At 49.0% G+C, this 70,818-nt stretch overlaps 2 protein-coding genes across 2 annotated transcripts; one reads left to right on the top strand and one right to left on the bottom strand.

Annotated features, from left to right (window-relative positions):
* Positions 1–9,784: 9,784 nt before the first annotated feature.
* LOC117039749 (BICD family-like cargo adapter 2) lies at positions 9,785–17,392 on the bottom strand. Its single transcript, XM_033136932.1, has 5 exons — positions 17,070–17,392; positions 13,270–13,429; positions 11,885–11,960; positions 10,867–10,945; positions 9,785–9,977 (listed from the first exon to the last, which is right to left on the bottom strand). Exons 1-5 carry the CDS (start codon positions 17,351–17,353, stop codon positions 9,785–9,787), a joined length of 792 nt encoding a protein of 263 aa, XP_032992823.1. The 5' UTR covers positions 17,354–17,392.
* Positions 17,393–26,415: 9,023 nt separating this feature from the next.
* On the top strand, positions 26,416–69,412 carry LOC117039416 (paralemmin-1-like). Its single transcript, XM_033136516.1, has 9 exons — positions 26,416–26,569; positions 45,593–45,641; positions 54,625–54,705; positions 55,955–56,085; positions 58,173–58,290; positions 58,845–58,866; positions 59,346–59,408; positions 65,104–65,235; positions 68,455–69,412. Exons 1-9 carry the CDS (start codon positions 26,565–26,567, stop codon positions 69,003–69,005), a joined length of 1,152 nt encoding a protein of 383 aa, XP_032992407.1. The 5' UTR covers positions 26,416–26,564; the 3' UTR covers positions 69,006–69,412.
* Positions 69,413–70,818: the final 1,406 nt, after the last annotated feature.

Raw genomic sequence — 70,818 nt, 5'->3', positions numbered from 1 at the left:
ATTGTTGATTTTGTTTATTGTTTATTATGTATTGTGTTTTTATTGTGTTTTTGCTATGTTTTTTCTTTGTCTTATTGGAAAATAATAAAAATCTTCTAAAAAAAAATAATAATAAAATATTTCCACCTCATGGTGAGAAAATGCTAACGTCTTTCTTTTCCGCGTTTGCTCTTCCTGTTCTGTTTTGAACCACCCACTAAAGTACCCCTTAGTCTCCTCGGCATTCTCAAATTAATCCATCAGATTTCTTTTAATTGCCCGCACCCCGATGCATGCTGGGAGAGCGCCTATGCAAATTTGACGCCTCCTATTGAACAGGCGAGGCGGGTTGAGAGAAGAGAGAGAGGTGGGAGGGGTCCTCACTTTGAACTATGAACTGCCTGAAAAGAAAGGGGAGATTTGAATCGCCCCACTAAAACGAAATCAAAAATTCTTTCCAGTAGCACCTTAGAGACCAACTGAGTTTGTTCTTGGTATGAGCTTTCGTGTGCATGCACACTTCTTCAGATACCTCGAAGGTGCTACTGGAAAGAATTTTTGATTTTGTTTTGACTATGGCAGACCAACACGGCTACCCACCTGCCACTAAAACGAGTCCGTTTTCACAGAACAGGGAAGGGATGCATGTAGGTGTCGTGCGATTTTTAAAAATACGGGGAGCAAAGGGCTGGAGGAGGAGGAGGAGGCGGCGCTACCGGCCGGGATGCAGTTCAGCTTCCCTGCAAAGAAAAAGCTGATGCAATGGGCGCCGAGTTTGCAATATGCCCGAGCGGGAGAAAGCGCCTTTGCGCGCTCGCTTTGCAGTTTGCTCCGTGCTTTGCAGGGCATGGCGCTGCACGGGCTGTGTTTGCGTGGCATTGCATTGCAGTGCGCGAGAGTTTTGCATTTGCATTGCACGGAGCGTGTGTGTGCATTGCACGGAGCGTGTGTGGCATTGCACGGAGCGTGTGTGTGCATTGCACGGAGCGTGTGTGGCATTGCACGGAGCGTGTGTGGCATTGCACGGAGCGTGTGTGGCATTGCATTGCAGTGAGTGAGAGTTTTGCATTTGCATTGCACGGTGTGTGTGTGTGCGCTTGTGCACTGAACATCACTGCAATAGATCGGCAGTTGTTGTGGCAGCTGCGAGGACCTCCAGATGTTGCTGGCCTCCTAGCTCCCAATCCCCAGCCCCTCAGCCAGCATGCCCAAACCTCTGCAAGACCCCATCCCTGCACCAGAGGCTTTCCCCGGTTGCGCCGCCTAGAAAGGAAACTCCTTGTTGCGCCTCTGCATGAGTGCCTGCTCCGTCTTGCATTAGGATTGACTGCCCCAACCAGACATTGCTGGACTCCCGGGATTCCTCTCGGCTCCAGCCAATGGGCGTTCCCATAGGAGAGGGGCGCCGCAGGACGACAGCAGCCTTCGTTTGCATACTGCCCTCCCCACAATTCAATGCGGTTGAATGCCATTAGGAACCTACTGTACTTCACATCTGCATTTGAAATTTAAAAAAAGCCCCAAATTCTCGTACCTTTTATCATATGTGGTGGTCATGTCCAGGGGTAAATGCTTTCTGGGATAAGATTTATAATGAACTTAAGAAGGTAATGAAAATTACCTTTAGTAAGAAACCAGAGGCATTTCTTTTGAGCATGACCAACGAGGAGATACCCAGTCAGGATAGAGTATTTTTTATGTATGCCACAACAGCTGCTAGAATTTTATTGGCAAGGAACTGGAAAGGCGAAGAGATTCCGACAGTGGAAGAATGGCAGATGAAGCTAATGGACTTTATGGAACTTGCCGAACTGACCGCGAGAATCCGAGACCAGAGGGAGGAGAAGGTGTCACAAGATTGGAAGAAATTTAAGGATTATTTAGTTAAATGTGTAAAATTGAATATTTGAGCAGAATTAGCTAATAGAATTGGCTTTGCCTTGTTAATGTTAGATAAAATTGTTTAGAAGAAGTTTTGATGTGAATGATTTAATTGTTTAAGAACATCTTAAGATATTGAGTTTAAGTGATGATTTATAGATGATCAAGGTATCTAAAGAGTATTAAGAGATATTGTAAATGTTAATAGAAAAAGATATAAAGTTACCCAAAATATATATGATTTTGAATGCAGTGGAGGGAACGGGGGAAGTGTGTGTGTGTGTGTGTGTGTGTGTGTGTGTTTGCATTGCACGGAGCGTGTGTGGCATTGCATTGCAGTGCGTGAGAGTTTTGCATTTGCATTGCACGGAGCGTGTGTGTGCATTGCACGGAGCGTGTGTGGCATTGCACGGAGCGTGTGTGGCATTGCATTGCAGTGCGTGAGAGTTTTGCATTTGCATTGCACGGAGCGTGTGTGGCATTGCATTGCAGTGCGTGAGAGATTTGCATTGCACGGTGTGTGTGTGTTTACATTGCATGGAGCGTGTGTGTGCATTGCACAGAGCGTATGTTTGCATTGCACGGAGCGTGGTTCCATTGCATTGCAAAGGGCTTTTTTTGCATTCCACTGCTACGGTATGTGTGTGCGCGCTTGTGCACTGGACATGACTGCAATAGATCGGCAGTTGTTTTGGCAGCTGCGAGGACCTCCACATGTTCCTGGCCTCCTAGCTCCCAATCCCCAGCCCCTCAGCCAGCATGCCCAATGGTCAGGGCTGATGGGAGTCCAGCAACCTCTGCAAGACCCCATCCCTGCACCAGAGGCTTTCCCCGGTTGCGCCGCCTAGAAAGGAAACTCCTTGTTGCGCCTCTGCATGAGTGCCTGCTCCGTCTTGCATTAGGATTGACTGCCCCAACCAGACATTGCTGGACTCCCGGGATTCCTCTCGGCTCCAGCCAATGGGCGTTCCCATAGGAGAGGGGCGCCGCCGGACGACAGCAGCCTTCGTTTGCATACTGCCCTCCCCACAATTCAATGCGGTTGAACGCCATTAGGAACCTACTGTACTTCACATCTGCATTTGAAATTTAAAAAAAGCCCCAAATTCTCGTTCGGAAGCGTAGAGGAAGATGGAGGGGGGAAATAAGCAAAGATTTGATTAATCAAAAAACAGCAAACTATCTTTGTTCACCATAATGTGAAAGTCCTCTATACCGAAGCCTTTAAATACCAGATGGAGGATACATACATTTGTGCTCGGTAGCACATATACTAAAATGGGGATACCGCTCTTGTGGGTTCCTGATGTACCTCCTTCGTAAGAGGGAGCTACGGGATGCCTCCCGGAGAGCGGGACTGTAACAGCAAACAGCAGCAGAAAGAGAAAGAGAAGGTACAGACAGACACCTCCTTTCTAACCAAATGCAAAAACCTGGACATCATACCCAAGGGTCTTAGGTATGATCAACTTATCCTAGTGAATACCAGGAACAAACTTAGTTGGTCTCTAAGGTGCTACTGGAAAGAATTTTCGATTTTGTTTTGACTATGGCAGACCAACACGGCTACCCACCTGTGATGAGGAATATGAAGACGAGCTATGTTTTTTCTTTGTCTTATTGGAAAATAATAAAAATCTTCTAAAAAAAATAATAATAAAATATTTCCACCTCATGGTGAGAAAATGCTAACGTCTTTCTTTTCCGCGTTTGCTCTTCCTGTTCTGTTTTGAACCACCCACTAAACTACCCCTTAGTCTCCTCGGCATTCTCAAATTAATCCATCAGATTTCTTTTAATTTCCCGCACTCCGATGCATGCTGGGAGAGCTCCTATGCAAATTTGACGCCTCCTATTGAACAGGCGAGGCGGGTTGAGAGAAGAGAGAGAGGTGGGAGGGGTCCTCACTTTGAACTATGAACTGCCTGAAAAGAAAGGGGAGATTTGAATCGCCCCACTAAAACGAGTCCGTTTTCACAGAACAGGGAAGGGATGCATGTAGGTGTCCTGCGATTTTTAAAAATACGGGGAGCAAAGGGCTGGAGGAGGAGGAGGCAGTTTGGTGGTGGACCGTGGTCTTGTGGGTTCCTCATGTGCCTCCCTCGTAAGAGGGAAAATCGAGCGAGGCTCCGACACGGGACTGAAGAGACGGATGCCCCCCGGAGAGCAAAGCGGCGATCCGTGGTCTTGTGGGTCCCTGATGTGCCTCCCTCGTAAGAGGGAAAATCGTGCGAGGCTCCGGCACGGGACTGAAGAGACGGATGCCCCCCGGAGAGCAAAGCGGCGATCCCGCCGGACTTCCTACCTAGAGACTGTAAAAAGAAGTTCTGTAAGTAGCACGGAGCAAAGCACACCCCTGAGGAGGAGGACAGTTCCCCAACACAGGAGCCAGATGTATGGAGGAACGTGACTCAAAGAAGTAGAAAGCCCAGGGATCGCTCTGAGTGTTTGGAGCTACGCAATCGTTTTGATGTGCTCTCCCTTGGCATGGAGGATGAAGAACAGACTTCATTTGAGGACCTCTCCCTCATCACAGTTGATGAGGAATATGAAGAGGAGCAGCACAGTCAGTCCTCCGGGATTGTGCAAAAGACTTTGGAAGGGACTGCACATGGAAGAATCCCAACCAAGCCTAAGAGGAGGCGTGTAGTGGTGATAGGAGATTCCTTACTGAGGGGTACAGAAGCGGTGATCTGTGGGCCTGACAAGATGTCTCGAGAGGTGTGCTGTCTCCCCGGGGCCAAGATCCAAGATGTAACAGAGCAGCTGCAAGGAATCATAAAACCCACTGACAAATACCCCTTCCTTTTGGTCCATGTGGGAACCAATGACACTGCAAGCCACAGCCTCCAGAAGATCAAAAGTGATTATGAGGCTCTGGGCAGGAAGTTGAAGCAATTAAATGCACAAATCGTCATCTCATCTGTCCTCCCAGTTGAACGCCGTGGCCCAGGGAGAGAGAGAAAAATAGGGGAAGTGAACACCTGGCTTCGCAAATGGTGCCAGCAGGAACGGTTTGGATTCTTAGATCACGGTCTGAAGTTTCTTGAAGATGGACTTCTGGCAAGAGATGGGCTGCACCTCACAAAGGTTGGGAGGAATGTTTTCGCCAACAATCTCAAAAACCTCATCAGGAGGGCTTTAAACTGACTTATGTGGGGGAGGGAGATAGTGGTCCTGAAGGTAGGAGTCTATCAAGTGCTGAAGATGATCATCCAAATGTCAAGAGCCAAATGGAGCAAACAGCATGCAGACCTAGTAGTGGGAAGGAAAAATCCTTAAATAAGAGACTAGGGGGAATGATCAATGGTCTTCAATGTCTGTATACTAATGCACAGAGCATGGGAAATAAACAAGATGAACTTGAGCTCTTGGTACACCAAACTAAATATGACATAATAGGCATCACTGAAACCTGGTGGGATGAGTCTCATGATTGGAATGTAGTAATAGAGGGATACAATCTATTTCAGAGAAATAGATCAAACAGAAAAGGAGGAGGGGTGGCATTATATGTCAGGGATGTGTATACCTGTGAAGAGATCCAGGATTTAAAACTTCAAAGCCAAACTGAGAGTATCTGGGTCAAAATTAAGGGAGAGAAAAATAACAGTGATCTCATTGTGGGAGTTTACTACAGATCGCCAAGCCAAACTGAGGACACAGATGATGCTTTCCTGGAACAGATGACCAAGGAAGTGAGATAGTAGTAATGGGGGATTTCAACTATCCTGATATTTGTTGGATGTCAAACTCAGCCAAGAGCACAAGGTCGAACAGATTCCTCACTGGCCTTGCAGACAATTTCATTGTCCAGAAAGTGGGAGAAGCAACAAGAGGATCAGCCATTTTAGATCTGGTCTTAACCAATAGTGATGACTTGGTAAGTGGGGTAGAAGTGGCAGGATCATTAGGTGGGAGTGATCATGCTCTTCTGGAGTTTATTATACAGCGGAAAGGAGCAACCAAGCATACTAAGACTCAAATTCTAGACTTTAAGAAAGCTGACTTCAGAAAATTTAGGGAAATGCTGGGAGTGATCCCATGGTCAGTAATACTAAAAGGGAAGGGAGTTCATGATGGATGGGAGTTTGTTAAAAGGGAGATATTAAAAGCACAACTTCAAGCAGTACCAATGAGACGAAAACATGGAAGGTGCCTAAAGAAGCCAGGGTGGCTATCTAAAGAACTTTTAACTGATTTAAGATTTAAAAGGGATATGTACAAAAAATGGAAAAAGGGGGAAGTCACCAGAGAGGAATTCAAACAAATAGCCAGCAAGTGTAGAGACAAAGTCAGAAAAGCTAAAGCACAGAATGAACTCAGGCTTGCTAGAGAGGTTAAAAGCAATAAAAAGGGCTTTTATGGGTATGTCCGTAGCAAAAGGAAGAACAATGAAACAGTGGGGTCACTTAGAGGAGAAGATGGTGAAATGCGAACAGGAGACAGAGAAAGGGCAGAACTCCTCAATGCCTTCTTTGCCTCAGTCTTCTCAAAAAAAGAAAACAATGCCCAACCTGAAGAATATGGAGCAGATGATTCAGCAGGGGAAACACAGCCCAGAATAAGTAAGGAGGTAATACAAGAATACTTGGCTAGTTTAGATGTATTCAAGTCTCCAGGGCCAGATGAACTACATCCAAGAGTATTAAAAGAACTAGCAGAGGTGATTTCAGAACCACTGGCAGTAATCTTTGAGAATTCCTGGAGAACTGGGGAAGTACCGGCAGACTGGAGGAGGGCAAATGTTGTCCCTATTTTCAAAAAGGGGGAAAGAGAAGACCCAAACAATTACCGCCCAGTCAGCCTGACATCAATACCAGGAAAGATTCTAGAGCAGATCATTAAGCAAACGGTCTGTGAGCACCTAGAAAGGAACGCTGTGATCACTAAAAGTCAGCATGGGTTTCTGAAAAATAAGTCATGTCAGACCAATCTGATCTCATTTTTTGACAGAATTACAAGCCTGGTAGATGAAGGGAATGCTGTGGAAGTGTGCATGCACACGAAAGCTCATACCAGGAACAAACTCAGTTGGTCTCTAAGGTGCTACTGGAAAGAATTTTCGATTTTGTTTTGACTATGGCAGACCAACACGGCTACCCACCTGTAACTGGAGCTGTGGATGTAGCCTATCTTGATTTCAGCAAGGCCTTTGACAAGGTGCCCCATGATATTCTCGTAAAGAAGCTGGTAAAATGCGGACTAGACAATGCTACCATTCAGTGGATTTGTAACTGGCTGACTGACCGAACCCAAAGGGTACTCATTAATGGCTCCTCTTCATCCTGGAGAGAAGTGACTAGTGGGGTGCCACAGGGTTCTGTCTTGGGCCCAGTCTTATTCAACATCTTCATCAATGACTTGGATGATGGGCTTGAGGGTATCCTGATCAAGTTTTCAGATGACACCAAATTAGGAGGGGTGGCTAATACCCCAGAGGACAGGATGACACTTCAAAATGACCTTAACAGACTAGAGAACTGGGCCAAAGCAAACAAGATGAATTTTAACAGGGAGAAATGTAAAGTACTACACTTGGGCAAAAAAAATGAAAGGCACAAATACAGGATGGGTGACACCTGGCTTGAGAGCAGTACATGTGAAAAGGATCTAGGAGTCTTGGTAGACCATAAACTTGACATGAGTCAACAGTGTGATGCAGCAGCTTAAAAAGCCAATGCAATTCTGGGCTGCATCAATAGGAGTATAGCATCTAGATCAAGGGAAGTAATAGTACCACTATATTCCGCTCTGGTCAGACCTCACCTGGAATACTGTGTCCAGTTCTGGGCACCACAGTTCAAGAAGGATACTGACAAGCTGGAACGTGTCCAGAGGAGGGCAACCAAAATGGTCAAAGGCCTGGAAACGATGCCTTATGAGGAACGGCTTAGGGAGCTGGGTATGTTTAGCCTGGAGAAGAGAAGGTTAAGGGGTGATATGATAGCCATGTTCAAATATATAAAAGGATGTCATATAGAGGAGGGCGAAAGGTTGTTTTCTGCTGCTCCAGAGAAGCGGACACGGGGCAATGGATTCAAACTACAAGAAAGAAGATTCCACCTAAACATTAGGAAGAACTTCCTGACAGTAAGAGCTGTTCGACAGTGGAATTTGCTGCCAAGGAGTGTGGTGGAGTCTCCTTCTTTGGAGGTCTTTAAGCAGAGGCTTGACAGCCATCTGTCAGGCATGCTTTGATGGTGTTTCCTGCTTGGCAGGGGGTTGGACTGGATGGCCCTTGTGGTCTCTTCCAACTCTATGATTCTATGATTCTATGATTCTTCTTCTTCTTCTTCTTCTTCTTCTTCTTCTTCTTCTTCTTCTTCTTCTTCTTCTTCTTCTTCTTCTTCTTCTTCCTAGCAGGAGAGAGTCTGTGGCGCTGGCCGTGCTCCTCTGGCTATAATCGCCCTGCGTGGGTTTCACGGCGATCACACAAACCCTTCATCTGTGGCTCGCCGCAGGCCACAGGGAAGAGAACCACAAGGGAGCTATTTGTGGCATATTTTTGTTTGCCAGGAGTTGATGGGTTCGCCTGAGAGCCCTTAAATTATACCCAGCCCTGGGGGGAAAAAAACAACCACCAAGTTATTCAAATTCTGCTAAGTGCTAGGGGTGGGCGATAACTGGTTTTCAACACCGGGATGTACCATGGCTCACATTTGCCATGGTGCTCCTGGTATGAGGAGCAGGAGACACTATCAAGAGGCCGAGATGCCCGCCATCGTTAAAATCGACAGAAAGACTAGGGGGCTGGGGGGGGAGCCATTCCTTGTCCTTCCAGGCTCCTGAAGTAAAATTGGCCACAAAACTAAAACGAGGCGTTAAAAGGATTGTATGCTGAGTGATGGAGATACATATCTGCACGTTAAATAATTCTGGGAACTGTAGTTTCTTAAGGGTGCTGGGAGTGGTTAGGAGACCCCCTATTAAAAAACATTCCTATTAATAACAAAGCGAACCAAATCTTTCCACATTTAAAAACAAAAACAACAACAACAATGCAGCCAATTATATAGTCCGAATTAGTTAATTCCAACGGTGCTTCCCATGTTTCTGGATTTCAAGAGCTAAATGTCCACCCTTCCTCTTTCTGCTATTGTTACTTCACAATTTTCCAATCCTGATGTTGACGGTCCCCTCTCTCGAGCCTTATTTGCCCCCACGGGTTCCCACGGTTGCGCCCGGTGAGAAAACATGGAATCAGAAAAGACACCCGAGGCTGCTGGCTTCAGAGAGAGAGATAGATTTATTTTCTGCATGCAGAGGTACCTGCGGTGTTCAGACAGGCAAGCAAGTGCAAAAAAATAAAGTCAATTTTCAGACAGTTCTTATAGACAGTTCTCTGGCTCATCTTCCCACCCCAGAAATCTTCCTCTTGTCCATATAAGGAACATTTCCTGTTGTACGTATAAGGCAAAAGGACATTTAGCCCTGAGTTGGTTCATGCGCACTCCAGCAAGGCCACCCTATCTGTGACCTAGACAATTCCTCTCTGTGCAAGGACAGTTCCTCTCTGTGTTATCTCCAGACTCTTAGTCATAGCTTGCCAGAAAGAAGTGCAATGCAGATCAAAGTTCACAGCTTCACAGAGAGGTTTCATAAAGAAAAGCTTAACAGAGGCACTTTTATACTTCTGGACTAACAATACATTCAGGTAAATAGATACAGGTTAGCTAATTAACCCTTTCAAGTCGCTGGTATAATAACCCTCTACCTTGTTTTATTTACCATAAACATTCCTTATTTCTGCAATGACACAGGGGGCTTTTCCCATATGGTTCCCAGTCTTGACATTTTTAAAGCTTGCATTCTTCTTTCTGAAGAGTTCTGCAAACAAAACTTTGCACAATGTTTTTTCCCCCGGGGGAGGGGGTCCGGGCGGTGCTTCGTTTCCGAAAGGAGTCGCTTTTTTTTTTTTTTTTTACGCTGCAACACAGCAACCGTGTCCCGTAAAAAGCCAGGCCGCCAAATCGTACTGGCATAGGCAGAACCTGTAGATCAGGAAGAGGAGGAGGAGAATCGCAGCAATTTCGAGCCAGGGGCTCTTGGTTATGTCAAAGGCAACTTCCTGCTGCTGGTAGTTCCGCTGTTCCGCCGGCATCCAGTTTTGGACCCTGGAGAGGCAAAGGGGTTGGTGAGCTGGGGGGGGGAATATTAGCAGCGGAGACGATCGGGGTCGATTGCTGCCTATGGGGCAATGCGTGCTTACTCAACAGAGCGCATGGCAGTAGTCCAAGCGGGAGATAACCAGAGCATGCACCACTCTGGCCAGACAGTCTGCGGGCAGGGAGGGCCTCATCCTGCGTCCCAGATGGAGATGCCCTGGACACAGAACTGACCTGCGCCTCCATGGACGGCTGGGAATCCAAAATGACTCCCAGGCTGTGCATCTGGTCCTTTGGGGGCACAGTTACCCCATTCAGGACCAGGGAGTCCCCCACACCTGCCCTCTTCCTGTCCCCCCAAAACAGTCCTTCTGTCTTGTCAGGATTCAACCTAGGTGTGGGAGAAGTCCTGTAAAAGGGATTCTCTACAATCTGTCATGAGGTGGAAAGTCATGCAAAAGGGATCGATCCGTGCCGGACTTTTAAAAACAACCCCCCCAAAACAGCCATTTAACACGGATTTTGCTATCTAACGGGACCATTGATCCATAAAACGAAAGCAATAATCAATGTGCTGCAGTCACACGATCCATCCATCCGTCAGTAGCTGAGCTGGGTTCCACACAGTCACAGAAATGAAACGAAAGAGAGCCGTGAAAACAAAAATGCAAAATAAATGGCAGAAACAGGCAGACCTCAGCGTTTGGCTTCTGAAAAAAAAGTTCGCAAACCGGGACACACACTTCTGGGTTTGCAGTGTTTGGGTTCCAAGTTGTTTTGAATACCAAGGGACCACTGTACTCCGTTTAGGGTTCCGGGATGCTGGGTTGTACGAAACTTCGACCCGACCCGCCAGGAAATGCAAAAACAAATAGGAACTCACCCCAGGCGCTCTTACCGTTGCTGGTTATTCCACCTTTCATTCTCCAACTCTCTTTCCCGACTGGACAGCTGCTGCCTAAGGCCGTCAATTTCCCCTTTGAAAAAGAATAGGAATAATTTATTATTATTGGCCAAGTACATCTTCCAACATACTTGGAATTTGTTTCGGCTACATTGCAATGTAAACATACAGACACTGTTCCTCTCACAATACAAAGAAGCAAAGAAACCCCGCCCATAATTTACCTCCCCTTCAGCTATACAACTACAAATTTAACAATTTAATGGCACAAGGGAAAAAAAACTATTCTTGTGCCTGGCCGATTTTGTATATGAAGTCCTGTAGCGATGTCCAGATGGAAGTAAATCGAGCAGATGATGACCGGGATGTAAAGGATCTGCTACAATTCTGTCTGCTCTCTTCCTAACTCGGGTAGCATAAATTGTCTCTATTGAAGGCAAGCTAACACCAATTACCCTTTCTGCAATTCTTACAGCTCGTTGGAGCCTTTTCTTGTCTCTCTTGGAGGCTGTACCGTACCAAGCTGTTATAGAATTACAGAGAACAGTTTCAATGATGCCTCTGTAGAATTGGATCAACACTTCCTGGGACAATTTAAATTTCCTTAGTTGACGCAGGAAATACAGCCTCTGGTGGAACTTTTTAATAATACTAGTGATGTTGCTTGACCAATTTAAGTTATGAGAAATTATAGAGCCCAGGAACTTAAAGGACTCTACTACTACAACCATGTTGTAGAAAGCAAACGCCCTTCGGATTTCCCACCGCCGATTCCACCCGGATTCTTTTCCCTCTCTCCCCGCACGACCCCGAGGCCAGGAATGGGGGACACCAGGCCTGTGGGACAAATGCGGCCCCCTTGGCCTCTCTGTCTGGCCCCCGGAACTCTCCCCAGGCCATCGGTCGCGGCTGCTTTGGCCGAGATCCCTGCATTGCAGGGGTTGGGCTAGATGACCGCCGGGGTGCCCCTTCCAACTCTACAATTCCATGATTCACTCTGCTCGCTTCTCACCTCGGAGCCTCTGGTTCTCCTGCTTTAGACTGTTCCGTTCCTTCTCCAGAGACGTGGTTTTTCCTTTCGTGCTGTCCTATAGCAGGAGAGAGAAAAAAATAACTTGAAAATCGCGCCGGGGGGGGGGATTTCTGGTACGCGTCAAAATGTTTGGGGAAACCCGGATGAATGGCAATGACACTTCCCTCCCCCCTTTTTATGCAAATTAAAATAATAAGTGGTTTGTTTTTTTAAAGGTGAATTTGCAAAAAAAAAGTTCAAAAAGTGTCGTCCCCCCCCCAAAAAAAAACCCCTCTGGATTTTCACTTTTAAAAATATTGCAACCCTACATTGGGCCACCTCTATACCTGCAGGTTTCAGGCAATATACTACTACTACTACTACTACTACTACTACTTATTATTATTATTATTATTATTATTATTTTTAACAACAACAACAACATAATTTTAAGGTAAGAATGAGCAAGAGACACAGCCCCTTCGACCCACCTCATGACAGATTGTAGAGAATCCCTTTTACAGTACTTCTCCCACACCTAGGTTGAATCCTGACAAGACAGAAGGACGGTTTTTGGAGGGACAGGAGGTGGGTGGGTGTGGGGGACTCCCTGGTCCTGAATGGGGTAACTGTGTCCCCAAAGGACCAGTTGCGCTGCCTGGGGGTCATTTTGGACTCCCGGCTGTCCATGGAGGCGCAGGTCAGTTCTGTGTCCAGGGCGGCTACATCTGGTACGCAGGATGAGACCCTCCCTGCCCGCAGACTGTCTGGCCAGAGTGGTGCATGCTCTGGTTATCTCCCGCTTGGAATACTGCCATGTGCTCCACGTGGGGCTGCCTTGGAAGGTGACCCGGAAACTGCAACTAATCCAGAATGCGGCAGCTAGACTGGGGACTGGGAGCGGCCGCCGAGACCACATAACACCGGTCCTGAAAGACCTACATTTGCTCCCAGGACATTTCCAAGCACAATTCAAAGTATTGGTGCTGACCTTGGAAGCCCTAAACAGCCCAGAATACCTGAAGGAGCATCTCCACCCCGGACACCGGGGTCCATCTCCCGAGGGCCTTCTGGCGGTTCCCTCCCTGGGAGAAGTGAGGTTACAGGGAACCAGGTGGAGGGCCTTCTCGGTGGTGGCGCCCTCCCTTCAGATGTCAAGGAAATAAACAACTACCTGACTTTTAGAAGGCATCTGAAGGCAGCCCTGTTTAGGGAAGTTTTAAATGTTTTATCGTGTTTTTAATATTCTGTCGGGAGCCGCCCAGAGTGTCTGGGGAAACCCAGCCAGATGGGCAGGGTATAAATATATTATTATTATTATTATTATTATTATTATTATTATTATTATTATTAGAGCCCCTTCCAGCTTCGAAGATCCCTTTTACCAGTTGCGCCTGGCAGGACTTCCAGCGCTCTTGCGTCTCAACGAAGCTCTGGTTGGCGGCCGCCAGCTGGGCCTGCAGACCATCTCTGGCCTTAGTCGCTTTCTCCAAAGCCAGCTTGGTCTTCCTCAGGGTCCGGTTTGTAGCATCCAGTTGCCTGTCGCTCTCCATTTTCTCTTCCTCCATCTCCTTTCTCATGGCTCCCAGTTGTTCCTTGAGAGATGCCACCTCGGCCAGCAGTTGCGCTCGGTCGCATTTGATGTCCGGCTCTGAAACCGCCTGCGGTTGATCCGAAAGGAACATAGCCACCAACAGAAAAATTTGGAGGACAATGACCACCACACACCAGAAATGGGTCTTCTTCCACGGCTTGGTGGCCGTGAGCCACTCGATCTTCTCCTTCAGATCTTCCAGGGATCTGCGCATGGCCAGCTGCACTTCATCCATGGGGAAGGCAAGGTGGGACAACAGAGCTTCCGACTCGATTCCTCAACGAGAGATTCCTCCTGTCTCCCTCCGGCAACAAAATCTGGGCAGCTCCAAACAGCCTCTCCTCCCTCCTCCCTCCAATTCCGGGAACTTGTGAAATCCAGCGGCTGAGAGGAATCGAAACTGAACCAGGCCACTGCATTTTTTTATTTTTTTTGGAAAGCACCGTTATAAGAAAAAAAAAAACTGCTCCTTTCCCCCTTATCCAAAAGCCTATATAGAACCTAATGTGGGTTTTCTGTCGGTAGGAGGAAATAGCAGAGGCCAAGCAGAGAATATTGAGAAGCAAAGTGGATCCTAAGACTGATCTTTATTAAACTGTTGCAACAGGGTCCCCAGCTCACCCCATGCAGGAAGGAGGAGAGGAACCCCAAACATTGGTGTGCAAGCTCCTATATAGACATTTAAAATTGCCTCCCCTGTAGCTCAAGCCCCCACCCAAAAAAACATAACGCATACATCACAGAATCATGGCCACTGGTCCCATCACCTCCTGGCAAATAGAAGGGGAAGAAATGGAGGCAGTGAGAGATTTCACTTTCTTGGGTTCCACGATCACTGCAGATGGTGACAGCAGTCACGAAATTAGAAGACGCCTGCTTCTTGGGAGGAAAGCAATGACAAACCTAGACAGCATCTTAAAAAGCAAAGACATCACCTTGCCGACAAAGGTCCGTATAGTTAAAGCTATGGTTTTCCCAGTAGTAATGTACGGAAGTGAGAGCTGGACCATAAAGAAGGCTGATCGCCGTAGAATGGATGCTTTTGAATTATGGTGCTGGAGGAGACTCTTGAGAGTCCCATGGACTGCAAGAAGATCAAACCTATCCATTCTTAAAGAAATCAGCCCTGAGTGCTCACTAGAAGGACAGATCCTGAAGTTGAGGCTCCAAGACTTTGGCCACCTCATGAGAAGAGAAGACTCCCTGGAAAAGACCCTGATGTTGGGAAAGATGGAGGGAGCAAGGAGAAGGGGACGACAGAGGATGAGATGGTGGGACAGTGTTCTCGAAGCTACTAACATGAGTTTGGCCAAACTGCGAGAGGCAGTGAAGGATAGGCAGGCCTGGCATGCTCTGGTCCAGGGGATCACGAAGAGTCGGACACGACTGAACGACTGAACAACAACAACAACAACAAATACATCACAGAAGGAGGTGGAACCCAGCAGAAATGTTGTTTCTCTCCTGTCTGCCAGGATACCTGATAATAATGCCTTATCAATTGCCTTTTCTGGGTAGCCTGGCCATTCCTTGGAGATGGTCAATACTCAGTTCCTGAATCCATTATGCATATGGACAGTGTATTCAGCTTAACAGAGACTTGCCAGACTGTATTTTACAGGGAGGTGTGTAAGCCCCTACACAGTCCAAAGACCACCGGAACGTTTCCTTCCTCCTTGCAGAGAAACATTTGAGATCAATTTGGGAGAGTCCGAATGGCTCCAGGATTTGCTCTCCTGGACTATTGCAGAAACGTGGCAATTTGGGTTTTCCATGGATTGCCGTTTGCTCCAATTCAGTGGTAAAGAGTGGGATTTCAGGGGTGCCAGGTGTAAAAACAAGCAGTCAGATGTGGACCTGGAAAGCCCAGACTTGTGCCCAGAAATGTGGAGCAGAGCTAAATATGAGTGAGCCTATTAGTACCATTAATATTAAATTTTGCGACTGTGTGGAAGCCAGTTCAGCTACTGATGGATTGATTGCGCGACGGCTGAAATGGATAAAGGCCCCCCACCCCGAACAATTACCGTCACCAGTACAGGTAAAGAAAATAAATTAATTTAAATTTTTATTGGCTGCAATACTGCCTTGTTTACTTTATAGTACAGTGCATTGATTATTGCTTTCATTTTATGGATCAATGGTTTCGTTAGATAGTAAAATTCATGTTCAATTGCTGTTTTAGGGGTTTGTTTTTAAAAGTCTGGGGCAGATTAATCCATTTTGCATTGCTTTCTATGGGAAAGAAGCATGCCTTGGTTTTGGAACGGACTTCCGGAACGGATTAAGTTTGAGAACCGAGGTACCTCTGTATGCAGTTCAAGAAGTTACTTAAAGAACCCGCGGAGAGGAGGAGGGCATAGCTTTTCCCTTTCCTTGCAAGGAATCCTATTCGGAATAAGGGAATTTCCCTTTAAAAAGGGGGGAAGTTGACAGCGATGAAGGAGGGGTGTCCTAGGATTCGAAAGGATCTCGTGTAAAACTCTAGTATTTGCAAGAATGTTTTTTTCTGTGAACGAACCTGTAAAACCAATTTAAATAAAATAAAAGAGAGAGAAAATGGACGGAGGCGGGATCCCGTGAAAGCAAAGAAGATCTTTATTTTCTGTGGCAAACAAGAGCTTCTCCCCCCTCCGTGCAAGGAGGTAAGAGAGGCGAGCCAGAGGAACTACAGGAGACCGCAGAGGAGTCCTGGCGCTATGACTAGGAGGAAGGAAGTGATAGGGTCCCCGAAAAGGACTACGCCGGAAGATGCCTGTCGTTCGCTCAGCTTCTCATTCAACTGCTGGATCTCTTTATCCTTTTTGTCTCTGCAGAAACAAAGAAATGGTTCGTCAATGGACGTCTCATCTCTAAATGCTAAGAACGGCAAGGCAAGGACACTGTTCCCTCCGCTGGAAGCAGGAAACTGGGCCAGGGATGGAGCCCCCGGGGGCCTCACCCTGCAGGGCTCTTCTTCTGAGCTCAGGCAACAACAACAACAACAACAACACAATAATAATAATATATTTATACCCTGCCCATCTGGCTGGGTGTCCCCAACCACTCTGGGCGGCTCCCAACAGAATATTAAACACACTAAAACATTAAAAACTCCCCTAAACAGGGCTGCCTTCAGATGTCTTCTAAAAGTCAGGAAGTTGTTTATTTCCTTGACATCTGCTGGGAGGGCGTCACCACCGAGAAGGCCCTCTGCCTGGTTCCCTGCAACCTCGCTTCTCGCAGGGAGGGAACCGCCAGAAGGTCCTCGGGAGATGGACCCCGGTGTCCGGGGTGGAGACGCTCCTTCAGGGATACAGGGCTGTTTAGGGATTTCAAAGTCAGCACCAACACTTTGAATTGTGCTTGGAAATGTCCTGGGGGCTACTGTAGGGCCTTCAGGACCTGGGTTACGTGGTCTCTGCGGCCGCTCCCAGTCCCCAGTCTGGCTGCCGGATTCTGGATTAGTTGCAGTTTCTGGGTCACCTTCAAAGGGAGCCCCACGGAGAGCGCATGGCAGTAGTCCAAGCGGGAGATAACCAGAGCATGCACCACTCTGGCCAGACAGTCTGGGGGCAGGACACAGAACTGTGCCCTGGACACAGAACTGACCTCTCCATTTTCTCTCCCTCCATCTCCTTCCTCACGGCTCCCAGTTGTTCCTTGAGAGATGCCACCTCGGCCAGCAGTTGGGCTCGGTCGCATTCGATGTCCGGCTCCAAAACCGCCTGCGGTTGATCCAAAAGGAACATAGCCACCAACAGAAGACTTAAGAGGACGATGGCCACCACACACCAGAAATGGGTCTTCTTCCACGGCTTGGTGGCCGTGAGCCACTCGATCTTCTCCTTCAGATCTTCCAGGGATGTCCGCATGGCCAGCTGCAGTGCATCCATGGGGAAGGCAAGGTGGGACAACAGAGCTTCCGACTCGATTCCTCAACGAGAGATTCCTCCTGTCTCCCTCCGGCAACAAAATCTGGGCAGCTCCAAACAGCCTCTCCTCCCTCCTCCCTCCAATTCCGGGAATTCGTGAAATCCAGCGGCTGAGAGGAATCGAAACTGAACCAGGCCACTGCAATTTTTTTTTTTTTTGGAAAGCACTGTTATAAGGGGGGGGGGGGGACTGCTCCTTTCCCCCTTATCCAAAAGCCTATATAGAATCTTTATGTGGGTTTTCTGTCAGTAGGAGAAAATAGCAGAGACCAAGCGGAGAATATTGAGAAGCAAAGTGGATCCTGAGCCTGATCTTTATTAAACTTTTGCAACAGGGTCCCCCGCTCACCCCACGCAGGAAGGAGGAGAGGAACCCCAAACATTGGTGTGCAAGCTCCTATATAGACATTTAAAATTGCCCACCCTGTAGCTCAAGCCCACACCCCAAAAAACATAATGCATACATCACAGAAGGAGGTGGTCCCCAGCAGAAATTGGAGTGTGTTGCTTCTCTCCTGTCTTCCAGGATACCTGATAATAATGCCTTAATCAATTGCCTTTTCTGGGTAGCCTGGCCATTCCTTGGTCAATGCTCAGTTCCTGAATCCCTTATGCATATTGTCAAAACAAAATCAAAAATTCTTTCCAGTAGCACCTTAGAGACCAACTGAGTTTGTTCTTGGTATGAGCTTTCGTGTGCATGCACACTTCTTCAGCTTAATAGATACTTAATAATAATAATAATAGATAATAATAATTAATAATTAATTAATTTATTAATTTATTAATTATTAATTAATGCACACTTCTTCAGCTTAATAGATACTTAATAATAATTATTATTAATAGATAATAATAATAATAGATACTTCTTCAGCTTAATAGATACTTGCCAGTATTTACAGGGAGGTGTAACCCCCTACAGTCCAAAGACCACCGGAACGTTTCCTTCCTCCTTGCAGAGAAACATTTGAGATCAATTTAGGAGAGTCCGAATGACTCCAGGATTGCTCTCCTGGACTATTGCAGACACGTGGTTGATATACATTTGTTTTTGCGACTGTGTGGAACCCAGTTCAGCTGCTGATGGATTGATTGCGCAACTGCTGAAATGGATAAAAGCCCCACCCCCATCCGAACAATGACCGTCACCAGTGCAGGTAAAGAAAAGAAATTAATTTAAATTTTTATCGTCTGCAACACTGCCTTATTTACTTTATAGTACAGTGCATTGATTATTGCTTTCATTTTATGGGTCAATGGTCTCGTTAGATAGTAAAATTCATGTTCAATTGCTGTTTTAGGGGTTTGTTTTTAAAAGTCTGGACAGATTAATCCATTTTGCATTGCTTTCTATGGGAAAGAAGCGCGCCTTGGTTTTGGAACGGACTTCCGGAACGGATTAAGTTTGAGAACCGAGGTACCACTGTATGCAGTTGAAGAAGTTACTTAAAGAACCCGCGGAGGGGAGGAGGGCATAGCTTTTCCCTTTTCTCGCGAGGAATCCTATTCGGAATAAGGGAATTTCCCTTTAAAAAAGGGGAACGTTGACAGCTATGGAGGAGGGGTGTCCTAGGATTCGAAAGGATCTCGTGTAAAATTCTAGTATTTGCAAGAATGTTTTTTTTCTGTGAACGAACCTGTAAAACCAATTAAAATAAAATAAAAGAGAGAGAAAATGGACGGAGGCGGGATCCCGTGAAAGCAAAGAAGATCTTTATTTTCTGTGGCAAACAAGAGCTTCCGCACCTCCATGCAAGGAGGTAAGAGAGGCGAGCCAGAGGAACTACAGGAGACCGCAGAGGAGTCCTGACGCTATGAGTAGGAGGAAGGAAGCGATAGGGTCCCTGAATAGGACCACACCGGAAGATGCCTGTCGTTCGCTCAGCTTCTCATTCAACTTCTGGTTCTCTTTATCCTTTTTGTCTCTGCAGAAACAAAGAAATGGTTCGTCAATGGACGTCACATCTCTAAATACGAGGAACGGCAAAGCAAGGACACTGTTCCCTCCGCTGGAAGCAGGGAACTGGACCAGGGATGGAGCCCCTGGGGGCCTCACCCTGCAGGGCTCTTCTTCTGAGCTCAGGCAATAATAATAATAATAATAATAATAATAATAATAATATATTTATACCCTGCCCATCTGTCTGGGTTCCCCCAGCCACTCTGGGCGGCTCCCAACAGAATATTAAAAACACGATAAAACATTTAAAACTTCCCTAAACAGGGCTGCCTTCAGGTGTCTTCTAAAAGTCAGGAAGTTGTTTATTTCCTTGACATCTGGTGGGAGGGCGCCACCACCAAGAAGGCCCTCTGCCTGGTTCCCTGTAACCTCGCTTATCGCAGGGAGGGAACCGCCAGAAGGTCCTCGGGAGATGGACCCCGGTGTCCGGGGGGGAGACGCTCCTTCAGGGATACAGGACCATTTCGGGCTTTCAAGGTCAGCACCAACACTTTGAATTGTGCTTGGAAATGTCCTGGGAGCCAATGGAGGTCTTTTCAAGACCAGTGTTATATGGTCTCGGCGGCCGCTCCCAGTCCCCAGTCTGGCTGCCGCATTCTGGATTAGTTGCAGTTTCCGGGTCACCTTCAAAGGGAGCCCCACGGAGAGCGCATGGCAGTAGTCCAAGCGGGAGATAACCAGAGCATGCTCCACTCTGGCCAGACAGTGCACAAGCAGGGAGGGTCTCATCCTGCGTACCAGATGGAGCCGCCCTGGACACAGAACTGACCTGCGCCTCCATGGACAGCTGGGAGTCCAAAATGAACCCCAGGCTGTGCATCTGGTCCTTCGGGGGCACATTTGCCCCATTCAGGACCAGGGAGTCCCCCACACCCACACCCCAAAACAGTACTCCTGTCTTGTCCGGATTCAGCCTCAATCTGTTAGCCGTCATCCATCCTCCAACCGCCTCCAGACCCTCACACAGGGCATGTGGCGATGACCCACAATCTCTGGCGGGGAGAAGGGCGTTTCGGCTTGGCAGCTAAGGATCGAACCTCCCCAACCAGAGGCACTCTACCTCCGGGGCTGAAAGTAGAAAACCAGGAAGATGTGGTTGACTTCTCGCCTTGCTCGGCCCTTTGGTGGAAGAGGGGTGCCGAAACGTTGGGATTTCGGGGCTCAACTCTGCAATGGCGTGCTTACGCAGTCGTAGAATTTTAATCAGCTGTTCTTACCCTTCCTGCTTCAACGTTTCCTGGCTCTTCGTCAAATTGGCGAGCTGATTCTGGAGATCTGTGTTGTTTCCTGGGAAATGGAAAGGAGGGCTTTTTAGATCCCCCCCCCATCACTTGTTTTCCCCCTCCCCCTCCCCCCTTTGCCAAACTAGCTTCCCTTTACACAAATTCCACACCTCAGTCTCGGAAACCCTGAGATGGGGTATTTCTTGGGGTCCCCCCTCCCGGCCCCTGAGGATCAGCCAGCTTTTACTCCCAAACAGGCCTATAGACCTGTGGAACTCCCCGCTGCATCTGGAAACCAAGCCTGATGAGGAATGGTCGAAGGAGCTGGGTACGTTTAGCCTGGGAAAGAGGAGACTGAGAGGAGATCGGAGAGCCAGCTTCAGATATCTCTTATGGGCTGTCACGCGGAAGAGGGGGAAAGCTCGTTTCCTCCTGCTCCGGAGGGCAGGACTCGAACCCGTGGCTTCGAGTGACAAGGAAGGAGATTCCGACTCAACGTCTGGAAAAGCTGTCTGACAGTCAGAGCTGTTCAGCCGTGGGATGGAAGTCGGTAGACTCTCCTTCCTTGGAGGTTTTTAAGCAGAGGTTGGATGGACACCTGTCCTGGATGCTTGAACCGAGATTCCTGCATTGCAGGGGGTTGGACTGGATGATCTCTGGGGGTCCCTTCCAACTCTGCTGTTCTATGAATCAGGTCTCCCCCGCCCCCCATTCTTTCCTCCTGGGTCTCCGCATCCCAACTGCCAAGCCCCTTGAGGCTTCTGAGACCCCGGCCCTTCGGTTATCTCACCATTCAGCTGTTTGAGCGCTTCCTCCTTGTCTCTGACGGTCCTGTTCAGCACAGATGTGTTTTCCCTCAAATGTTTCTAGGGGCAGGGAATGAAAACACAAGACGTTTTAGGTCGTGGGTGGGGAACCTCTGGCTTCCGGGACGGTGAATGTGGCCTGCCAATTAATTCTCTCTTTGTGGCCCCTGGGACTCTCCCTGGCCCTCGGCCCCCCACCTCACTAGCCCTCCTTGGGCATTTTTGAATGGCTGGGATGCGGCCTCGGACTCCGAACATGCCTCTTCCTTGCCTGGGAGGAGGGTTGTGCGAATGTGTGTGTTTGGAAGTGAACCTCCTGATCGGAGGCGGAATTTGCACCCGTCGCCCCAACCCTGCTAAAATGGCGAAATCAACTGCTAAACTAAGGCAGCATAATGACAATGTGTTTACGGAAGAATGGAGGCGATGGGTGGATGATCTCTCAAATGATCACCCATACACGATGATAGATAGATAGATAGATAGATAGATAGATAGATAGATAGATAGATAGATAGAAGATAGGTAGGTAGGTAGAAATAGATGATAAATAGATGATAGATAGATAGATAGATAGATAGATAGATAGATAGATAGATATAGATGGTAAATTTTGTTGTTCAGTCGTTCAGTCGTGTCCGACTCTTCGTGACCCCATGGACCAGATCAAGATGATAAATAGATGATTGATAGATAGATAGATAGATAGATAGAGATAGATGATAAATAGATGATAGATAGATGATAGATAGATAGATAGATAGATAGATGATAGATAGATGATAGATAGATAGATAGATTAGATAGATAGATAGATGATAGATAGAGATAGATGATAGATAGATAGCTAGAGATAGATGATAGATAGATATGATAGATAGATAGATAGATAGATAGATAGATAGATAGATGATAGGTAGATAGATTAGATAGATAGATAGATAGATAGATGATAGAGATAGATGATAGATAGATAGCTAGAGATAGATGATAAATAGATGATAGATAGATAGATAAATAGATAGATGATAGATAGATATGATAGATAGATAGATTGATAGGTAGATAGATAGATAGATAGATGATAGATAGATAGATAGATAGATGGATAGATAGATTACCAGGTCTTCTTGGCAGGTGGTCCAATACTTTGTGGTGTTTGCAAGGCTCTGATTGACAGCTGCCAGTTGTGCCCGAAGCACATCACTTTCTGTCATTCTGCCGTCGGCGGAGGAGGTATGGTTCCCTTGCCGCAATTCGCATTCATGCAGCTTGACATCCCAGACCACGAATAAACACAGGAAGATGAATAGCAGGACCAGAGTGACAACAAAACCGCCGACCGTGGCCCATAACTTCCATTTTGGACTTGAGGGTTCCTTCGGCATCTCGGTCGGGGAATCAGGACAATGAGCGTACGAAAACCGCCGACCCATCACAAGCGAAACCCAAAAAAGAGAGATCTCTGCTCCGGGCACATGGCAAAAACTCTCCTCCGTCCCCCAAACTCCACGCCTCCTCCAACGCTACCTCAAAACTTCCTCCTCCTTTTCCTGTTATTCCCCTGACTTCGCAGAAATGGCACTGGCCACAAGAAGGGTGAGCTCAGTTTTCAGAATCGAAACTTAACCAGGTCACCGTTTACAAAAGCTGGGATTGGACATGTTGTGGCCTGTTAGCTAAAGGGTTGGTTTCTTTTTCCAAAAAGAAAGAGGGAGAGAGAGAGAGATTGGCGTGCCCTTTTGCCCGAAAAGTAGATGTTTTCTGACCCAGTGCGAGGCAGCTGTGGGGGCCAAGCGTGGGTTGTTTGGGGGGGAATTCCTTGCTGTGGGGAATGAAGAAAGCGATCCAAAAAGCCGAGGTCTGAAAAGAAGGGAAGAAATGGTTTCTTCTGATATTGTTAGCCCAAAGATGGAAAGAGGGAAGCGAGTGGCGCTGTGGTCTAAACCAGAGCCTAGGGCTTGTTGATCAGAAGGTTGGCGGTTCGAATCCCCGCAATGACAGGATGAGCTCCCGTTGCTCTGTCCCAGCTCCTGCCCACCTAGCAGTTCGAAAGCACGTCAAAGTGCAAGTAGATAAATAGGTCCCGCTCCGGCGGGAAGGGAAATGGCATTTCCGTGCGCTGCTCTGGTTCGCCAGAAGCGGCTTAGTCCTGCTGGACACATGACCCGGAAGCTGGACGCCGGTTCCCTCGGCCAGTAAAGCGAGATGAGCGCCGCAACCCTAGAGTCATCCACGACTGGATCTAACGGTCAAGGGTCCCTTTACCTTTACCTTTGCCTGAAAAGTAGAAGTTTTCTGACCCAGTGCCAGGCAGCTGTGGGGGCCAAGCGTGGGTTGTTTGGGGGGAATTCCTTGCTGTGGGGATGAGGAAAGCGACCCAAAATGCGGCGGTCCGAAAAGAAGGGAAGAAATGGTTTCTTCAGATATCGTTAGCCCAAAGATGGAAAGAAGAAGCTGTCCCAACTTAAGAAGCTGTCCCGAAATGGCAAAACTAACTTTTGTTGGGAGTTTTTGTTGTTGCAACTTGATATCCGATGTCAAAGAAATCAACCAACTATCTGACGTTTAGAAGACATCTGAAGGCAGCCCTGCTTAGGGAAGTTTTTAATGACTGATGTTCGAATGTATTTTTAACCTTTTGTTGCAAGCCGCCCAGAGTGGCTGGGGAAACCCAGCCAGATGGGCGGGACATAAATAATATTTTTGTGTGTGTGAAAAATTAAGAAATAACTTTTGGAGGGTTAGGGGGCGCAGTGCTTGCCTTGCCTACCGGCCCTGTTGTGGTTGTTTCTCCTGCTGCAATTAATAATAGACAGACAAATAATTGGGAGGGTCTATTTTGCTGAGAAATTGCATCATTCCCAGGCCAGAAGAGCTTGTAAAAGAGATTTAGCACCACTAAATCAAAACATCTTCCGTCCCAGATGTCCTTCCTTAGCCTCCCATCGCCAAGTTCAGGGGTGGGGTGTTCTTGGTCGCTTTCCAGACGGGGATCTAGCTTGCTCCGGATTTGGAAAGCAGATCGAGATCTCACTGGAGGAGCCGGAGAAATCAGGAATTCTCTCTCTGCACTTCTGGACTCGGAGGAACGACCCCACAGGGTTGTTGTGAGGGTGAAATGGAGAGGACGGGAATTGCGAACGCCACCTTGAGCTCTTTGTAAGGTGGCATGTAAATGAAAATAATAAATTCTTCTCCTTTTATTCTTATTTCTGCCCCGCCCATCTGGCTGGGTTTCCCCAGCCACTCTGGGCAGCTCCCATCAGAATATTAAAAACATCAAACATTTAAAAAACTTCCCTAAACAGGGCTGCCTTCAGATGTCTTCTAAAAGTCTGGTAGTTGTTTATTTCCTTTGACATCTGAAGGGAGGGTGCCACCACCGAGAAGGCCCTCTGCCTGGTTCCCTGTAACTTCGCTTCTCACAGGGAGGGAACTGCCAAAAGGCCCTCAGGAGATGGACCCCGGTGTCCAGGGTGGAGATGCTCCTTCGGGGATACTGGGCCGAGGCCGTTTAGAGCTTTAAAGGTCAGCACCAACCAGGAACATCTTTACCCGGGGGTGCAAGGGATGTGGGGCATCCAGACGCCGAATTGTGGGGAGCGGTTCTCGGTCGGCGACAGTGAAAAGCAATGGAGTGAAAGTCCCCCCCTGCCTGTCGCTCAGTTACTCTGTCGCGTCAAATATTCCCGTCAAGTCAGGAAACAAACAAACAAAAAATCACCAAACTTAGAACCATGGAGAAACCTGGTCTGAACAAAGACATTGGATTCTTATCTCATTAAACTTAACAAAGCTATCTTTAGCCATCTCACCCCTTGCCTTTCCCTGCAAGACTAATTGCAGCCATTAAGAGTCGTCAACAGGTTTTCCACACCTATCAGCTGATCACCCATTACCACCCTTCTGAGTAATACCCCTCCCCACTCCCTCACTATATTTAAGGATCTGGTGACTTCTGTTTCAGTGTATCTGAAGAAGTGTGCATGCACACGAAAGCTCACACCAAGAACAAACTCAGTTGGTCTCTAAGGTGCTACTGGAAATAATTTTTTTTATTTTGTTTCGACTATGGCAGACCAACACGGCTACCCACCTGTAAACAAAAAAGGGGTCAACAGCTTTGGCTTCCCCCCTCCCCAAAAAAGTTATGTTATCTCAGCGGCCGCTCCCAGTCCCCAGTCTAGCTGCCGCATTCTGGATTAGTTGTAGTTTCCGGGTCACCTTCAAAGGGAGCCCCACAAAGAGTGCATGGCAGTAGTCCAAGCGGAATAATAATAATAACAATAATAATGGGATGCAGGTGGTGCTGTGGGTTAAACTTGCTATAACATGAAATAATCATAGGTATAAATATATGATGCAAACTACTAATAATGATAAATGGCAGGATGCAGGCATCCTATATACAGAAATGAGCAAACCAGTGATATTTTAGGGAGCAGGCTAGCAGGCGGGGCCCATGACTCACATCCTAGGTGCCTACACAACACAAAACACTGTTGCCGGATGTAGGTTTTGTTTTATTTGTTTTTTATCTTATATTTTGGAAATATACGTCCAGTTGTTTTTTTCTCCTTTAATTTTTTTTGGAGTGCCGCCAAGAGAGTGGGGCCCTAAGCTACAGTTTGTTTAGCTTATATGTAAAAATCCGGCACTAGTGCCCCCCAGCCGCAGCGGTGCGCGCAGGCGGGAGACGCGCTGGCGCGCCCTGCGCCTCGCGCGGACAGTCTCCGCGTAAAGACGCACAGTGGCGCGCATCGGCCGGCAGGAGGTGCTGTTGCGATGCTGGAGAGAGAGAGAGAGAGAGAGAGAGAGAGAGAGAGACACGGAGGGGGGGGGTGCGGTTTGCAAAGCGCGCAAGGACACCCACAGTCCGCGCTCCTCCATAACAAGCGAGCCTCTCCTACTCGCGCATCCATCGTCGGCTCTGGACAATACGCGGTTCGCGGAGGGGATGCTTTGCGCGGCCTCTGGGACGCGCAGATCTTGAAGGAGGAGAGGAGGAGGAGGAGGAGGAGGAGGAGGAGGAGGAGGGGAAAAGGGAAAAGGAGAGCGAGATCAATCCAGCCAAGCAGGCGCTGCTCTCTGTCTCCCCCCCTCCCTCTCCCTCTCTCCTTGCACCTTGCAAGGTCTCCAGGCTGTAGGACCGGAGCGCGCCAGCAGCGGCACCGAAAATGGAGTAAGTCTTTTCCCTTCCCATCACTTCTCCGAGCTCCTTCCCTCCTTCCCTCCTTCCTTCTGCGTGCACCTTTCTCCTTAAAACCCCCCCGACCCCACCCGGCGTTTGTTATTTTTCTCCGTGCTGCAAGCAAAGCACATCTCGGCTGGTTTGGCGCAGGCGGCGGTTGTGTGGTTTGTTTGTGTGGAGAGAGGGAGGGAAGAAGAAGAAGAAGGGGGAGCTGATCTGGCTATATGGACACCCCAAATCCCAGAGGAATTTCCGCACCCCAGATTTTCCCCCTCCCTCCACCCTACGCTGATACTACATAGCACCCTGCGTATTGCTCATAAACACTTTGGGGGGGTGGGGGGTGAGGGGAGGCAGAGCATGCCAGGGGTCTGCGAACCCCCCCAGTGGGAGAGATTTGGGGACGATCTCGGTAGGTTCCGCTTTCTGGCATGTGGGCGAACCATCTCGCTCACTTCTTTTTTTCTATTATTTTTTTACCTGTTGTTTGTTTCCTGCGTGATTCTGCGTGGCAGCCTCCACCCATCTCTCTCTCTCTCCCCCCCCCTTCCTCGTCCCCCTCCCCACTCACAGTGACTCAGGCGGTTCCGAGAGAGGCTGCCTGCCTTCTATCTCCATATCCTGCCCGGTCCAATCCTGATTTTTTTTGGGGGGAGGGGGGTTGTTGTTTTTAAAGGAAGGGCATCCCCGGCGAGTACGGAGAAGACCATTGGGGCTGGGGCAGAGAGGGAGGGAGGGAGGGAGGGAGGGAGAGAGAGAGAGAGAGAGAAGGGATCTGGCCCTGCCATTAGGCAGTCTGAGCCAGGATTCTTGGTCGGCAAAGGATGGAAAGGACTGCAGGTGCTCAGATCTGCCTCTCCGCCACGTGGGCCAGAGTCGCTTCCCTGAACCCAGCCAACCTGCCGGCCCATCTCCTGCGCTGAAGATCTTTCTGCCGGCCCTGTTTGGATTCGGGCGGCGGGGAGTGAGGTGGGGGGGGATCTTTTCCTTTGCCTCGGGCGGCAAAATGGCTTGGGGTGGCCATATGGAATATGTTACTAGGCCTGGGGAATGACCCGACACGTGTGTGTGTGTTTGTGTGTGTGTGTGTGTGTGTGTGTGTGTGTGTGTGTGTAGAGTCTGTGAAGCTCAGGACGCTCAGAAAGGAGCTGTTCTCCAGGGTTCCTTTCATTATTATTATTATTATTATTATTATTATTATTATTCGTTTCCTGAGATTTCTACCCCGCCTTTCAAACCACGGTTCTCTCGAGGTAGCTCCCCATGAATAGAAAGCAAACATTTAAGCAGCAAGCGTCGCTGAAAGCAAGCGTGAAACCAATTTGTATAACAGCAAATAGCAATATCTAAAATATTGGAAACGGGCACAGCGGCAAAAGATGAGACCAGCAGACCGGCCCAGGCAGGATGGCATGGTAGAAAAACAACAATTAAAATGCAAAGAGGATCATTCATTGAAAACCCAGCCCATCTTCTCTCTCTTAAAAACAGGCCCTGTGTCATTTTTTAAAGGGGGGGGGGGTCTGAACCCAGAAATCTCACTCCCTTAGGTGCAGCCCTCAAAATGTTCGTTTCAACTTCTGCCTGGTGCAGATGGTTTTTTTGGGGGGGGGTGGGGGACATAGAACAAACCGTTAGGGCAGGCACCCCCAACCTTCGGCCCTCCAGATGTTTTGAGACTACAATTCCCATCATCCCTGACCACTGGTCCTGCTAGCTAGGGATGATGGGAGTTGTAGTCCCAAAACATCCTGGAGGGCCGAGTTTCGGGGGTGCCTGCGTTTCCAGACCAAAAATCTCTATGTAGGACCCTCTCGGAGGTCTCTGAGGGTGGCACAGAAACAGCTTGCCTCCATGAAAGAGCTTGCCTCCATGAATGTCTCTTTACGAGACCTCTGTCGGTGGTACCAGCAAATCCGGCCATTGCTAGGGAGGGTATTCTCCCGCCGGGGTCTTTTCCTGCCCACCAGCCTGGCACACCAGCGCCGAGCAGTCCTGGGATTTCCCCCTCACTTGAAACCGCGCCCGGCACAAATTGAGAAGAAGGGGAGGCTGCCTGGCACGGATGGGAACACCTTCTTGGCACCTAGCTTCCCGGGAGTGCCAGCTTTGCCCCACAGACGTGGGTGCCCGGGTGTGTGTGTGTGTGGGTGCCACGCAGCTTGCATGGCCCTGGCAGAGCTGTAGCTTACAGGAGGGCTAGCCGGGTTGTTGTTTTTTTGAAGCCTCCGACGGGGTGGCACTGAGGCTCCCGGCCTGTGGGGGAGAGGAGGTGCCAAACTGGGTGAAATGAAGCCTTCGTTTTGCCCCCCCCCCCCCCGGCGGCACCGAAATTTGCCCCTCCGTGGGGCACCCGGGGAGTTGGCACCTCTGTTAAAAGCTCCTTATCTGCACACACACCCCACCCCACCCCCGGCCAATCTCCATTCTGAGAACAAACAAAAAAAAATTGCGCTTCCCCCAGCATCCTCGCTCGTCCGTGAGGATTTGCTGGCGCCAGGCAGAATCTCCCGGGAGATCTACCCCCAGCAAGTTGTCTTGACATCAGCAAGAGCGCAGGATTACATTTCCACAGCCAAAGATACGCTCCCAGCTCCAGGCCATCGGCGGCGGCTGCGGGGGTCCGGGGCTTTCGGCAATGCGTGCCCCCGGGACCCTTTCCCCACCCCCACCCCCGCCCGCCCTGAATGTTTGTGGACGTTCCGTGACGTAACCGCAGCACACCCCGGGTATCCTCGGAGCCTTCTTCTAAATTCCAAATCCCTCCTGCTCTGGAGAGATAGAACAGGGAGGCGCAAGGATGCATTTGCTTCAGATTTGATACACTCCCGTGGGGGAAAGGATCAGAGAGCCTTACAATAAAACGGGCTATAGGGTTTCTAATAAGGTTCCAGTTTTTAGGGTAAATCTTCCAAGGAGTTTTTTCCCCCCTTCGATCTTGCTGTTGTTGTTTAGTCGTTGAGTCGTGTCCGACTCTTGGTGACCCCCAAGGACCAGAGCACGCCAAGCCCTCCTGTCTTCCGCTGCCTCCCGCAGTTGGGTCAGACTCATGCCAGTCACTTCAAGAACACTGTCCCACCATCTCATCCTCTGTCGTCCCCTTCTCCTTGCGCCCTCCATCTTTCCCAACATCAGGGTCTTTCCCAGGGAGTCTTCTCTTCTCATGAGGTGGCCAAAGTACTGGAGCCTCAACTTCAGGATCTGCCCTTCCAGTGAGCACTCAGGTCTGATTTCTTTAAGGATGGATAGGTTTGATCTTCTTGCAGTCCATGGGACTCTCAAGAGTCTCCTCCTCCGGCACCATAATTCAAAAGCACCAATTCTTTGGCGATCAGCCTTCTTTATGGTCCAGCTCTCACTTCCATACATCACTACTGGGAAAACCATATTTGTTGTTGTTCAGTCATTCAGTCGTGTCCGGCTCTTGGTGACCCCATGGACCAGAGCATGCCAGGCACCCCTATCCTCCACTGCCTCCCGCAGTTTGGCCAAACTCATGCCAGTCACTTCAAGAACACTGTCCCACCATCTCATCCTCTGTCGCCCCCTTCTCCTTGCGCCCTCCACCTTTCCCAACATCAGGGTCTTTTCCAGGGAGTCTTCTCTTCTCATGTGGTGGCCAAAGTCTTGGAGCCTCAGCTTCAGGATCTGTCCTTCCAATGAGCACTCAGGGCTGATTTCTTTAAGGATGGATAGGTTTGATCTTGCAGTCCATGGGACTCTCAAGAGTCTCCTCCAGCACCACAATTCAAAAGCATCCATTCTTCGTCGATCGGCCTTCTTTATGGTCCAGCTCTCACGGGCCATAGGGTTTCTAATAAGGTTCCAGTTTTTAGGGTAAATCTTCCAAGGAGTTGTTTTTTCCTCTTGGTTTGCAGGGGAGCAAATTAGGATAAACAGCTAATTTCCCACACTTCGGTTTGTTTCACATAAGTGCCTTGCAAGACGTTGCAGACCGCATACCTTCAGGTTGTCCTTCCTGAAATCTCCCCCTTTTTCCGGAATTTGAACCCCTCCGGTTTGGGATCTAACTTTTTGGGAACGGCGGAAAAAACCAGCTTCTGCCTGCATTGCAAAGGGGGTTGGACTAGAGGACCTCTGGGGGGTCCCTTCCAGCTCCACAATTCTATGTGTAGGGATGCCCATTTTGGATCCAGCTCAGTTCCCCCACTTTTGTGGCCTGTCTTCTGCGTGACAAATAACTGCACCGAGAGAGTTCGCCGGCATTTCCGGGGCGAATTTCTCCCAACAGAAATTGGGGGATTGCCCCGATCCCTAGTCCTGTGCGACAGACAGCCTTGCAAGTCTTAACCACTGGGCCTGCTGGTTCCTCAAGGGCCGGACTCTCATGCATCTAGTTTTTTTTAAACTTCAGCTAGATCTCATTAGCGTTTGTTTCAGTTCGGCCCCCACCTGCTTCCCGAAGAGATTAAAGCAGATCCAATCAGCCACCCAGCTTTTCCTCCTCTGCATCTGCAAACTGGTTTCCCCGGGATCCGGAGACTTGCTACAGAAGAGCATTGCTTTTTTTGGCTCACAGAACCATACAATTGTATGGAAGGGACCCCTGGCGGTCATCTAGTCTGACCCCACGCAATGCAGGGATCCAGGGCCGGATTTAGATTTGACGAGGCCCTCATCTCCGGAAGGCAATGGGGCCCTTTATATGTCCAGCTGCCCTTTGTCAACAACAAATTGTCGCTGTTTTTTGTGTGTTGAATATATGCTATATGGTGATTTAGAGACCTAACAGGTATCTAAAGCTGTTTGCTGTATGTAGGTTTTATTTTATTTGTTTTTTATCTTATATATTGGAAACGTACATCCAGTTTCCCCCCCCCCCGCTTTAACTTTTTTGGGGTCCCCCGAGAGAGTTTTCCAGGTGTTGCAAACACCCTTTGTCCCTGATCATCGGGGCTGGTGGAATCCAACATCTGGAAACAGGGCCGGATTGAGGTTCGATGCAGCCCTCAGCTCCTGAAGGTCATGGGGCCCTTTCTATGTCCGGCTGTCCTTTGTCAACAACAAATGGTCGCTGTTTTTTGTGTTGAATATATGCTATATTGATGGACCTAACAGGTATCTCAAGCCATTCACACCTGCAGAATGCGGGCACCCTATATATAGAAAGGAGCAAACCAGTGATATTTTAGGGAGCAGGCTAGCAGGCGAGGCCCATGACTTACACTGTTGCTGGATGTAGGTTCTATTTTATTTGTTTTTTATCTTGTATTTTGGAAATGTACATCCAGGTTTTCCCCCCTCTCTTTAATTTTTTGGGGGGCCCCCAAGAGAGTGGGGCCCTAAGCCAGAGCTTGTTTAACTTATACGTAAATCCGGCACGAATCACAGCTAAAGAAAGTTGCTTTCTGAGCGTAAGAGATCGCAACACGCAAGCGAAGTTTATCCTGTAGCTTTTCCCAGCGCGCGTTTTGTTTAGATCTCTTGTTTATTAAAATTTAAATGCCACCCGATTTGTATTTTAGGAACAGCTTCGAAGCAGGGGGGTAGCTCTAGGGAAACCCCTTCCCTTCCGCTTCATTCCCCTTTCAGACCACAAATGCTCAAGTCGCGCGCAAACGGACCGACGAATCTTCACCCGGCCTAGTAACTTGGCCCCAGATTTGTTTTGCAAAAAAGCTGCCTTGCAGAATCACGCCTTTGGGGATGTTTTGTTTTCATTTTGCTGCCATCAGGGGCCCAGATCAGATGGCTTTAAAACCAGATTAGACAAATTCGCAGAGGAGTAGCAAGGGGTTTTTCGGCAGCGGTTAGACGTGGTCGCAAAATAGAGCCTCCAGGTTCAGGCGCAGTCTACCTCGGGCTTTACCTCACCTGGCAAAGGCAGCTGGAGATCACAAATGCGGAGAATCGCTATTGCCCTCAGGTTCTGCTATTCTTACCTTCTTAGGATTCCTTCCCCTGCTGTCGGCTCACTCTTTGAGCTTTTTATGGACCTGCCTATTACAGGGACCTTTTTTTGTGTGCCAAATCGGTTGAGCCTTTTTATTTTTATTTTATCTTGCAAAAAACACGGAACTTTTAAAGCTATTTTTAAGAACCTTCGCGCGGGGGTTGGGGAGGAATCAACATTTTCGACATTGGGTTGCCTGGGTTTCCCCCGGTACATTTCCGGGGATTTTCGGAAATTCCGCCCGACGCCCAAATGAAGCCCCCATTTCCAGGAGCAGTCTACCTCGTAATGCCACCAGCTGTCTGGAGCCCTGTGGGAAACAGGCTAGATCAAAGCTAAAATGTGCTCCCCCCCTCCCCCAATCATGGAGAAAATAGCTGGTCAGCTCGCTCTGCTGTGATCGGCGGACTTTTTAAAAATTTGTTAATTGGCATGTTTGCTATTTACTTTGAAACCGAAAGAGTCGCTTTGGGTGGAGGGGCCTGCAAGTCTGTACGTGTGTGTCGGGCAAGGATTTCTTTTCCGGGAGAGACGGGACAACTTTATTTGATATTTATTTAAGGGGCTGTTTGATTGTGGGTGGCGCTGTGGTCTAAACCACAGAGCCTAGGGCGTGCTAATCAGAAGGTCGGCGGTTCGAATCCCCGCAATGACGGGGTGAGCTCCCGTCGCTCGGTCCCAGCTCCTGCCCACCTAGCAGTTCGAAAACACGTCAAAGTGCAAGTAGATAAATAGGTACCGCTCCGGCGGGAAGGTAAACGGCGTTTCCGTGCACTGCTCTGGTTCGCCAGAAGCGGCTTAGTCCTGCTGGACACATGACCAGGAAGCTGGACGCCGGATCCCTCGGTCACTAAAGCGAGATGAGCGCCGCAACCCCAGAGTTGTCCGCGAACTGGACCTAACGGTCAGGGGTCCCTTTACCCTTTACCTTGATTTCTACACTTGTCAAAGCGCACTGTTGAGTTTCCTGTGCAAAAGAAAGGAATGAGAAGGTTTTACGGAAAGGGGCACGTTTTATTTTTGACGGCGGGGAAGGCAATACGGAGCGGAGGAGAGCCTTTTGATTCGCATCCACAGGCGAAACGTATGCGTAGCAGGTCACGACCGCGTCCTATGAAATTTGCAGCGCTCCGAATTTCGCAATGCGGTTTCCCTTCCGGCCGAGTAATGTGGGGAAAGAAATGGAATACGTGCAAAACTAGGTTAAACCACGCATTAAAACAACTACCAGACTTTTAGAAGACATCTGAAGGCAGCCCTGTTTAGGGAAGCTTTTAATCTTTAATAGACTATTGTATTGTAATATTATTTTGGAAACTGCTCAGAGTGGCTGGGGAAACGCAGTCAGATGGGCGGGGTATAAATAATAAATTATTATTTATTTATTTATTTATTTATTTATTTATTAAAATGCATGCTTTGTTGAAAGAAAGAAAGAAAGAAAGAAAGAAAGAAAGAAAATGGGCATTGAAGAGGAAAAGGGGATGGGAGAGGGAAGGGAGGGAGGGAGGGAGGGAGGGAGGGAGGGAGGAAGGAAGGAAGGAAGGAAGGAAAGAAGGCAGGCAGGCAGGCAGGAAGGAAGGAAGGAAGGAAGGAAGAAGAGAGATGGGCATTGAAGAGGGAAGGAAGGAAGGAAGAAAATAAGTGATGGAAGGAGACAAGTGATGGCAAAAGTAAATAAATAAGTGATGGCTGGAAGGAGACCAGTGATGGCAAAAGAAAGAAAGAAAGAAAGAAAATAAGTAATGGAAGGAGGTAAGTGATGGCAGAAGGAAAGAAGGAAGGAAGGAAGGAAGGAGAAGAAGAAGAAGAAGAAGAGGAAGAAGAGTTTGGATTTGACATCCCGGTTCACCAGATTACGAGTCTACCGCTCTCAACCACTACACCACACTGCCTCTCCAGGAGCTTCTTGGCGAAACGCAGCAAAAAGCGCGTGATTCGAATCCAGAACCTTCCCTTCTCTTGTGTATAATGAGGTGGAACTAAATGGGCTTTGGTTGCCCATTGTCCACGGGGCACAGGATGGCTGAGAATTAGGCTGGATGGCCAGCCACCCTCCCTCCCTCTCCCTCTCCCTCTCTGATGCCGGCCACATTGGAAACATTCCCTTCACAGCTGAGATAGTTGCTGAAACAGCAGATTTCTCTAAGCAAGGTCAGCTTGGGTTATGCTGAGTCCGTAGCAGCTCTTCCCAGTCTTTTGAACTGCCGCCCGGCCGCGACTCCCCTCTTTCCAACAATGCAAAGCACACACACACACCTGTTTCATTTCGCACCCGGGTCCCAAACGGTCCTTCCTTCCGCCGGGAGCGTCTGAGAGCTGCGTCTCGTTTGGCCTTCCCAGCAGCCCTGCGGGGTAGGCCGGTGGAGGAGAGAAAGCCACAGGCGCCCGGAGGAATTCGAAACACAACCCCGGGCGCCTCTGCCCGGGAATCGGCCCCCAATACAGCGGCGCCTTGGTTCTCAAACTTAATCCGTTCCGATACCAAAGCGTTCCAAAACCAAGGCGCGCTTCTTTCCCATAGAAAGGAACACAAAACGGATCGATCCGTTCCAGACTTTTAAAAACAACCCCTAGAACAGCAATTCAACGTGGATTTTACTATCCAGCGAGACCATCGATCCATAAAACGGAAGCAATAAAAATGTACTGCATTCGCCAAACCTATCAATCAGTAGCTGAACTGGGTTCCAGGCAGTCACAGAAACGAAACAGAAAGGGCCGCGAAAATTCAAAATAAACAGCAAAATCAGACCACGCTCAAATCGGAAGCGCGGCACTCAAAGCGGAGCACGCTTTTAAAGCAAGGAGTCAATGCGAAGTGAGGAGGCGAGATCCCTCTGAGCGTGTGCAGAGTGCCTCCCCGCTTCCACACCAAGCGACCGCCCGGCCTCTCTGCGCAATCTTAAGCAGGAGATCTCCCTTTGCAGGAAATGATAAGGGCATTAGAAAGGAAGTCTTCCCAGCAGCCTGGAATCGTAGAGCCGGAAGGGACCCCGGGGGTCATCCAGTCTGACCCGTCGCAATAGGCAGCTGTCCCGTTTGAGGATCGAACCTGCAACCTTGGCACCACACTCTAACCAACCGAGCTATCCATGGGCTCCGGTGTCGCTCACACATAGACACACGGACCGTTTCTGGTTTGGTACGTACGTCGAAGTGAGGCAGGAGGCAGCTCAGCGCTGTGAAATATTCATCTGTGAACCGGATTCGGCCGAGTCCCAAAATCCCAAGGCAAATTGGGGCTGTTTGGAGGGATCCGGAACTCGTTGGTACCCCCAGAGCCATCTGGGGTTATCAGGCAGTGAGGGGGGGGGGTGTCGGGGAGGAAGGAGAGTGAGCTCAGACTTCTCAGGGGAGTGGCTAGTCTCATGGGCGTGGCTACACACTTCTCATGGGCGTGGCTACAGACACCCCAGGGGAGTGGCTGCAATCTCATGGGCGTGGCTATGGACTCCTCAGGGGGAGTGGCTACAGACTCATGGGTGTAGCTACAGAATCCTTATGGGCGTGGCTACAGATTCACCAGGGGTGTGGCTACTGTCATGGGCGTGGCTACAGACTCCCGGGCGAGTGGCTACAATCTTATGGGCGTGGCTATGGACTCCTCAGGGGCGTGGCTATAGCCTTCCGGGGGAGTGGCTACAGACTCATGGGCGTAGCTACAGATTCCTTATGGGCGTGGCTATGGACTCCCCAGGGGTGTGGCTACATACTCATGGGCGTGGCTATGGACTCCCCAGGGGTGTGGCTACAGACTCTCATTGAGGGGGGGCTATGGACCTTCCACGGCTACAGACTGCTCTTGGGGTTCGATTGTGAACCCTCCTTGTGGGGCGTGGGGGACGGTCACAACCACCCAGACCCCAACATTGATCAGGTCCGCGGCGGGGAGCCCCCTTGCCCCCCAAGCCCTTGATTCGTGCGGCGTCTACAACCGAGCCCTGGTTTGCCCCCCTTTCCCAACCTGGCGGTTCGCTTCCCACCGAGCTCAAGAGAAAGGGGGGGAGGGGGAGGGGAGGCAGAGGTTGCAGGTGGCCTTCGAATCGCGGGAGATGCATTAGGAGGAGGGCGGCGGAGAGAGGGAGATGCGTCGCTGGTGAAGCCCGGGGAAAATGGAGGCCATGAATATTTGATGGAAGAGGCTCTTCGGAAGAGGCGGAGGAAAAAGAGCTGGATTCTCTCTCCCCCCCCCCCTTAAATGCTCGAGGCATTTTAGTGGCATTGCTGAGATCCGTCCCCACAACACCGAGCGTATTTATGAATGAAAGCCGCTGTTTCTGCTACCGCTGAGGGCCGACATCATTGCTTCTGCCTCTGTTCCCCCCCCCCCAAAAAAAACCCCACAACCAGCCGCAGATGGCAATTCCTCAAGGTCTGAGCCTGCAGGGCTTACTCAGGAGTAAGCTGGGGACCTGCCCCTGAGTAAGCACGCTTATAGGTGATGTTAATTCTCCGTTGCAAGATCACATCAGAATGGGGGTTCTTTTTCGGGGGGTGGGGGGAGTTGCTAGCCTGAAGTCAGAACCACGCTGAAGGAAAGGAGAAGACGTGCCTAGCCTCTGCAGGGATGTTTCCTTTTCCGCAACGCTGGAAATCTCATGATCACATCAGAGCAAAGGAGGTCCATCAATTCTGGCTCGAGGTGGGTGATGGCTGGGGAAGGGGGGGGGAAAAGGCACACAGCTACATCCCTGTAGAGCCTACATTTTGAGGAGTTTAAAAGTCCCTCCGGCAGGTCCAGTATCTATCGGTGGCAAGTCTTGGTGGCACGGGAGACAGGGATAAGTGGAACCATACAGTGGTCCCTTGGTTCTCAAACGCCTTGGTGCTCAAACAACTTGGAACCCAAACACTGCAAACCTGGAAGGAAGTGTTCCAGTTTGCGAACTTTTTTCAGAAGCCAAACATGCTCCGTTCTGAGTGCCACACTTCTGATTTGAGTGTTACACCAAGGTCTGTCTGTTTTTGCGTTCTTGTTTTTGCGGACTGCTTTCGTTTTGTTTTAGTGACTGCGTGGAACTGATTGATTGATTGATTGATTGTGTGGCTGCAGGTGCCTGTATGCAGAGGGTCTGGGCGAACAACTAACATGAACGAGGTTCGCAGATTTTGGAGAGGAAATTGCTTCCCCCGTGTTATAGGAATTCTAAGGCCTTATATATATACCGTGTTTCTCCTAAAATAAGACACCGTCTTATATTTTTTTCCCCTCAACAAAACACAGTATGGCTTATTTTCAGGGGATGTCTTATTTTAACCGCATCGCATCAGTACGCTGCATAGCCACGCCTCTCCAGGCTGTTTTAATGGGAGGTGCCGCATCACTATGGCTTATTTTCGGGGAACGGCTTATATTTCGCAAATGCATAGAAATCCTGCTATGGCTTATTTTATGGCCATGTCTTATTTTAGGAGAAACACGGTATGTATAATAAATGTTCATAAATGTACAAGACAAACACATACATAAGAATTTAAACCACATGTCTGATATAGTCCAGGAGAGCAATCCTGAAGCCATTTGGACTCTTCCAAATTGACCTCAAATAGTTCTCTGCAAGGAGGAAGGAGATAGGAAAAACTTTCCAATTGTCTTTAACTGGAAGGGCTTAAACCTCCCTTTTCAAATACAGTCTGGCAAGTATCTGTTGAGCTGAGCACACTATCAATATGCATAAGATATTCAGGAACTATTTGCCATCTCCAAGGAATGGCCAGGCTACCCAGAAAAGGCAATTGATAAGGTATCATCAGGTATCCTGGCAGACAGGAGAGAAGCAACACACTCCAATTTCTGCTGGGGACCGCCTGTTTCTGTGATGTATGCATGATGGGTTTTTTTGGGGGGGGTCTTGAGCTACAGGGAGCTACACCATCTCGTCCTCTGCCGTCCCCTTCTCCTTGCGCCCTCCATCTTTCCCAACATCAGGGTCTTTTCCAGGGAGTCTTCTCTTCTCACGAAGTGGCCAAAGTCCTGGAGCCTCAGCTTCAGGATCTGCCCTTCCAGTGAGCACTCAGGGCTGATTTCTTTAAGAATGGATAGGTTTGATTTTCTTGCAGTCCATGGGACTCTCAAGAGTCTCCTCCAGCACCAGAATTCAAAAGCATCAATTCTTCGGCGATCAGCCTTCTTTATGGTCCAGCTCTCACGGGCCATAGGGTTTCTAATAAGGTTCCAGTTTTTAGGGTAAATCTTCTGAGGAGTTGTTTTTTTCCTCTCGATCTGCAGGGGAGCAAATTAGGATAAACCTCTAATTTCCCACACTTCGGTTTAGATTCCTGGTTTGTTTCACATAAGTGCCTTGCAAGATATCTTCCAAATTCTGTTATCTTTTGACCCTGCCTATATTTTCCATGTTTGTCCTGGTAGATCTGGTCTTCTTTATGGTCCAGCTCTCACTTCCATGCATCACTACTGGGGAAACCAGAGCTTGAACATTGCAAAATTCAGAGGACTGCGGCATTTCAAACTAGGGACGGGTTTCCGTTCACATCCCCACCCTTCCCCAAACCATTAGATAGGTTTGCCTTTAAATGTGCACTGGATCCAGATCATCTCCCCCCCACCCCTAACTGGAGGGGACATTTGAGGAGACTGGAGGAGGGTGTGTGTGAAATACGATGTTCTAGAGTGCTGGATTCGAGAACTCTTTTTGCAGAATGAAGGAGGCCCTGCAGGCTCTGTGCAAAACTCGCACCCAGGACTCCCCTTCTGAGAATAAACTGGTTTATTGGGCAAACCAGGACCATCTCCCCTTGGCGTAATGCGTGCGTGAGATAATCTGTTGTGCAAGGGGGAGGAGGCAGAGGGGGCCGGCTTTTTAAAAAACGAGGCATTTGGCGATGATATAATGAGAAACTGGCGCGGGCAGGCCGGCAAACAAACATTATTGTTCCGCGTTAGGGGTGTGGAGAGAGACAAAAGGTCGCTAGACCTTTCCCTACGATCCTGGAATAAAAAGGGAAAACGCCCCACGTCAGCAACTAGGGGGAAAATATTTTGCTCGTCAGCCGAGTGGAATTGTCTGTGTGTGTGTGAGAGAGACAGAGATCAACAAAGACTGTCAGGCCATTGCATTTGCAGTTTCTTTACAAAGCTCCGAGCCCCCCAACAAGGTTATGGGGTGCTGGCAACTTCGAGAGCAGAATACAGACCCTCCAAGGGTTCCAATTTTCCAGGGACAGTCAAAGACTCAAAGAAGCTGTCCCGGAATGTCCCGCTTTTCCTTAGGACATCCCTATTTTCAGGGGAGAAACGTTGGAGGGGATGGAACAGGACCCAGAGTAAAAGTCGAATCTAGCACAATTAATAAGAGCCTTGGAGGGCTGGAGATAACAGACATAACATAGAATTGAGAGCATAATTGTTTTCTTTTTCTTGACATCTGGTGGGAGGGCGTTCCACAGGGCGAGCGCCACCACCGAGAAGGCCCTCTGCCTGGTTCCCTGTAACCTCACTTCTCGCAGGGAGGGAACTGCCAGAAGGCCCTCGGAGCTAGACCTCAGATGGGGGGTGGAGACGCTCCTTCAGGGATACTGATTGGCCAAAGTAGCGGATGAGTGCTGGGTCCCCTACAGAACCCCTTTGGTCCAGAGCTCTCCCCGACTGCCCTGTGTCCTGTGTTCAGATCTCCTCCCATCCCTTTTCCAGATGCATTTAGAAAACAAGCTTCCTCCTCGCCTCCTCTATCGAGCGTTTCGTCTGTTTCATCTCTGGCTGGGAAGCAAGTCACACCAGGCCTAAGATGTGTGTATGAACACACACACACACACACACACACACACACACACAAGCAAACACTTATCCTGTTCGTCACACTTGCCACCTCAAGCCCTTGTTCCTGCATGAGCAATAAAATTGCCAATGGTTTCTCTTTTTTTAAAGCAACAACAACCACACACACACACACACACACACACACACACACACACACACCAGGCCAGCCTTTCTCCATCAAAGTTTCCCTCTCTCCCCCCACGCCCGGGAAAATATATATCTGCAATTGTTTTTTTTCTGCCGAACCTTGGCCGGATGAGATCATTGGGAGGGATGTGGCCGCAAAGATTAGGCTCCTCTTGAAAAGATCACCCGGGGAGATCCACATCTCTGCTCCCTTTTTCAGCAGGTGGTTCCCACCCCCCCCCCACGCGCAAAAAAAGCTGGAGGGGTGGATAAATCTTCCCTGCCTCGGGTTCAAGGCTCTGCACAGATGGAGTGAGATAAGCGTTGTTTTGTTTTGTTTTGGACTGTGCTCGGAGAACGGCAACCGAGCAGGGAATACGAGGCGGAATAGAGGATTTCCGGAAGATATCCGGCGCTGGGGGGGTTCTGGGGCAGGTGGGACAATGGGGTCCCCCCCAATCCACCCACAAAGGGAAGGGCCCTTTTGTCCCTGCTAGGGTAGGGAGAGATGGGCAAGTGAGATCTTTGTGCCCAGGGGTAGAAGGAGGAGACCTTTGTTCCCGGAGAGAAATGGGGAAGAGAGGCCTTTGTCCCGGGGGAGAAATGGGCGAGACCTTTGCGCCCAGGGAGAAAGGGGTAAGAGATGTCTTTGTCTCCCCAGGGCTATACAGCGGTGCCTTGGTCCTCAAACTTAATCCGTTCCGGAAATTCCGTTCCAAAACCGAGGCGTTCCAAAACCAAGGCGCGCTTTCCCATAGAAAGGAATGCAAAACGGAATTAATCTGTTCCAGGCTTTTAAAAACAACCCCTAAAACAGCCATTTAACTTAAACTTTACTATCTAACGAGACCGCTGATCCATAAAACGGAAGCAATAATCAATGTTGTTGTTGTTCAGTCGTGTCCGACTCTTCGTGACCCCATGGACCAGAGCATGCCAGGCCCTCCTGTCTTCCACCGCCTCCCGCAGTTTGGCCAAACTCATGTTGGTCGCTTCGAGAACACTGTCCAACCATCTCATCCTCTGTCGTCCCCTTCTCCTTGTGCCCTCCATCTTCCCCAACATCAGGGTCTTTTCCAGAGAGTCTTCTCTTCTCATGAGGTGGCCAAAGTACTGGAGCCTCAGCTTCAGGATCTGCCCTTCCAGTGAGCACTCAGGTCTGATTTCTTTAAGGATGGATAGGTTTGATCTTCTTGCAGTCCATGGGACTCTCAAGAGTCTCCTCCAGCACCAGAATTCAAAAGCATCCATATTTCGACGATCAGCCTTCTTTATGGTCCAGCTCTCACATAATCAATGTGCTGTACTATAAAATAAATAAGACAGTATTGTACAGGATAAAAATTAAAATTATTTTTTTTTCTTACGTGCACTGATGATAGTTCATTGTTTGGGTGGGGGGCTTTTATCCATTTCCGCGGTCACACCATCAGTCCATCAGGAGCTGAACTGGGCTCCACACAGTCGCAAAGACAAATGAACCGAAAAAGCCCCCAAAACGAAAAATAAAGACCACAAACAAAAGCGCCAAACTTTGAATCCTAGAGTTGGAAGAGACCCCAAGGGCCATCCAGTCCAACCCCCTGCCAAGCAGGAAACACCATCAAAGCATTCCTGACGGACGGCTGTCAAGCCTCCGCTTCAAGACCTCCAAAGAAGGAGACTCCACCACACTCCTTGGCAGCAAATCCCACTTCCGTTCCTGAAGTCTGTTTGACTTCCGAAATGTTCGGAAACCGAGGCGCGGCTTCCGATTGGCGCAGGCGCCCTGGAAACAACAGCCGACTGCGCCATCGGACGTCCGGCTTCCGGAAAAGGTTTGAAAACCGGAACACTCACTTCTGGGTTTTCAGCGTTTGGGAAACACTGTATTAGGAAAAGGGAGCCTGGGGGAAGAGGTAGATAAGCGAGGCCTTTGTCCCCAGAGAAAGATGGGCGAGGGAGGCCTAGGATCAGGAAAAGAGTCTTTTGTCCCTGGTGAGAGAAGAGCAAGAAAGCCCTTTTTCTGAGAGGTCAAATGATGATTCCAAGAGCCCTTTGTCCCCAGAAGAGATGGGGGAAAAGAGTCCTTTGCCCCCAACTCATCTCACGAGAAATAATAATAATAATAATAATAATAATAATAATAATAATAAAACTTCATTGCAGCTATAAGCTCATATATAAACAGACACACAAATCATACCTGCCTTACAATCCATGCAAAAACAGCTAAAATAATTACATTGAAATAGAAATAATAACATAAAATATTTACGATCAGGAGAAATAAATATAAATTCAACCTATGATGCTATCAGGAGTTATAGGCCCAAAAGGGGTGAGAAAGAACCATTAGGATTCCTCACGAGAAAGTGGTTGGAGTCTAGCTGTGCTACATGTGTTCAGTGTCGTTGTGGTGGTGGTGGTGGGGTCCTGGGCTGTGTCGCGGGTTTTACGATCATTTCTCACCTCGAGAGGCAGCGCGGTATAGTGGTTGGAGCACCCTGCCGGGATTCCAGGGCAGCAAAGAGACCTGCCGGGAAGTGTGTGCGTGTGTGCAAGAGACGCCGCTCGATCCAGACACTGCTCCCTCCTCCTCCTCCTCCTCTCCGCTTTGCCCCTCTGGGTATATTTATTTGTGAGATAAGTCTCATCTTAAGGCCACCTCTTTCGCTGCCTCCTCCTCTGGCTCCCCCAGAGCATCTTCTTCGTTGCCGGGCTAAATCTATGTTGCCACGGCAACGGCATCCTCAGCACCCTCCTCCCCGGTCCCTGAGCATTATAAATTACGGCTAAGTGGCTTCCTTGCAGAGAGGGAGAAAGGTCTGGGTGGTTTATGCCCTGGTGGGGGTGGGAAGACGAGAGAGAGAAGGAGCGCTTTTTGACATGCCCAGATCCTGGCCCTGTCAGGAGCGTCTGTTCCCTGTGGGAATCAACCACGGGAAAAAGATCTGAAAGGGATGGGTTTGTTTTTGTCTCGGCACCAGAGACTGGTGGGCATGGGGCAGTGGGCAGAGCGTATTATCACTCGGTATGCCAGAATTCGATCCCAGGACCAGAGTGTACCGGAAGAAGCGAAGATCGCCAGCGTCGAAGCGGTGATTCTTCAACGTCAACTTCTTTGGACAGGTCATGTTGTGCGGATGCCCGATGATCGTCTTCCGAATCAGCTCCTCTATTCCGAACTTAAAAATGGAAAGCGTAATGCTGGTGGTCAACAAAAGAGATTTAAAAACTCTCTCAAGGCAAATCTTAAAAAATGTAGTATAAACACCGGCAACTGGGAGACACTGTCCTGCGAGCGCTCCAGTTGGAGAACAGCCTTTACCAAAGGTGTCCTGGGCTTTGAAGACACTCAAACTCAGGACGCGAGGGAGAAACATGCCAAGAGGAAGCCGCGCTTGGCAAACCCTCACCGGGATCAACTCCCGCCCGGAAACCTATGTCCCCACTGTGGAAGGACGTGTGGATCCAGAATTGGCCTCCACAGTCACTTACGGACTCACTGCTAAAACCGTGTTTATAGCACCAGCAGACTCTCATGTTTTTATTACTGAAATAAAGCTGCTTTTTTGCTTTTCTCCACCGCACAGGGGTGGCGGCCGAGGAAGACTCGGGGAGGGGTCTTAATTTCTATTGTGGGGGCTGAAATACAATGAACCGGACACAGCAGGCAGACATCAAACGACCTCTTCCTTCCCACATCTGGAGCCCCCCCTTCCCTCCCTTGTCCCTATTCTCCACATTTTTGTAGCTAAAAGCAGATACTTCCTCCCCGCGTGTTGTTTGCCTCTCCCTACGTTGTCCTGCGTGCGAGTGGCGGCGAAGGCCTTCTGCGCCGAGAAGGTCGCCAACTGGTCAAAAAATAACCTCCCCCTGAGCCCTTAAAAGGAAGGCGGGGGGAACTTTTTCCAGTTCAAAGGGCTGCAGTCGTTTTAGCCAAAAAAGCACACACCCCCCACACACACCCCTGGGAGGGAGCCGCTTAAATCATTAGTAAGATGTTAATTAACCGGGTAGGGAGATTGCTAGAGAGAAAAAGGGATGATATTTTTGCACACACACACACACACACACACACCAGATAGTCTCAATGGGTCGATTTGGAAAAAAGCGAGCTACGCCAAAATCACACACCCCAAACTTGGCCTTCCAGATGTTTGGGGAAGTTTTTAACGTGTGCCGTTTTAATGTATTTTAATCTTTGTTGGAAGCAGCTCAGAGTGGCTGGGGTAACCCAGCTGGATGGACGGGGTAAAGGTAAAGGGACCCCTGAGCGTTAGGTCCAGTTGCGGACGACCCTGGGGTTGCGGCGCTCAGGACCGGTGCTAGGGTTTCTTGCGCCCTAGGCGAGACCACCTTCTGGCGCCCCCCCACCCCCTGCCCCCCTGCCAAAGCCTGCTTTAGTGGGGGCCAGGGTGGTGGTGTAGGGGGCAAGCAGCACCTCTCCCCTGCAGCGGAGAAGCTGCCGCTAGCCCGTCCCGCCCCCCTGCCCAAGCCTGGCCAGCGCCCCCTCCATTTTGGCGCCCTAGGCCATTGCCTAGTTAAATTAACGGGCGCTAGAACATTCCTTCCGGCGTCTCTTCTGGCGCTCTCTCTCCTCCGCCGCTTCGCTTCCGCCTGTGCTCCCTCGGCTACCTTCCGGCCTTCCGCCCGGCCGCGCTCGCTCCCGCCATGGGTCCCCCCGGCTCCCTCGCCGCACAGCCTTTCCGTTCCGCCCGCCGGCTCCCTCTCTGCCTCGCCCGCCATGCTTCGTGGCTGGGCCGCCCCCAGGAAAGAGCCGCCTGGGGGTTTCTGCTCGATCCCTCGGAGATACCGGGGCCCCTGCGCTCCCTTGCTCCCACCTGGTAGGCGCTGTAGTTTCTCTCGGTGTCGCTGAGCGGCACGAGGTGCCCGAAGTCTCTGCGCTCCAAGTCCCGACGGCTGTCCGTGGGGCACATGCGCAGTAGCGCAATCCCACGGACACAGGGACTGGACGCAGAGACACTTGCACTTTATTATATGCGATAGCTGTGTTTTGTTTCGTCCCCTTTATCTGTGTTGTACACTATCCCTTCTCTTGCTCATTTTCTCTCTCTACAACAACCCAGCGAGGCGGACAGGCAGCCGTTGGCTCAAGGTGGCAGATGTCGATGTCTATACGGTTATCCCTGTGTCCCTTGAAGTCTGGGTTCCTGCATCTTCTTAAGTCTCCGTCTTGTCTTTCTTCCAGGATCATCGACACGGGTATAATCCAGCAGGAAAGACTCCAGGCTATAGCGGTAAGTCCCTGATTTTGCATCCTAATAAAGGATCGTCATCATAATTTCTTATTTATACCCCGCCCATCTGCCTGGGTTTCCACAGCCACTCTGGGCGGCTCCCAACAGAATATTAAAAACACAATTAAGCATCAAACATTAAAATCTTCCCTAATCGGGGCTGCTTTCAGATGTCTTCTAAAAGTCAGACAGTTTTAGGGCGGAGGATAATAAAGTAATAAGAGATAAAAATAATAATTTATTATTTATACCATGCCCATCTGGCTGGGTTTCCCCAGCCACTCTGGGGGGCTTCCAACAAAATATTAAAAACACGGCAAGACACCAAACATTAAAAACTCCCCTAAACAGGGCTGCCTTCAGATGTCTTCTAAAAGTCAGATAGTTGTTTATTTCCTTGACATCTGATGGGAGGGCGCCACCACCGAGAAGGCCCTCTGCCTGGTTCCCTGTAACCTCGCTTCTCGCAGGGAGGGAACCGCCAGAAGGCCCTCGGGAGGAGGACCCCGGTGTCCGGGGCTGGAGACGCTCCTTCAGGTCCACTGGGCCGTTTGGGGCTTTCAAGGTCAGCACCAACACTTGGAAACTGAAATCGGCAAAGCTGCCCGTTTCCTAGTTCCTGGTTAGTCAGAATTCAGGTGCTGAGCTGTGCATTGATAGGACATGCCAAAACAGAGATCTCAGGCTTGTGTCGAGATTCATTTAGTGCTATTGTTCCCATCCCTGTTATTATTCTTTTTAAATTATTGCCTGCACTTCACCCGAAGGTCCCTCGGCAGGTTGAGGCCATTTAAAATACATTCAGAAATGTTTCGAAACTTGCAAAATGGAACGCAGACTCTAAATAAAACCTGGGTCTGTGTTAAAGTGGTGCGACTTCCGTATTTACCCCAAACTTTACCCCCCGCCCTTTGTGGGGAGTTTGCAGGTTAGGGCCTGCGACTGGGAACACCCTCTCCTGCTCCATTGCCATCCGGAAGGGTGAGGGCGCCAGAATCTACCCTTTCTCACATTTATTTTGGTACATAGGTGAAGCAGCACACTCAGAACTGCCGGGAAGTCACTTCAAGGCTGCAGACCCTCCAAGTGCCCTTATTTTCCAGTCCCAGAAGCCGTCCCGGTTTCTGATTTGATCCCGGAATGTCCCGCTTTTCCTTAGGGCACTCCTTAGGGGAGAAACGTTGGAGGGGATGGAATAGGACCCAGGGTAAAAGTCGGATCTAGCACAATTAATAAGAGCCTTGGAGGGCTGGAGATAACAGACATAACATAGAATTGAGAGCGTAATTGTTTTCTTTTTCTTGACATCTGACGGGAGGGCGTTCCACAGGGCAGGTGCCACCACCGAGAAGGCCCTCTGCCTGGTTCCCTTGTAACCTCACTTCTCGCAGGGAGGGAACCGCCAGAAGGCCCTCAGAGCTGGACCTCAGTGTCCGGGCTGAGCGATGGGGGGTGGACCTGGTGCCCAGTGGACCGCCCCCCCCAACGATGCTCCCATTTCTCGGATTTGGTCTGTGGGGCGAAAATGCCATTGATCTGACAGATGAGCTCAGTTCCTTCCTGGGGAGGGAGGAGTGTGCAGGCAAGAAAGCTCGTTATGTCCCAAAGTTTTGCATCTTCCCAAAGTTTTGCATCTTCTTTCAACAACCCGGGTTGTAACTGAGAGAGAGAGAGCTACAAATGCGGGGGCTTTTTTTGGGGGGGGGAGAAGCAGCAGCTCTGTCCTCCCCCCGCTCAAACGCGCCTCTCTCTGAGACAATGACAGCCTTTTTCTGTTCCCTGACATTGGCCCTATTCTTCTCCGCCTTTAGAAGCCGGCAAAGTTACAACATGAGCCGGATGCCAGCGCTGCCCGGCAGGGGTCCCCCCGGTAACCCGCTTCCTGCCTGAGCCACGAGGACGGGAGCCGGAGGGGGGCAGCCAAATTTGGGGAGGCAGCAAGGGACGCGCCGACCTTTCCCTGTCGTTTGGCACCGCCAATCCGAATGGAGCCGGGCGGGCGGGCGGAGGTCTTCGGACCCCCTACAAATCTGCACATCGGGTACCGTTTTGAGAACGCTGCACTCTCGAGGAGCGGCTGAGCTCAGGGGGGCTGGCAGGGCCGGCGCCAGGGCTTGGCAAGGCCGGGCATGTTCCCATGGCACACACCTCGCCATGGGAGCCACTGAATCTCCTGTGACGGGGAGGTAGGCCCCCGCTGAGAGAAGCGACCCCTTGGAGATGGCCTTCAAGCTCTGGGGGCCTCCGAAACCTACAGCGAGCGCTGGCCATCTGCCCGAATCTTCTTCCTCTTCCACGGATTTGGGAGAGCGCAACGAGCTGCTTCTCGTTCCAGGCACATAATGAGAGGTCACCGCTTTTGTTTTGTTTTTCTAAAAAAACCAAACTTTGGGAATGGGCACTGTCCGGCGATCGAATGGTTCCCTGTTCCTTTAAGTCGGGCGTGTCGAAAGTCCGGCCCGCGGGCCAAATCCGGCCCACCAGTCGGTTTATTTTTATTTTTATTTAATTATTTTTTTTAAAGATGTAAAAAGATAACGTAAGCATACACGAGAAAACCAACATTTAGCGGAAGGAAAACCACAAACAAGAAAACAAGAAAAAAGAAAACAATATATAATTCCTATAATAATATTAATTCCTCTTAACACCAGTAAATGACTTCCCCCCAGTCCCCCACCTCAACAAATTTAGGGTAAAATCCCCCCCAAAAAAAGCTCGACAACTTTGGCCGGTCACCAAATCTGGCCCTCTTTGGAGAAAGTTTGGACACCCCTGGTTTAAGTCCTGCTGCTCCATCAGTGCGAATGGAAATGCAGTGAATCTTTCCATACCCTCCAGCGTTTCTCCTATGAAAATAGGGGCATCCTGTTTAACAGTAATAATAATAATAATAATAATAATAATAATAATAATAATAATAATAAGCAGTGCTTTTTTCCATCCCCTCCAACATTTCCCCGATGAAAATAGGGACTTCCTAAGGAAAAGCAGGACATTCCAGGATCAAATCAGAAACCGGGACGGCTTCTGTAAATATATGAAAGGCACAAATAGAGGATGGGTGACACCTGGCTTGAGAGCAGTACATGTGAAAAGGATCTAGGAGTCTTGGTAGACCACAAACTTGACATGAGTCAACAGTGTGATGCAGCAGCTAAAAAAGCCAATGCAATTCTGGGCTGCATCAATAGAAGTATAGCATCTAGATCAAGGGACATAATAGTACCACTGTATTCCACTCTGGTCAGACCTCACCTGGAATACTGTGTCCAGTTCTGGGCACCACAGTTCAAGAAGGATACGGACAAGCTGGAACGTGTCCAGAGGAGGGCAACCAAAATGGTCCAAGGCCTGGAAACGATGCCTTATGAGGAATGGCTTATGGAGCTGGGTATGTTTAGCCTGGAGAAGAGAAGGTTAAGGGGTGATATGATAGCCATGTTCAAATATATAAAAGGATGTCATCTAGAGGAGGGAGAAAGGTTGTTTTCTGCTGCTCCAGAGAAGTGGTCACGGGGCAAGGGATTCAAACTACAAGAAAGAAGATTCCACCTAAACATTAGGAAGAACTTCCTGACAGTAAGGGCTGTTGGACAGTGGGATTTGCTGCCAAGGAGTGTGGTGGAGTCTCCTTCTTTGGAGGTCTTGAAGCGGAGGCTTGACAGCCATCTGTCAGGAATGCTTTGATGGTGTTTCCTGCTTGGCAGGGGGTTGGACTGGATGGCCCCTGGGGTCTCTTCCAACTCTAGGATTCTAGGATTCTAGGACTGTCCCTGGGAAATAGGGTCTGGAATCCACCGGAAAAACGGGTGTTATTAGGCCTCTTGTGCCTCCTGCCCCTTTCTCACCCCCCCCCTTCGTAATGACGCCCCTGTTTCCATCGGAGAAATGCTGGGAGATATGCAATGCAGGGAACCCAAAGCCAAGCGTCTCGCCTGGCCCCGGTTTTCCGGGAAATAAATCACCGCTCGCGATTCATGTCACACACACACACACACACACATAAACGCCGCTTTTGGCACTGAGCACCCGTGGCTGAAGGCTCTTTTCCCCCTCCGCCGTTTGCGGCACGCCATGTTCCTGTTCTCCCAAATCGCCCATCCTGCACAGATCTCACAACAAAGGGTGTGTTATGTCGGCTTTAAGGCCAGGAGGGGAAAACACACACACACACACACACACACACTGCAATTGTCCCCGTAATGATCTGTTATCAACAGCTCAGGAGGACTTGAACCCCGCTGGGCATGAAATGGGAGGCTGTCCAGCCCCAGTAGTCCACACGAGCGCATTTAGAGACACGGGGAGGCTGCGTCTTATGGCTTTTAAACATGTGTTTGTGGGAAGGGGGGGGCTGTCTAGTTCAGGGTTGTCTGGGCAGCAGCTGACCCGAGTTTCAGACTCAGGTGTCTGTCCCAGCCTTTCCTGGTGACGCCGGGAACTGAGAGTTTCTGCCTGCAAAGCAGATGCCCTGCGGCTGAGTTACAGCCCTTCTCCAAGATCCTAGTCCTCATGGTGCGTTTGAAATCGGCGTGTCTGAGTGGTCCTGAATGGTGTAACTGTGCCCCTGAAGGACCAGGTGAGGGTCAGTTTGGACTCACAGCCGTCCATGGAGGCGCAGGTCAATTCTGTGTCCAGGGCAGCTCCATCTGGTATGCAGGATAAGACCCTCCCTGCCCGCAGACTGTCTGGCCAGAGTAGTGCATGCTCTGGTTATCTCCTGCTTGGACTACTGCCATGCGTTCTCCGTGGGGCTCCCTTTGAAGGTGACCCGGAAACCGCAACTAATCCAGAATGCGGCAGCCAGACTGGGGACTGGGAGCGGCCGCCGAGACCATATCGCACCGGTCCTGGAAGACCTACATTGGCTCCCAGTACGTTTCCGAGCACAATTCAAAGTGTCGGTGCTGACCTTGGAAGCCCAAAACGGCCCTGTATCCCTGAAGGAGCATCTCCATCCCCATCGTCCATCCTGGACACCGGGGTCCACCTCCGAGGGTCTTCTTTTGGTTCCCTCCCTGCGAGAAGTGAAGCTGCAGGGAACCAGGCAGAGGGCCTTCTCGGTGGTGGCGCCCTCTCTGTGGAACGCCCTCAAGGAAATAAACAACGATCTGACTTTTAGAAGGCATCTGAAGGCAGCCCTCTTTCGGGAAGGTTTTAAACGTTTTACGTTTTATTACATTTATATATGTGTGGATATCTTAAAAAGCAAAGATATCACCTTGCTGGCAAAGGTCCGTATAGTTAAAGCTATGGTTTTCCCAGTAGTAATGTATGGAAGTAAGAGCTGGACCATCAAGAAGGCTGATCGCCGAAGAATGGATGCTTTTGAATTATGGTGCTGGAGGAGACTCTTGAGAGTCCCATGGACTGCAAGAAGATCAAACCTATCCATTCTCAAGGAAATCGGCCCTGAGTGCTCACTAGAAGGACAGATCCTGAAGCTGAGGCTCCAGTACTTTGGCCACCTCATGAGAAGAGAAGACTCCCTGGAAAAGACCCTGATGTTGGGAAAGATGGAGGGCACAAGGAGAAGGGGACGGCAGAGGATGAGATGGCTGGACAGTGTTCTCGAAGCGACCAACATGAGTTTGGCCAAACTGCGAGAGGCAGTGAAGGATAGGCGTGCCTGGCGTGCTCTGGTCCATGGGGTCATGAAGAGTCGGACACGACTGAACAACAACAACAATGTGTGGATATATAACGGAATTATTACGGTCATGATTCGCCCTAGGTGGACAAGCTGAGGCTCCACTCAGGGCACCTTGCCGGTTGATCTAACCCAGAATCGAAGGCGCACCCAGCCCAGTTTCGGCCCTGGCTGGCTGCCCGTACCTTGAATTGCCCTTTCGGATGCCCCCTTTCTCCCCCTCTGATGCTCTCCGCTAGATACAGGCCCTTCGCAACAAAGGAGAGGATTGTTTCGGAGGGGAAGGAAGGGCAGAGAGAGAGAAGGAGAGAGAGAGAGAAGGAGAAGAGAAGCAGTCAGGAGCAAAGAGAGACTCCGGCCAGGTCCTCCTCCGTCCTGGGAAGGAACGTGAGCCTCTGCCGAGGTCTGGCAAAAAGTTCGGAGGGAGGGGATCTTTGCAGGCTGTTCCGAAAAGGAGAGAGAGAGAGAGAAGCGGATCATCTCTTGGCAGCCAGTCGATGCGTTTGGAAGAGCTTGCGGCAGGCTTGGCCGCCAAAGGAATATTGTCTGGTTTTTCCATGCGGGGCCGGAATGAAGACATTTCCAGGGTTTAACTCCCCTTGTCCCGGCCACCTCCGGAAATGCAACAGAGGGTGGTTTTTGTTTTTTTTGGCATTTTTGCACGCCAGTGGAAAAAGCGGTCTCCTTCACAGAAATATCGGCAGGGGGTGGGGTGGGGTGGGGGGTCCCTCCTGGAAGTGCAAATTTTGGGGAGGTGCGATTCCGTTTGCATTTAACTAATTACTCCTTTTGAAAACATTTAACAAACTGGAACTTTGATATCGGTGCAACTCCGAATTTTGCAAAGGAGTTTCTCCAGACTTGCAATCATGTGTACAAAAATACATAGATTGGGGGAAATGTGCAAATTAGACGCCTTTTTTGAGTCTTTTTTTTTTTTTAAATGCCAACACTCCTAAAACAGGAGTTGCTTAAAGAAATCCTTTATTTCCTTGACATCTGACGGGAAACCTGAAAGAGCGTCTGCACCCCGGACGCCGGGGTCCATCTCCCGAGGGCCTTCTGGCGGTTCCCTCCCTGCGAGAAGTGAGGTTACAGGGAACCAGGCAGAGGGCCTTCTCGGTGGTGGCGCCCTCCCATCAGATGTCAAGGAAATAAGCACCTATCCTACTTTTAAAAGACACCTGAAGGCAGCCCTGTTTAGGGAAGTTTTTTAATGTTTAATGCTGTATTTTTTTAAATATTTGATTGGGAGCCGCCCAGAGTGGCTGGGGGAAACGCAGCCTGATGGGCGGGTCATAAATAATAAATTATTATAATATTATTATTATTATTAATGGGCATGTCCCCCACCTCCTGTTTTACCAGCAGGATTTTGATTTAACTAGGGCGACGGGGAGCCTCTGCCGCCCGAGAGGAGGACAAACAAAAGCATCCCTTGTTTGTGACACATTCTTGCCCTCCTTTCGAGAGGGAAATCAAGAACGGAGCAGCCCCGAGAGGGATGGAATTTCTCTCCCGGTTGCAAACAATAACAAGATTCTTGTCCGAGGTTGAAGGCCTGGCTTGAAGGGCTCCAGGAGCCCCAAAGAGGTCCCTTTCCGGAGAGAATTGCTTTTCTGTATCTTCTTTGAGCTCTCTGCTCCCTCATTCTTGGGCTGGAAAAAGGTTCCCGGTCCCTGGCGGGAGCAAAACGCCAATCCGGTTCGCCTTCAAAGGGAAAACCGTCGAATTTGTGTTTTCCGGAACGGAACGAGAAGCGAAATATATAGGTGGAATATGTCTGTGTAAAAGAATATTGTCAAGATATCAATCCGTTGGCAGGTTTCGATTCAATTTCGGTGTATAAATTGGATAACTTTATAAAATTTTAAGTACGGTAAATTGAACATCACCTTGCCGACAAAGGTCCGTATAGTTCAAGCAATGGTTTTCCCAGTAGTGATGGATGGAAGTGAGAGCTGGACCATCAAGAAGGCTGATCGCCGAAGAATGGATGCTTTTGAATTATGGTGCTGGAGGAGACTCTTGAGAGTCCCATGGACTGCAAGAAGATCAAACCTATCCATTCTTAAAAGAAATCAGCCCTGAGTGCTCACTAGAAGGACAGATCCTGAAGTTCAGGCTCCAGTACTTTGGCCACCTCATGAGAAGAGAAGACTCCCTGGAAAAGACCCTGATGTTGGGAAAGATGGAGGGCGCAAGGAGAAGGGGACGGCAGAGGATGAGATGGTTGGACAGTGTTCTCGAAGCAACTGGCATGAGTTTGGCCAAACTGCGGGAGGCAGTGGAGGATAGGGGTGCCTGGCGTGCTCTGGTCCATGGGGTCACGAAGAGTCGGACACGACTCAATGACTAAACAACAAGCTGAACAACCTAGCAGTTTGAAAGCACGTCAAAGTGCAAGTAGATAAATAGGTACCGCTCCAGTGGGAAGGTAAACGGCGTTTCCGTGCGCTGCTCTGGTTCGCCAGAAGTGGCTTAGTCCTGCTGGCCACGTGACCCGGAAGCTGTACGCCGGCTCCCTCGGCCAGTAAAGCGAGATGAGCGCCGCAACCCCAGAGTCGTCCGCGACTGGACCTAGCAGTCAGGGGTCCCTTTACCTTTAACTTTAAGCTGAAGAGAATAAAGCTAAATGCGTTTTCAAGGAATCCAATTCGGGAACACAATGCGAAGGCTGGAGGTCATGTTAAATTCAATTATAAAATGATGTCCAAAACAAGTATCAATTAAGGAACGAGCGGCTGTTTATTTTTATTTAGTCTTCAACATCTATTGAGTATTTCTGTTCTACAGTTTCAAAACCAATAAAGCATTTAAAAAGAGAGAGAGAGAGAGAACCGAAATGCGGCCCCGCTTGGATTTTGCGACGCAGTTCTGCAACCGACCGATGTTTGCAAAAAAATAATAATAAATGTGCACAGCACATGTACGTCGGGTGGAAATAACATACCCAAACCGCATTGTATTGCGGGGGCAAATCCTGTTGTAGTTTGAAAAATTCATAAATAAAAGCTTTTTTTTTTAAGGAAAAGTCTCAACAACTGAAACTGATTTGTAAAAATTTCACAGGGGGAAAAAATACGAGTGAGAGACATTGCACATACTTTTGTAAATCGAGAAAATCTTTAATAAAAAAATACATAAAGTAACTGCCCTCTCCGTCTCATGGCCAAAAAAACTTTGTGGGAACTTTGGACAGACCTTAGGGGCACCCCCACAGGAGTCTGTTTTAACTTTTGGGGGAGGGCTGCCACTCATTTTATTTTCCTCTCTTTCTCCCCCCCCCCCGCCGGTCCCTCCTACCCTCCTTTCCGCCTGCGATTTCAGGAGAAGAGGAAGCGCCAAGCGGAGATTGAAAACAAGAGGCGGCAGCTGGAAGACGACAGGCGTCAGTTGCAACACTTAAAGGTATGGAGAGCTGCTGGCTTGCAGCTGGGGGGAAGCAGGATCTGCACCCCCCCCAAAAAAAATCAGGGTGTGGGGGGGGGGCGGGAGGCACCTTGATAGAGGGGTCCGCTTACTGTTTGCCAGAACTTGCTTGAGGTCATTTATATATGTGTGTGCAAATTTGGAAAAGGATTAAAATACTATGCAATAGAGAGAAGGGACACAGCTCAGTGCTTTAAATGCAGGAGGTCTCGAGTTCAAATCCCAGCATCTCTACAGAGGGGCTGGGGAGGATACTGAGGTGGTACCCGAGCTAGATAAGCCAGCTTCCTGCAACAGGAACATGAGGACTAGGATCTCACTTTAGTTTTTAGCGGAACGGACTGTAGGTCAGAGGAATGGAAGACGAACGTCGGTAGATTCGGGGCAGAAGTCCTTCTTCATGCAGCTAAACTATGGAACTCCCCAATGCAGGAGGCAATGGCAGTCAGCAGCTTGGGTGGGTTTGAAATCGCAAGTACAGTGGTATCTCTGGATGCAAACGGGATCCGCCCCAGAGCCCTGTTCGCATCATGAGCAGTCCGCAACTTGAAGCGCCGTGTCTGTGCATGTGCGAAGTGCCGAACCTGAAAATAACCTGTTCTGGTACTTCTGGGCTCGGCACGTTCATAACCTGCGCCAGACGTAACCTGCAGCGGCCGTAACACGAGGTATGACTGTAGAGTGAGTTGCCATTGGGCCTTTTGGTCCAGCGGGTTTCATCTTAGATTCAAGGATGATGTGTCTTTAGTTCACTGCAGAGTTTTAACATTTCAAACGTTTCCAAGCCGTCGATTTAGTTGGTTTTTACCCATTTATCGACTTGGTTCTTTCCCGCAAACCGCTCTGAGCTTTCCGTTGCGCGTGGCACTGAAGCGGTTGCAAAATATGCTAGAAACGAACAAACAATGCAGCGGAACCTCGGTTTTCGAACGTAATCCGTTCCGGAAGTCCGAAACATCCGAAAACCGAAAGCGGAAGCCGCAATAACAACAAGGGAAACTCGAAACGTTCGAAACCCAAAGCGGTTCCTTCCGGGTTCTCGGTGTTCAGAAGCTGAAACGTTCATTGGCGGAGATGTTCGTCAACTGAGGTTCCACTGTAACGCTGAATAAAGCTTTAAATAAATAAAAAAGCAATGATAACAACAATAACCCAGGTGACCCCTTGGGGTCCCTTCCAAGTTCAACGGCTCTACGATTCTTTCCTTTGCCTCTGCGTTGCCTCCCAGTCAAAGACCCTGAGGGAAAGATGGTTGCTGGAAGGAGCCCCTTCGTCCACCGCCGAGGAAGGCGACGCCTTGAAAAAGCAAATGCAGGACGACGATTTGAAGGCCAAGGAACTCGAAGAAAGCATCCAGAGGTAAGAGCTCAGGTGTGTTGTCGGCTGCGTGCGTGGACAAGCAGAGACCCAGCTGGGGATGCTGTGCCGAAATCTTTAGCTCTGGGCTTAACGCTCTTACTGCTGTGATAGGAATTCTAAAGTCAAAAGGTCGGCGGTTCGAATCCCCGCCATGACGGGGTGAGCTCCTGTTGTTCAGTCCCTGCTCCTGCCCACCTAGCAGTTTGAAAGCATGTCAAAAGTGCAAGTAGATAAATAGGTACTGCTCCAGCGGGAAGGTAAACGCTGTTTCCGTGCGCTGCTCTGGTTCGCCAGAAGCGGCTCAGCCATGCCGGCCACATGACCCGGAAGCTGTACGCCGGCTCCCTCGGCCAGTAAAGGGAGATGAGCGCCGCAACCCCAGAGTCGGACACGACTGGACCTAATGGTCAGGGGTCCCTTTACGTTTACCTATGCCTGAATTAGTTTGCACTTCCAGGGTTTCTCTGCCTGGTGGTGGAGAATGCCAACTCGTCCTCTTCGGAAAAGCCAAGCAAGTTGATACAGCGGCCCAAATATTTTATATATATTTTATATATACAAGACCTTAGAATTCCTATAACAGGGAGTTGGATCATTTAGATGGCCATTATTATTATTATTATTATTATTATTATTATTATTATTATTATTCCGGATGAGTTCATTCCAAGATGCACAGTTTATAAAGCAAAGGGAAGGCAGAGAAAGAGAGAGAGAGAGAGAGACCCATTTGCTGCCTTCAGAAGTCGCAGGAGATGCCCCACATAGATATCCTGGCCGCTGCATTGATGTGTTTTGTACAGCAGACTCCTCTGGGGGAAACTGCCTCTCCTTGAGAACAGAGCGTCACTGGCAAGGCGTCCGTGTCTCTGTTCCAGGCTCCACCTCTCCCTTTGGCAAGGGCCTAAACTCGGTCCGCATTTCGGGAGGCCAAAAGGAAGGGAAAGGTTTGGAGAGGGTTATGCAAACCGAGGAAACTGTACCCTTCCAAGGAGCTTGTTCTCTTCCCACCTTCTCTGGCTCGGGTCGCAGAAAGGGATCCTGGCAGGCAGCGGATGGACAAAGCCATCTCTGCTTTCCGAAGAGGCAGCCGGTAGCTGTTCTTCGCCTCCTGCCCCCAGGTCTCCCCGTGCGAGACAATCCCTTTGTTGAGACTTTTCGAAGTTTGCACGGGGGCGAAATGGGCCTGACGGTCGCCGCGGCCAGAAGCGAATCTCTACAAAAGTTGCTTTTCGGTTTGGAGGAAAGGAAAGTTTGTGGAATCTTAGAATTAAATAATAATAATAATAATAATAATAATAATAATACCCCGCCCACCTGGCTGGGTTTCCCCAGACACTCTGGGTGGCTCCCAACCAGAATATTAAAAATAGAATCAAACATTAAAAATTTTCCTATACAGGGCTGCCTTCAGGTGTCTTCTAAAAGTCAGATAGTTGTTTATTTCCTTGACATCTGAAGGGAGGGCGCCACCACCGAGAAGGCCCTCTGCCTGGTTCCCTGTAGCTTCACTTCTCGCAGGGAGGGAACCAAAAGAAGACCCTCGGAGGTGGACCTCCGTGTCCGGGCTGGATGATGGGGGTGGAGATGCTCCTTCAGGTCTACTGGGCCGTTTAGGGCTTTCAAGGTCAGCACCAACACTTTGAATTGTGCTCGGAAACATCTTAGGAGCCAATGTAGGTCTTTCAGGACCGGTGTTATGTGGTCTCTGCAGCCGCTCCCAGTCCCCAGTCTGGCTGCCGCATTCTGGATTAATTGCAGTTTCCGGGTCACCTTCAAAGGCAGCCCCACGGAGAGCGCATGGCAGTAGTCCAAGCGGGAGATAACCAGAGCATGCACCACTCTGGCCAGACACTCTGCGGGCAGGGAGGGTCTCATCCTGCGTCCCAGATGGAGCTGCCCTGGACACAGAATCAACCTGTGCCTCCATGGACAGGTGGGAGTCCAGAATGACTGCCCCCCCAAGAGTCCTCTAGTCCAAGCCTTGCGATGCAGTTTTGCTTTTTATTTAAATTGGATTTAAATTTTAAAAAATTTAAATCGGATTTTTAAAATCCCTCCCTTCCAACGCCGTTTCCCTCTTCCAGGTTGGAGAAGGAGCTGGAGCAACTTGAGAACGGGATCTCGGCGTCGTCCACCAAAGAGAACATGGCTGAGGAGACGCGGGGGGTGGGCAAGGAGGAGAAGGCACCCCGGACACCGAAGGTAAGAAGCTGTCCTTCTCCCCCTCTCTCTCAGCCTGAGAAGAATATTATTATTATTATTATTATTATTATTATTATTATTATTATTAGTTTTGGAAGGTGCCCAGAGTGGGCTGGGGGCAGGTATTACACACACACACACACACACACACACACAGTTCCAGTTACAGGTAGGTAACCGTGTTGGTCTGCCATAGTCAAAACAAAATATCTGAAGAAGTGTGCATGCACACGAAAGCTCATACCAAGAACAAACTTAATTGGTCTACGGGAAGGAATTTTTAAAATTTTATATATATATATATATATATATATATATACACACACACACACACACACACACACACACACACACACAGGTAAAACTCGAAAAATTAGAATATGGTGGAAAGGTTCATATCTTCCAGTAATTCAACTTAAAAGGAGAAACTAATATATGACTCACGACATGCAAAGCGAGATATGCCAAGCCTTTATTTGTTATAAATACCATGTTTAAACTTTGATATCTTTTATATTAACCCTCCTCTTTTTCCCCGCTCTCTTTTTCCACAGACTCCTCTAGGCTCGGCCAAAGGTAGGTACCGTTGATTGTTTGTTCGTTTGCATCTACACCCTTGTGCAAATTAATTGAAACAAACAAATGTGGTCTATTGTACAAAACTCACATATACGTACGTTAGTCATGGGTAGGACCTCCTCAGGTTACGTATCCAGAGGGCAGGACTTGAACCCATGACTTCCTTAAGAGGGCCACTGGGGCGGAGGTTCTCTACCCCCCGTTTTTAAATCCCGGCTGGACCTCGGTTTTTTTTCGAAAACGAGCTATAACGTCGGAGCAGGGGGCAGAGCGTTGTTCCTGCTGTGTCGGTCGGAGCGTGGTGCTGTTGACGCCGAGGTTGCGGGTTCGATTCCCCGTGTGGCACGGCTGCCTCGCGTGGGGGGCGGGGTTTGGACTGGATGACCCTCGGGGGTCCCTTCCGACTCGACAGTTCCCGTGATTCTACGATTCTAACCCCCTCTTCACCCTCCTCCTCCTCCTCCTCGCCCCGCAAGTGGAGAACAGAGCCACCAACAGCCCTGTAAAAGTGATGGAAGGCGATGGGATGATGAAGGCAGGTACGTCGTCGGATCGTGGCTTCTTGCTCTCATGGGCGCACTAATCCTTTAAGCTCTTGCCCTCCCCCTCCCCCCAAAAAACGGGGCGGGCGGGGGACGACGACAAGCCCCTCTTGCCTGACTGTAGCGGCATGTTGCTTCCGCCTGCTTCCGCCGGGAGTCGGGTGGGGTGCCCCCAACTATCTCGGGGAAACTGCCTCCTTTTGGGGAGGGAACCCCCACATGGCTTAATTGATGGGTTAGAGCAGTGCCAGATTTACGTAGAAGCTAAACAAGCTCTAGCTTAGGGCCCCCACTCTCTTGGGGCCCTGCAAAAAAATTTAAGGGGGGGGGAACCTGTATGTACAAAATATAATCTATCTATCTATCTATCTATCTATCTATCTATCTATCTATCTATCTATCTATCTATCATCTATCTATCTATCTATCATCTATCAACTATCTATCTATCTATCTATCTATCTATCTATCTATCTATCTATCTATATCTATCATCTATCTATCTCTATCATCTATCTATCATCTATCTATCTATCTATCTATCTATCATCTATCTATCTATATCATTTATCTATCTATCTATCTATCTATCTATCTATCTATCTATCTATCTCTATCTATCTATCTATCTATCTATCTATCTATCTATCATCTATCTATCATCTATCTATCTCTATCATCTATCTATCTATCATATATCTATCTATCTATCTATATCATCTATCTATCTATCTATCTATCTATCTATCTATCTATCTATATCATCTATCTACCGTATTTTTTGCTCCATAAGACACACTTTTTTCCTCCTAAAAAGTAAGGGGAAATACCTGTGCGTCTTATGGAGCGAATGGTGGTCCCTGGAGCTGAATTGCCCAGGGGCCAAAAGCAGATTGTGCTTTTTATTTTACAAAGAGAAAAGGGAGTGTTGAAAGGACCCGCTCAGCAGCTGATCAGCAGGAGATCGGGAGAGAGATAAGAGTTCCCGGCTCCCTTTCAGCCCCACCCTCCATTGTTGAATGTGCTGCAGAGGGAGGTTGTTTGTTTCCCCAGGACATGTGACTGGCTGATTAGATTATCTGTCTGAAAACAGTAGAAATAGCTCCCTTTCCTTAAGATTTTTCAGAAATGTGAGTTAAACCCCATAAAAATGGGGCTTTTCCTCTTTGCTTTTCCCCCTTTGCAAAAGGAGCTTTGCTTTTCCCCCTTTGCAAAAAAGCTGCAAAACCTTTAGCTGATCCTCAAAACAAAAACAAAAAAAACCCCTAGGGCTTTTCCCTTTGCAAAAAAAGCTGCAAAACTTTTAGCTGATTCTCAAAAAAGGCCTTTTGCCTTTGCAAAAACAGCAGCAAAACCTTTAGCTGATCCTCCCCCCCAAAAAAAACCCAAACCCCAGGGCTTTTCCCTTTGCAAAAAAAGCTGCAAAACTTTTAGCTGATCCTCAAAAACAAAACAAAAAACAAAACAAAACAAAACAAAACAGGGCTTTTAGAGGAGGAAAACCAGAAAAATATTTTTTTTCTTGTTTCCTCCTCTAAAAATGAGGTGCGCCCTATGGTCCGGAGCGTCCTATGGAGCGAAAAATACGGTATGTATCTCTATCTATCTATCTATCTATCTATCCATCTATCTATCATCTATCTATCTCTATCATCTATGTATCTCTCTATATCTATCTATCTATATCTATCTATCTATCTATCATCTATCTATCTATATCATCTATCTATCTATCTATCTATCTATCTATCTATCATCTATCTATCTCTATCATCTATCTATCTATCTATCTATCATCTATCTATCTCTATCATCTATCTATCATCTATCTATCTATATCATCTATCTATCTATCTATCTATCTATCTCTATCTATCTATCTATCTATCTATCATCTATCTATCATCTATCTATCTATCATCTATCTATCTATCTATCTATATCATCTATCTATCTATCTCTATCTATCTATCATCTATCATCTATCTATCATCTATCTATCTCTATCATCTATGTATCTCTCTATATCTATCTATCTATCTATCTATCTATCTATCTATCATCTATCTATCTCTATCATCTATCTATCTATCTATATCATCTATCTATCTCTATCTATCTATCTATCTATCTATCTATCTATCTATCTATCTATCTATCTATATCATCTATCTATCTATCTCTATCTATCTATCTATCTATCCATCTATGCCAGTATCAGATTTACGTATAAGCTAAACAAGCTGTAGTTTAGGGCCCCACTCTCTTGGGGCCCCGCAAAAATTTTTTAAAGGGGTGAAAAAACCTGGATGTACAAAATATAATCTATGTATGGATCTATCTATCATCTATCTAGTAGTAGTAGTAATTTTATTATGGCCATTGGCCCATATCCAAACAACAATACATCATGTAACATTTAAACCGATACAGTTTAAACAGTTTTCCAATTTAAAACAACCTCTCTCTCTATATATATATACAAAATTTTCAGTTGGATAATACAATTGTATTCAGTAAAATTCATTCGTCCATCTAAAATTCATTCGCCCATTTAAACTCTTATCAAATAAATTACAATTTTACAGGTAAGTCCTGGTTCCCATTAATGGTTATTTGGTTTAGCTGAGCTATCAAAATCATAAAGTGATCTACTTCTCTTCTTATGAAATAAAACTTTAATCAAGAATCTAGCGACCATAAGTGATCTGCTCGACTCTTCATCGTTCAGTAAATAAATATATTAATTGGGCTTCCTTAGTTTCACCCGCAGTTCGCAATAAAAAATGGAGACAGAAACCCGGTCCGAGCAGCCAGATGTGATCTATCTATCTATCTATCTATCTATCTATGCCAGTATCAGATTTACATATAAGCTAAACAAGCTCTAGCTTAGGGCCCCACTCTCTTGCGGGACTACCCCCCAAAATTTAAAGGGAACAACAACAACTGTGTGTACGTTTCCAAAATATAAGATAAAAAACAAATAAAATAAAACCTACCCACAGCAAGAGTGTTTTGTGTTGTATGGGCTCCTCTGATGTAAGTCATGGGCCCTGCCTGCTAGCCTGCCCCCCCAAAATATCCCTGCTTTGCTCCTTTCTATATATAGGGTGCCTAAATTCTGCATGGACCGGTTGCATGGCCACATGCGCAAATGGCTTGAGATACCTATGGGGTCCATCAATGACCATATAGCATATATTCAACACACAAAAAACAGCGACAGTTTGTTGTTGACAAAGGGCAGCTGGACATATAAAGGGCCCCGTTACCTTCAGGAGCTGAGGGCCGCATCAAACCTCAATCCGGCCCTGGGTTATAGAGCGCCGTGCTGAAACTCAAGACTGAATCCTGCATTCGAGAATTGCTGCGTCAATTTCCCCCTCCTGCTTGCTTCCAGGCTAGTCTCTCTTTCTTTATATATATAAAATATTATATTATATTATTTGTACCCGGCCCACTTTGGGCAGTTTCCAGCATACGCGAAACCATTACAAAACATTAAACATTTAAAAACTTCCCCGTGCAAATCTCTCTCTCCCCTGTTGCAATCAAAATGATTCCACCCTCGTTGCGGATCAGGACCGTTATCCGCATCTTACAGGCTTTTCCGGCTGCTTGCTCTGAGCAAATGGAACCGGAGCAATTTAAATAGCTGTTGCATTTTCAGCTGAATTGGGGGGAAGCACCTGAACCCCCCAAAAAGGGTTCTTCATTTGCCCCAGTCTTGCAGTTCTTAAAAATTCCCATTCCACCCGGCCCAGATGTTGCAAGATAGCTCTTCCCTCTGTGCTTGAACTGAATGTGTGAGCAACAGTGCCTCTGAGGAAGCGCAGAGTGCTTTTTCTTCATTGCCGTCGGTGTGGGTTTTTTGGGGGGGGTGACATTTGGCATGCCAAAGGAGAGAATGGAACATGGCCTCAGTTTGAACGTCAGTCCGCAATATTTCCTCTCGCTCTCTCCAAATAAACAAACAAACGGTGAAGTGCTAATCGCAGGATCTAATTGGGAATTTTGTGAATAAATAGATTTGCATTTGTTCCAATTGCGGGAAATAATTGGGTTTTTAAGAATGAATTAATTAAACAAACAGATTTGCATCCGTTTCGCTCCAGCTGCACAAACCCTCGATTGGAAGCTCCAAATAAAATCAATTTGCGTTATTTCAGCCTCGCCGCGGAATCGAAAGGGGGGAGAGTTAGATAAGCATTAGCACATTCTAGGTTAGAGGAAATGACATTACGGGAGACGAGATGCGCTGGGTGATATACTAACGCGAGGTTTAATTGGCAGCTTCGGAGAAATAGATCTGCATTCTTTAATTGCGATTGCAGAACTTAATGGTTTTGTTTTGAATAGATAAAAGAGTTGAAGAACGGATTTCACCTAGAATTTACTGACTCAAGGCGTGGAGTTGTACCCTACCTAGAGTAGACCTATTTATATGAACGAGCCGAAGTACGTCATGCTGGGTGTCTACTCTGAGTAGTAGGATTGAGGTTGGAAAAAGCCCATTTTCACCATAGAAATATTGGAGGGGATGGAATAGGACGTCTCGATTTTCACAGGAGAAACGGAGGGGATGGAATAGGACGTCCCTATTTTCATGGGAGAAATGTTGGAGGGGATGGAATAGGATGTCCCTATTTTCATGGGAGAAACATTGGAGGGGATGAATAATAATGATACAGCCCCGAAACAGCTGGGCACCGAAATATATGTCTTAATACCTGCGCTAAAACGTGCGACACAAGGCCAGAACGTTGTTTCTGTTCTTTGCTACACCCGATCTTTACGAAGCAAATTGCATTTGGGCCGAACAGCGGTTATATAAATGACATTTCAGCCAGCGGCATGGAAACCAATCGAGCCGAGCCCCTCGCCGAGAGGGCTTTTTTAGTTCATTCAACCCCCCCCCCCGGCTCGTGACAACTCTGCTGCTGCGGTTAATGGGCAACAGTCCTCTTTGGGGAGGGGTGGGGGGTTAAGCGGTCTTTAGGACGCTTCGACCTTGCGGAAGGTCTTCTCTGACCTTTGAAACTGGTGGCAATTCAGGAATGCAAGGCTGCTTCCCAGGAAGGAAGGAAGGAAGGAAGGAGGGAGGGATGAACCAGCCAATTTCATTTCCTACCCCTTCTGTTACCCCCCCCCCCGGGCCATGGTCTGCATGCCAGACCTCCCAGGCTGGCCTGAAGTTTCTGCCTTTGCCTGCCTCCCCTCCAGGCGGTTAGCGAGGCTGAAGGTGGGCGACAGTGCTTTCAATCTTCATTTATATATTAAGAGGACTACGAATGCAGCTTGCAAAATTCGCTCCGGCAGTAGCTGGCTGCAAATGATAGCCTATATACCTTCCAACATAAGAGATGTTCCCTGCGATGTTTCTCCCCTGAAAATAGGGACGTCCTGTTCCATCCCCTCCAACAGGTGAAGCCACACCGGCGCCCCTGGGAATTAACCCATGGGGGGCACCGCGAGGTAGGGAAGGGCTGCTTTTTGCAGGCTGCGCTTGGCCCTGTAGATGAGACCCTGAGCGCTGCTTTCTAACCGCACCCCTTGCATTTTGGAGCTTGCCACCTGCCCACCCTTGCACCCGCTTCACGGCCTCACGCCTCGCTCGTGCGACGCACGCCTTGCTTCCCAGCGGGAGTCGGGGGCAGGGCTGGGCTTCACTCTCCTGTTTGCCTCCCAGCTATGTACTCCGTGGAGATTACGGTGGAGAAGGACAAACTCACGGGCGAGACCAAGGTCCTGTCCAGCACTACCAGGCTGCCCAAGGACCGCTCGGTTCAGGGAGTCAAGGTTTACGAGGACGAGATGAAAGGTACGCGCCCGGCCGAGTCCACAAGACGGCCAGGAGAAGGCACCCCCGGGAGCTGCTTCCGCCGATTAGGGCTTCTGAAATCTCGGAAGGATGCGAGAAGTGTTTTAATCGCGGCGCTAGTCCCTGCGATTCCTGCATTCCAGGGGGGTTGGGCTGGATGACCCTTGGGGGGCCCTTCCAAGTCTACAGTTTTACGCCATTGTTGCTGTTGGATAGGGGGTTGCCGTGTTCCAGAAAGCGGAAAACCCGGGCACAAAAGTTGTCGACCTTTTGAGGGGGGGGGACAAAGTGGTCGAGCTTCTTTTTGCAGTTTGGCCCAAAGCTTGTGTGTGTGTGTGTGTGTGTGCAAAACCTGTGAAATCTACACTTCCAACATGGGTTGCCAAAATTTCTGGATTTCTCCCGGATGTTTCGGCGATGTCCGGGACGCTGTTTCCGACGGCCGGATACCAAGGCCCTAAATCGGAGTCTCCGAAACTTGCCCTTGACTACAACTCTCATCGTCCCTAGCTTGCAAAACCAGTGGTCAGGGAGGATGGGAATTCACGGTGGTTTTTTTTGCTTTCAGGGCAGAAGGGAGACTCTGTATTAGATTTCCTTTTTGCGATGTCTCGTTTCGGCATCGTGCGACATGCAATTTAGGAATAGGAATAGGAATAGGAATACTTTAGGGACCCAGGTGGCGCTGTGGGTTAAACCACAGAGTCTAGGGCTTGCTGATCAGAAGGTCGGCGGTTCGAATCCCTGCCACGGGGTGAGCTCCCGTTGCTCAGTCCCAGCTCCTGCCCACCTAGCAGTTTGAAAGCACGTCAAAGTGCAAGTAGATAAATAGGGACCGCTCCAGCGGGAAGGTAAACGGCGTTTCCGTGCGCTGCTCTGGTTCGCCAGAAGCGGCTTAGTCCTGCTGGCCACATGACCTGGAAACTGTCTGCAGACAAACGCCGGCTCCCTTGGCCTATAGAGCGAGATGAGCGCCGCAACCCCAGAGTCGGACACGACTGGACCTGATGGTCAGGGGTCCCTTTACCTTTACCTTTATTATTGGCCAAGTACATTTTCCAACATACTTGGAATTTGTTTCGGCTACATTGCAATGTAAACATACAGACACTGTTCTTCTCCCAATACAAAGAAGCAAAGAAACCCCACCCATATTTTACCTCCCCTTCAGCTACACAACTACGAATTTAACAATTTAATGGCACAAGGGAAAAAACTATTCTTGTGCCTGGCCAATTTTGTATATGAAGTCCTGTAGCGACGTCCAGATGGAAGTAAATCAAGCAGATGATGACCGGGATGTAAAGGATCTGCGACAATTCCCTCTGCTCTCTTCCTCACTCGGGTAGCATAAATTGTCTCTATTGAAGGCAAGCTAGCACCAGTTACCCTTTCTGCAATTCTTACAGCTCGTTGGAGCTTTTTCTTGTCTCTCTTGGAGGCTGTACCGTACCAAGCTGTTATAGAATTACAGAGAACAGTTTCAAGGATGCCTCTGTAGAATTGGATCAACACTTCCTGGGACAATTTAAATTTCCTTAGTTGACGCAGGAAATACAGCCTCTGGTGGACCTTTTTAATAATACTATTGATGTTCATTGACCAATTTAAGTTATAAATAATTATAGAGCCCAATAACTTAAAGGACTCTACTATTACAACCATGTTACCAACCATATTTGATGTTTTACGCTCGGCTGCAAGCGACGGATAGGGGCCTCCCCTCCAACCCCGATATGCAGGAATACGTCTTTTAAATAGAGGCGTTCTTGAATATCTGGAGCGCAGTTAAAGCAGAAATGGGGGTCCTGCGAGCCTCTGGGTGTTGCAAGGCTCCGACTCCCATCGTCTGCAACCATTGGCCATGCTGGCCACTGGGAGTTGGAGCCTGTCAACATCTGGAGGGGCAGAGTTTCCCCCCATCCCCGCACTTGGAAGTCTTGCCGGGCAATCAAACCTCATTGGAGGCTTTTAAGCAGAGGTTGGATGCCCCCCCCAGTCATGGATGCTTTAGTTGATATTCCTGCATTGCAGGGGGTTGGACTAGATGACCGCTGGGGGTTCCCTTCCAACTGTATGGTTCTATGGTTCTTTGAATCCAGAGAAGTCAATGGGTTTATACTCCAAGGTAAGTGAGGGAAAGATCGCAACTTCTGATGGTCCTTGCAGAGGTAATAATAATAATAATAATAATAATAATAATAATAATAATAATAATTTATACCCCGCCCATCTGGCTGGGTTTCCCCAGCCACTCTGGGCGGCTTCCAACAGGATATTAAAAACACAACAAAACACCAAACATTAAAAGCTTCCCTAAACAGGGCTGCCTTCAGACGTCTTCTAAAAGTCAGACAGTTGTTTATTTCCTTGACATCTGACGGGAGGGCGCCACCACCGAGAAGGCCCTCTGCCTGGTTCCCTGTAACCTCGCTTCTCGCAGGGAGGGAACCGCCAGAAGGCCCTCAGGAGATGGACCCCGGCGTCCGGGATGAACGATGGGGGTGGAGACGCTCCTTCAGGGATACTGGGCCATTTAGGGCTTTCAAGGTCAGCACCAACACTTTGAATTGTGTTCGGAAACGTACTGGGAGCCAATGTAGGTCTTTGAGGACCGGTGTTATGTGGTCTCAGCAGCCGCTCCCAGTCCGCAGTCTAGCTGCCGCATTCTGGGTTAGTTGCAGTTTCTGGGTCACCTTCAAAGGGAGCCCCACGGAGAGCGCATGTAGACACAGCCACTATGCCTGACCTCTAAGAACATTAGGATAGCCCAGTTTCTGATTTGGATCCTGTAATGTCCCCCTTTTCCTTACAACGTTTTCATCAAGGAAATGCGTATCATATGCAGAGGAGGGGGACCCTTATGATTGAGGGTTTTACAGCTGTTATACATCGTTTCCATCATATTTCCCCTCAAGGCGGTACAAGCAGTAAACTTCATTCCTTTCCCCCGCCACAACCTCTCCCCATCTTTTTCCATAATATTGTGCCGCACAATCTTTAGCCCAATCTATCACCACTGATTTCACTCGTTCAATTCAATCACTTTATTTCAGCTTTAAGCTCCTATAAAACAATACTAAGACAAAAGGGCACATTAAGTTTAAAAACGAATGACAGTAAAAAGCCTTCGTGTGCCAACTCCGGCGATGAATCGCACACCCTGCCCCTGTGGCTCAACTAGGCCTTTTTTCTCTCTCTCTGTCCCTCTCCTTGCAGTGGTGCACGCGGTCCGCGGCGAAGACGGGGCGCTGGAGAACGGCCTGCAGCAGCTCAGCTCCTCCGAGGTGGATGAGCTCATCCACAAAGCCGACGAAGTGAACCTGAGCGAAGCCAAGGATCCCCGCAGCAACCCGCCGAGCCAGAAGCCCACCCCGAGGAAGGAGATCACCGGCGTGCAGGCGAAGCCCGTGGAGAGCCCCAAGCTGATGCCGGCCGGCCAAGGCCCCGAGCCCAGCAAGGAGCAGCCCGTCACCATGATCTTCATGGGCTACCAGAACGTGGAGGACGAGGACGAAACCAAGAAGGTGCTTGGTCTCGAGGGCACCATCCGGGCGGAGCTGGTGGTGATCGAGGACGCCGAGAACAAGGCGGGGGATTGCAGGGGGAAGGAGCACGCCCCGCCAAACGGCAGCGCGACGGCCACCACCCCACAGAAGGAAGAGAACCAAGCCGGGGAGCCGCCCGCGGCCAACAGCACCGACCCCAAAGAGGCAGAGCAGGAACTCGACGCCAAGAAACAGCGCTGCAAATGCTGTTCGGTGATGTAAGGCCCTCTACTCCACAGCCACATCAGGACTGCCTTCTCTCCCCCCCCCCATAATTCCCACCTTGACTCCGCCTCTTCCACAAACTCCTAGGTTTAATGTGGTTGGTTTTTTTGTTTTTTAATTTTTAATTAACAAGACATGCAGTTCCCGCCGCTCCCAGAGGTTTCGTTTAGTTTTGTTCCTTTTTAAGTGACTGGGGAAATATTATAATGCAAGAGTTGGTGGCGGCTACGGGGGGCCGGTGTGCGACACCCAGCAATGGCCCTGCTAAGTCCTCGTTTCATCTCTTGTTTGCTTTTTCGTAAACGGAACAGATGCAAAATTTATTTATTAGACGGTGTCGTCTTCTGCCCCACTGCCCCGGCCAGCCCTGCTCCAAAGCAGAGTCAATTGGGAAAACCTTAAAACGCTGCGGTCAAAGTTTATTGGACTCACGCTTGACCGAATACAAAAGAAACCGGGTGCGTTTCGATATTTCACACACACACCCTCTTTGGAACGAACCAGCACCATTTCCGTCAACGGACTCTCCTTCCAGAGAAGGAAATTTAACATCGACCAAGGAGACTCTACATTCTTGCGCTTTTCCAAGAGGTTCTGGGGACCTTTGTGAATTCGGCGACCATCAAAGATCGCTTCCGGGAACGTCACCGGCCAGGTTCTCGTGCCAATGAAAGATCCGGGGTCTGTAACCCCAGTTTCACACACAAACACACACACACTGCCCTGCTGATGTTTAAAAAGATGATGTTTTTTTTGGGGGGGGAGCCAGGATGACGGGAATCAGCTGTGATCCGAGGGCAAACGTCCGGAAACTTGGCTTGGCGATCTGCTCCGTCTGCAAGACAACCCTGCTCTTAATGGGAAAGCATCGTGTGCGAGTCCCGGAAGAAGTTTTTGGGGAGATTGCGGTGGATGGACCTTGACAGCTCTGAGACCGTTGGTTGTTGACGTGGGTTTTGATTTTCCTCCAAAATTCTTCTTCGGCGGTTACCTCTCCGGCTTGTAAGAACCGTAGAACCGATCGGCGGTTCCAAACCGAAACCCGGGTCGGTAGGAAAATACAGGGGAGGCTGGTCGGTTAGAGTAAAACGGGGGCACCGACCTGTCGTGTTTGGTAGGTCCTCAGCCAACCTTCTCACTGCAACCAGACCCTCATTCGGTGGCCCCGACTGTCAGTCTACTCTCATTCTCAATGTTGCCCCTTGTGGAGAAACTAGGAGGTCGGGCGGCCACCTGCCACAAATGCTTTAGCTGAGATTCCTGCATTATTTTGGGGGGGTGGACTAGAGGACCCTTGGGGGGCGTTTCCAAATCTATGATTCTGTGAGTTGGCTCCTCTGTCGCCACCTGCTAACAGCCTCCCGCCTCGCAAACCCAAAGAGCCCCGGCGACCATCACTGGCAAAAAATATACTTCCTTGCTTAGGTGAATGCTGGCAAGCGAAGCAGACAGAGCCAGCTGGGAGGGCCGGATCCGTCCCAATGATCAGCATGGCTGCAGATGGCTCAGACAAGGGGGTTAAGGAGGCCAAGCCAGGTGTAGACAGAGCAGGTGAGCTCCCCGAGGAGCAGGATTTAGATTAGGGGGGTGGACTTCTGGGGATTGCTGGGCTGAGGGATCCCGGCGCCTCTGACCATTGTGCGTGCCGGCCACCTCTGAGGCTGATGGGAAGCGGAGCCCGGCCACACCCCTACTTGCAAACGTTTGCTGGTTCAGGGGGCCTGTCGTTCCCCTGCCCGCCTGCCCACCCCTTGCCAAATCCGAAGTGCCAAAGCGGCCAGGGCTTAGGGCGTGTGCCGGTGGCTTGGGT

This window comes from Lacerta agilis, chromosome 18, assembly GCF_009819535.1.
Source record: "Lacerta agilis isolate rLacAgi1 chromosome 18, rLacAgi1.pri, whole genome shotgun sequence".
NCBI classification, from domain to species: domain Eukaryota; kingdom Metazoa; phylum Chordata; class Lepidosauria; order Squamata; family Lacertidae; genus Lacerta; species Lacerta agilis.
The sequence above is the reverse complement of the archived record's forward strand: the minus strand, read 5'-3'. Positions and strand labels throughout refer to the sequence as shown.

What these genes read in the sequence shown, in the direction of transcription:
- LOC117039749 (XM_033136932.1), bottom strand. Translation starts at nt 17,353, where the DNA reads ATGGATGCACTGCAGCTGGCCATGCGGACATCCCTGGAAGATCTGAAG. An exon ending in GAGGGAGAGAAAATGGAGAG is followed by an intron (nt 13,430 to 17,069) that starts GTCAGTTCTGTG and finishes GAAAATGGAGAG; the next exon opens with CGACAGGCAACTGGATGCTA. An exon ending in AGTCCTGCCAGGCGCAACTG is followed by an intron (nt 11,961 to 13,269) that starts GTAAAAGGGATC and finishes CTCCTGCTATAG; the next exon opens with GACAGCACGAAAGGAAAAAC.
- LOC117039416 (XM_033136516.1), top strand. An exon ending in AAAGACTCCAGGCTATAGCG is followed by an intron (nt 45,642 to 54,624) that starts GTAAGTCCCTGA and finishes CTGCGATTTCAG; the next exon opens with GAGAAGAGGAAGCGCCAAGC. An exon ending in TTACGAGGACGAGATGAAAG is followed by an intron (nt 65,236 to 68,454) that starts GTACGCGCCCGG and finishes CTCTCCTTGCAG; the next exon opens with TGGTGCACGCGGTCCGCGGC.